Raw genomic sequence first — 71,940 nt, forward strand, 5'->3', positions numbered from 1 at the left:
GCAGCTCTAGCCCCCCTTTAGCGAGTCACGTCGCTGTAGTTGCTAATTCGTCTGTCCTTGTCCTTAGTCAGTTGTCCTGGTTGTGTGCTGGCCGGCTGCCATCGTGGCCTGGCTGCGGTCCTAACAGCAATGTTACCCCGATGTGTTATGTTTGCTATGAATGCTAAGACCGTTAATCTTTCCGTTCTCTCCTGGAATGTGCGTGGTCTGGGCGATGCTGACAAATGTAATGTTGTGCGCGACCTGATCCAGTCGCTTAAGCTCGATGTCGTCTGCCTTCAGGAGACCAAGCTCCGTGCTGTGGACGAACGCAAAGCTCGTGCGTTCCTCCCGCCAAACCTCTCGCTCTTTCACTGTGTTGATGCAATTGGTTCCCGTGGGGGATCCTCACTGCCTGGGACACTAGGGCGGTCACTATGCACTCCTTCATCACTCGGAAACAAACGCTCTCACTGACTTTCACCTCCACCACTTCTGCCGCCGTGTTCATCATCACCAATGTGTACGCCCCGGCTGATCACCGGGATTTGCTGGCCTTCCTACTGGATTTGGAGGAGGTTGCCAGCCAAATTTCCGGGAATTGGGTTCTCGCTGGGGATTTCAACCTAACCAGGGACGCGAATGACAACAGCAGGGGGGGCGTTGACACTCGGCTTGCAAATGCTTTCAACGACTCCATTCATAAACTGGGGCTTATTGACATCCCGTTGCTGGACAAGTTATTCACTTGGTCGAACCACCGTGACTGCCCCACTCTCGCACGGCTGGATCGCTTTTTCTTCAATAATGCGATGAGCACTGCCTTCCCTAACTCTTCGCTTGTTTCAGCCCCAAAACCCACCTCCGATCACACGCCCATCCTTCTCACCATCTCCACCTCCATACCGAAACCCAACCTTTTTCGCTTTGAGAACGCCTGGCTCCATCACCAGGACTTCCTCCCCTCTGTGCTCCCGGCCTGGCATGATTGCAACTCTGACGACACAGCGGGCGCGCTGGTTGGATCGCTGAAAGCGGTTCGGTGTGCGGCAAAGGTTTGGGCTAGGTGCATGCGCGCTCCTCCATCCCTCCACCAAAATTGCAAGTTTGTTATCTACATGCTTGACATCCTTGAGGAAGCACGCAACTTATCTGCAGGAGAACAGGTTCTGCGCCACGAATGCCGGGAGCGCCCGGCGCTCTCCGTTCGGGAACGGGCTGCGTACTGGAAGCAGCGCGGAAAATTCCGTGCGATCCGCGAAGGGGACGCCAACACTGCGTTCTTCCATGCACACGCCAGTGGGAGGTTGCATCGCAACCTGTTCCACGGTGTGGAGTTCGACGGGGTGGTGGTGACCGCCCACGACGCCAAGACGCGCGCCATGACGGCGCACCTGCAGAACCTCCTGGGCGTCGCCGAGAACACCACCTGGACGTTCGACCTGGACGGGCTCTACAACACTGCTGCCCGCCCGGATGCGGCAGCCATGACCGCCCCGTTCACCGAAGGCGAGGCGCACATGGCCGTGCACGCCATGAACCGCAACAGCTCCCCCGGCCCCGACGGCTTCGGCCCGGCTTTCTACACCGCTGCCTGGCAAATCGTCGCGCCCACGGTAATGGCTTTCGCTCATGCATTCCAGGCTGGAACGGCGGACCTGGAATATCTCAATCGTGTCTACATTGTCATGCTGCCCAAGCACCAAGTACCACTGAAGCCTGGGGACTACCGGCCTATCTGCATGCAAAATTGCTCCCTCAAGATTGTGTCCAAGATGCTGACCACGCGCCTGCAGATCGAGATCCCCAACCTCATTGATCCTGACCAAACGGCGGGCTTCATCAAGGGGTGCTCGATCTCGGAGAACTTCATCTACGCGTTGGAACTGATCCAATGCTGCCACCGCGGGAAGATCCCCACACTGGTGCTCAAGCTGGACTTCGCCAAGGCGTTCGACTCGGTGGATTGGGGGAGCTTGGACAAGGTGCTCGCTGTCAGAGGTCCCCCCCCCCCACCTGGCGCAACTGGATCAGCAACATCCTCGCGACCTCCAAGTCTGCAGTTCTGGTGAATGGAACGCCCGGCCCGTGGTTCGCCTGCAAGCGTGGGCTGTGGCAGGGTGACCCCTTGTCGCCCTACCTCTTCCTGTTGGTGGCGGACGTCCTGCAGCAGCTTATCAAGAAGTCTGGGGCGGTGCATCATCTTGGTGAACCCAGTCTCTCGTGGCCCGTTATACAGTATGCGGACGACACCCTTTTGTTGGTGCGCGCGCACACCGACGATGTTTCCAACCTGAAGCGCCTGCTGGACAGTTTTGCGGCTGCAACGGGGCTGAAGATCAACTACAACAAAAGCACCCTGGTCCCCATGCATATCTCGGCTGATCTGACGAAAGAACTAATCCAAATCCTCGGCTGTAAGCAAGGGGCTTTCCCCCAAACCTATCTGGGACTGCCGCTCTCCAACACGAAGCTGCGGCTCTCTGCCTTTGCCCCGCTGATCTCCAAAGCGGACAAGTATCTGAGTGGCTGGCAGGCGACGCTACTGAATGCGATGGGGAGAGCCGTCCTAGTGAACTCGGTCATGGATAGCCAGCTGGTACATGCTATGTCTGCTCTGCTTCTTCCCCAAGGCGTCCTTGACGCGCTGGATGCACGGCGGCGCGGTTTCCTTTGGGCCGGCGATGAGAAAGCTAGAGGGGCTCAGTGCCTTGTCGCCTGGGAGAAGGCTTGCCAGCAGAAAGAACAGGGCGGGCTTGGGATCAAGGACCTTGAAAGTGATTGGGTGCTCTAGCCTAAGAGGGGGAGGGGGTGAATTAGGCACTAATAAAAACTTAGACCTATGGCTCCAACTAGTTTGCACAAAGCTTAAACTAAAACAAGCTATCTAGATGTGCAACTAGGTTGTTCTAGTGTAAAACCCCTATCCCAAAAGAGTTTAGCAACCTATAGCCTTTCCTATCAAGAAACTATTCTATGAAAGTAAAGGCATACAAATTACTAGAATGAAATGCGGAAGCTTAAAGAGCGGGATAGGAGATAGCAAACTCTTGACGCGGGTGTTTATCCCATGGTTCGGTTAGCCACAAAGGCACACCTACATCCACGTTGTTGTAGCACTCACTAAGAGTATTGCTACTCGGCCACCAAGTCTCTTCCGTGAACACAATCACGGTCACCTTGGCCCCGGGTTCCACTAAGGAGCTTCTCCACAAAGGATGGGGGTCTCCACGTCCCCCGCACAAAGGTGTCGTCGCCGCTCCACACCAAGTCGGAGGGTCGATGACGTTGCCGGCGAGCTCCACGCTCCAAGGTGCCGGCGCACCAAGCTCTTGTTTTGGTTCACTAATGAACCACAGCACAAAGGCTCTAAGCCTTGCAAACTCACTCACTAAGAGCTAATCCTTTACACAACACTCTCAAAGTGTGCTAAGGGTTAAGGATATGATCTTGATGCTTTTGTATGGCTTGGAGATGTTCTTGGGTGTGTGTGGGATGTCCAGCAACTCCAGCAATCTTCAAATGGCCGGGGTGAGGCGTATATATAGGCCACCAAGTCTTGTAGCCGTTGCTCCAACGGTTAGCTGAAAATCTGCGTACCACCGGAAGAACCGATGCCTCTTGGCGGGGTAGCGTCGGTTCATCCGGTCACTCATAACACGAAGTAGCCGTTGGACTCCTGTCGGCTGACGCAGAGACCACCGGTTGAACCGATGCTTTGCACCGATGCCTCACCGGTTCAACCGGTGCTGAAGGAATCTTCTCCTGGACGCTGACGTCATTACACCGGTGGTATGCACCGATGCCCCGTCGGTTGAACCGGTGCTGAAGAAACTTCTCCTGGGCACTTGACATCGTCTCTGGTACAAAGAACGGCCAATGCACCGATGCCCTTTCTTGGACCGTCGGTTCAACCGGTGCCTGTAGGCTGACTTGGCTTCGATTTCCTCCTGCACCAAACATCGTAGCGTCGGTTCTTCCGACAAGCGTCGGATGCACCGGTGCCCCTGGCGTCGGTTCTTCCGGTGCTCCTAGCTTCGGGCCTTGCTACGCCTATTTTCTCTTTCTCTTTGTCATCACTTGAACCTAAAAGCCTGAGAATGATCATCTTAACAATCATATTAGTCCAAGTGTTGTGTTGTCATTCGATCACCAAAATCACTCGAAATGGCATAAATGGTGCCATGTTCGTTACAGACCTGGCTATGAAGAACAAATGCTTGCTGCTGAAACTCCTACACCGACTGCAGACTCCAGGCAACTCGGTATGGGGACAGTGGGTGCGTGCCAAGATCAACCTGGTCACGATGGACGGCGAGGTTGTGGGCGCTCACTGGCGCAACCTCGCCTCCCTGCTGCCCATGTACCGAGCGGTAACACCTTGCGAGGTGCGGAACGGACTCTCCACCGCGTTCTGGGAAGATCGCTGGCTGTCCCAAGGGAGTGTGGTGGACCTCTTCCCACTGCTATACACACACGCCACCGACAACAACATCTCGGTCGCCATGGCTGTGGGCGACGGGCTTGAACGCCACCTGACGCCGCGACTGATCCCCGAGGCGGCTGCAGAGCTGGAGCTGCTCCGCCCGCTCCTGGCTCGGGTACGGCTCCTCCCCGGCGAGGACCGTAGAAGTTCGTCGCTCTGCGATGCTGCGGGAGTTCTGCGCGCTGGGCCTGCCTACGCGCTCACCATGGCGGTGATGGGCGCACTGCCATGCGATTTCCATGCCTTTTGTCTGGGGCAACAGAGCCCCCCCCCCCAAGGTCCAGTTCTTTGCCTGGCTCCTCGTGCAAGAACGCATCCAGTGCCGAGCCAATCTCCTGAAGAAGAACGTGGTGCAAGATGCAACCTGCGAGGTTTGCCGGGGCGACGTGGAGGACTGCGACCACCTGATCTTCAAATGTCCCTTCGCGGCCAGTGTCTGGGCTTCACTTCACGTTGACACCACTGGCTGCAGCGTGCGGCAAACTATGGTGTGCCCCTCGTCCGGGTGCTGTGCCAGAGAAGCACTCCACCTGCTTCATCCTCCTCATATGCTGGCAGCTGTGGAAGCATCGCAATGGCGTGGTTTTCCAAAGCTTGGAACCCTCCCTCACGCGTTTCTGGACGAGCTGCAGAGAGGAAGCAACGCTTTGGCCAAGTAGATGGCCGCGCGCTGATCGCATTGTAGCTGAAGCCTGGTGCCAAACTCTGTCTCCCATGTAGTACAACCTATATGTAATTTTTCTTTTCAGACTTGCTCAAACCCTAATGTAAAAGCATTTGGCTTGCTCCAAGCCCAATCAGTATATCAGGTGGGGGACACTGCCCCCCCCCCCCCCCCCCGTTGACCCTCAAAAAAAAAGTGGAAATACAAAGAAAGAGTCTAGCCACTGAATAAATAAGAGTCTACGGTCTTCACGGAAACGTAAAATCTGAACTGAACTTTACTGAATTGCGCATTTTTCACAATTCCCAGGTTGCAATGATGAAAATTTCCATAAAAATGATCTGATGAAGTTGCAATCTCGAGGATTTGCCGGTTAGTCTTCGAAGATGCTCGTAGGGGTAAGGTTTGCGTACATGTGTTCATAGGGGTATGAGTGTGCGTGCATTGTGAGTGTCTAAATTGTACTATGTAATCTCAAAAAAAAACTACACTGCTAAATGATGCATCTCCTCTCAGGCCACACATTTCTGCACTGAAAAAACAACAGCAAACGAAAAGAATTATATCAAATCCTCCCGTTTGCAACTTCAGTATTCCTCCTTTCCTTTCATAGCTTATTTCGTAATGTCGAATCCACATGAACAACTTCATGTAACACCCTGATCTAAAATCTACTTACTCCACCACACATCACAACCACTACTATAAGATATTGGGCGAGCGTATTAAACTTCACCTTAACTATGGTAAATTTACATTTATATCAGATTAATATATTAGTTTAGGTGCACATTCTCACCGCGACATTCTATCGAACATTTGGGTGCTTTTCAGTTCAAACAAAAAAATTTGGGTACTTTTTCCACATAATATTCATATTTCATTGCTCAACTAATGGAACAATTTTACAGAAAATAAAGATTTTGTACAAGGAAGCTAATTAACAATTTTGGACAACAAGGAATTATTTTAAGGAGAACAAGCAATTATTTTGGAACAATTTCTTGCGAATGTAAGTCGGATCATTTACTGGTGGTTGCATTGGGGCGTGTGGATGAACAAGAGCGAGTAGTAGTAATACTTCTTTTTGGTAAGTTCTAATAACTGATAGTCTGAATGTCTGATACATATGGCACTGATCAAACAGTCAAACCATAACAGTAGACTAGAAAAAGTAGTACTAGTAGGATGTTTAGAGAATATGAAGAGCTCAGGGAGCAACGTTGGCGAGCAGCTCGTTGAGAAGAGACGGGCAACTGCTCGTCAGATGCTGAAACCCATCGCTACCCATGATCGTCTTCAGATTGCCCGGAGACCTGAGAAACCTGAAGCACGCTTTCTTGAGCCCTCTGCAGCCATGCTGCTCGGCGAGCGCCAGCGTGGTCGCCGCCGTGCCAGTGCTGATGTAGCCGCAGAGCTTGTCCTCGCAGATGAGCTTCAGCCTCTCCAGGCCGTACGCCCGTACCTGTCCGCCGCCACGAGCACATGCTGCGCCATGGCCGACGCATCGCCTTCGCCGCCCGTGTCCGCCTCCTCGGGCATCGAGTCGGTGTAGATGTAGTGGAGCATGGAGCTGAACACCCCTGGCTCCATGTCGTCGATCTGGATTGGGCGTCTCGTCGTGCGCTTCTCCCTTATCGGGCCGAAGAGCTGCGCCGTGAACACGGGGGACCGGGCCGCGAGCACGAGCCGGTGCGCGGCGAAGGTCTCCCCGCCGACCCGGAACTTAACGTCGGCTTCCTCTCCGGATGAGAGGAGACAGCCGAGGTGCTGGTGCAGGTCTGACGGTGGCACGGTGACGAACTTTGGGGTGTCCTCTGCTCGGAACTCCTTGGAGATGATCACATCGCACCTGATTGTAAAACAGTCATCTTTCAGATAGGTTGATTCCTCGAGAGCCTTCTTCTCGATGAATCTTTCATATCCCCACCCGCGTCCTGTGTTTTTGAACGTTCGTCTGACGCTCCAATTCCTGCTATACGACGGGACTGGTTCTCCCATCTCATCGAGCAGACTGAATTTGAATCTTGCCTTCAAGCTCGTACCATCTGAATGTTGGAGAACTAGATAGAACGATATCCAACAACCAGCGTTATCCGAGCCATCACCATCCGGATAGTATCTGATCAACCAGCGGTGGCCTCCCACAACAAATGTGGTGGAGCTGATGAACTCGCCATTGCCGAGTCCCTTGGTCAGGGAGTACCCATCGATCTTGAGCACGTGCGATCCGGTCACGGCCTTCGCCACAATGGCCGACGCACTCGTCGCCTCCGCCGCCGCCGGGCTTGACATGCTGTGGACGACGACGCAGCAAATTTAGACGGAACAAGATGGGAAGGGGAACGGAGGAGACTATTAATATGGATGCCAAATGGGCCCCGCCAACCTGACACAAAAAGCACAGCACAAGCCCAGCACGGCCCGATAGCTATGCGTACAGCGTGCACAGTTCTACGAATACAAAATGTATAGAAATTTACATGTCGACAGTAAAAGGGAAACAATGAGGGAATGCAACAAGTCAACATGCGAAAATAACAGTTCATGCAAAACTAGTCTAGTGATTACAAGATCCTCAGTAGCACCTGAGGTCCTGGGTTCAACTCCTCATGGAAGTAGAATATTTTGGGATTTAACGCCGTTGTGCATTCAATGGTAGGCGACATTCTCGTCGACAGCGAGGTGCCTATCACTACCGAAAACCCCTAAATTGTCGTGTGCCAAAATATTTGCCGTGTGCTGAAACTCGGACACCGTGTGGCAGCAGAAACAGCACACGGCAAAGGTTTGGCACACGACAATCTTTTTCTCTGCCGTGTGTCAGGCCAAAAAACACACAGCAAAGGTCCAACACACGGCAAAGAATCCTTGTTTGTTGTGTGCCTGCTATATTGCACACGGCAAAATAGTGGCACACGGCAAAATTGTGCAAAAAAAAGTTGACACACCACTCCCAATTTTTTCTACTATGCATATACAGTGTATTGTACTCCTTGTTATAATCTGATATATTTCTCATTATTTTGGCTATATTTAATCATTTAATTTTATTAATCGAATTTTTGGGGTTGAACTGGAAGTGTTTTGAATAGTAGAGTATAATGGATAGAAAAATGATCTTCATGTTATGGAGTTTAATTTGATGACCTAAGCATGAAACAAAAGTAGATTTCGAATATCTTGCTCGCCAACCATGCTCAGAACTGTCTGAACAAATTGTTTTAAAATTCCATTAACAGCAAACGAATTCAGAAAATCATGAAATTTGTCATGGAATCATGATTTCATGCATGGAGATGGTGGTAAAATTTTGGGAACATTTTGCAAAAGTTTTCATGTACGCATGTTACAAATCGAAACATGTCCAGAGAAGACCTGTAGAGTTGAGAAGGAATCGTTTACATTTGAACAGAACGTTACGAACGAATTAGCGGTTGACTTTAAAACTTTTTGTGTTTGCAAAAAACAACTTAGGTTCTTTAATGCCAAATTTTGGTTAATTTTCGGATAACTGGTATATTTATTAATTTTTTTAATCAAATATTTGTTTCAAACACATGAAATAATAACAATATCAAAATAAAACATGAATTGTTCAATTATTTTAGCAATATAATGAGAAAATGTGATAAAGTTTAAAACATAAAATAGAATACCAAAGCGCTTGAAAACAAAAATTGAAAAGAAAATGTTTCAAAAATTGAAAAAAAATTGAAATTGTTTGCCGTGTGCACAGGCCAAGGAAATAGAAAGAATAGCGTCTGTGTTGCTTTGTAAGTTGGAGAAGATATTTACACCCGGCTTCTTCAACCCGATGCAGCATATGGTTTTGCACCTACCGTACGAGGCACGAATGGGGTCCGGTGCAAGGTCGTTGGTGCTATTCAATTGAGAGATGTCAAAAAATCCTTCGAACTAAATGTAAAAATAAATGCAAAATTGAAGCTTCCATCGCAGAGGCATACATTTTAGAGGAGGTGTCAAACTTCACATCAAAATATTATACTGAGAATCTTCTTAGCGTGCATAATCCACCCTCGCGGTACAATGCTGGGGAAGTAGACTCGAACCTCAGCCTTTTCCAAGGGCAACTCGGAAGTGCAAGTGTTGCGACCATTAAGACCTTAAATTTTGAAGAGTGGCGTAGTATCATGCTATATGTGTTGACCAACCTATCCGAAGTACAACCGTACATACAGTAAGTTCTCTGCATTCATTTAGTTCTCGAGTATTCCCTTTTCGGCATCCAACCCATTCGTTTCTCTTTCGAACAGGGAATTTCATGTGCAATTCTGGCGTCGATCAAACACACCTATCCTCCAGGAAGCTGAGATCCTTCTTAGACAAGGTGCGGGGAATGGAAGGCTTGATTTTATTCCTTGGTTCAAACAAAAGGTAATGCCTATGTCGTGGCTCTTTTGTAGTACGAAATTACAAGTTGCTCGTACATGTAAATAATTTGGCCTGCTTGAACTTGCAGGCCCAAACTGATGCCTCAGTGAGTGTCGAGTTGCGTCAGGTTGCCAATGGTTGTGCCTATAGGGTCAAGTCATTTGGAGCTTATGACATGAATGGATATCGCTTTCACACAACAAGGCACGAGCAGAGTCGGCTGAACAAAAGGACCACAAATTCCGGAGTGTTTATGCTAGGAGACGATGGGCTCGAGTACTATGGAAGAATCGAAGAAATATACGAACTTACATTTCATGGGTCGAAACCTCTGATACCTGTCATATTCAAATGCCATTGGTTTGATCCTCATGCTGTGAGACGAACTCCGAATTTTCGGCTAGTTGAAGTTCAACAAGAGTCCGTGTACCAAGGAGACGATGTCTATATTGTGGCTCAATAAGCCACGCAAGTTTATATCTCTCATACCCATGCCAAACCGACAATCGTCTCAAGGGTTGGGATGTTGTGTACAAGGTATTGCCACATGGTATATTATCTGTCCCGAACAATGAAGATTACAACATAGACCCAAACACATATGCCGGTGAGTTCTTTCAAGAAGATGGGCTAGAAGGGACTTTTCAGATAGACTTAGCCGAAGCGATAGGAATGGAACTGGACAATGAAAGAATTGATAACGACGATGCAGGGGATGAGGTTCACAATATCAAGGACTTAGAATTACTAGAGCGATTACGCTTAGGCAATGACAGTGATGATGATAGCATTCCTCCTTTGGAGATCGATGGTGATTATATGGACACACGTGATAGCGATGATGAGACATATGATTTGGCTAATCCGGATTATGATGACTATTTCTAATACATGAAAGAACTGTACTAATTAATTTTTTGTACTATTTTTGTTCATTTTAGTTATTTTACTTACTTTATATACTAATTGTACTATTTTTTAATAACATCTACTGATTGATTTACTCATTTTAATTTCAGGAGATTGATCGAAGATGGCGGGGCGCGGCGGAGGTCTGATGAGGTCACTCGCAGACCTGATGGGCGGCAGATCTACCAGGACAGCTGAGTCCTCCTAGAGGACTCGACGGACAGGCAGAAGAAGTCGGAGGAGTGGAGCGGGTTCGTCGACACACGCCGCCGCTGAGGGCTCCGGCACGGCTGCAGGGAGGAGGGCTGGGAGGAGGAGCAGGAGAGGAGCTCCTCTTGAGGAGGAGGAGGAGCAGGAGGAGCAGGAGGAGGACGTGCGACCCGGTCACGGTGGAAGATAATATCAACAGCGATGATACCGATTCACAGGAGGTACTCTGCACTGATCTCTATTGCAAGTGCCCATATCACAAGAACAAGGGTCCTCCGACTCCTCCTCCTCCTCCCCCGCAGCCGCCGACAAGCATCGGAGGATACTATGGAGAAGGTTCAACTCAGTTTGCGCGGTGGGATCGCGGTGGGATCAGTACTAAGTCCATTGCCGCTTTCTGTAACATTAGATCGTTTGTCGTGATTTAAATTTCCTAAGGCATGTTAGATTTAGTTGTGGCACCTCTGCCATTACATGCCACTGTTTGAATTGTGTTGTTTCGATTCCCTAAGGCATGTTAGGTTTAGTTATGGCACCTGTGCTATTACATGCCACAGCAACAGTTCTGTAATTTAAATTTCCTAAGTCGCCATGCCTTCCATTCCATGTCACAATGGCTCGCTATGGTACCCTCCTCCCAAAGTTCACATCCATACATTTTTTTCACGGAATGAAAGGAGACCCTTTATTTGTTTGGCTAGTGAAAAAAATGAGAAAAGTAATACACCCTCGCAGTACCAGTTATCCTCCACTATAAACGCGGGTCAATCATTGTTAAATAAGACATTGTTGATAGTTCTTAATTGAGTAGAAAGGAAACGTGACTCACTAATGGAAGGATCCAAAAACATTGAAAGTTTAATTGAGATCACGAACAGATCCAAAAAGGTTCAAGGCATTACAATTGAAGTTTGCAAATGTTCAATGCTGGCATAAAACTCTTAGAAACACTCTTATTTCATGACAAATTCAAAATCTCCCCGAACACTTGCCGGTAGCAGGACCCTTGTTCATTCCTCGTTTCTTGACTAAAGCGACGGTCCGCTCCTACAGCTCGACGCTCTACTCGGAATTCCAGATGTAATGTAACACAATAGATCAACTGTCATAGGCACATAAAACAACATTGCAATCTTCAAATTTGGAAAAAAAAATAAAACTAAATTTCGTCCAATGAGTAGACGAAATCTCAAATTTCATCTACCCGTTAGACGAAATATAAATTTCGTCATGCAAAACTACATGAAAACAGTAATAAATTGTTTAATTCATGCATTTTCGTCTACCCACTGGACGAACTACGGACAGAAGAAATTTAAGAATTTCTACTAATGGAATGACGAAGTTACTGTATTTTGTCCACCCACTGGACAAAAACGATATTTCGTCCAACCAGAAGATGATTATAACCTAGTTTTGTAATTTGAGAATTTTGTAGTATTAATCTGTAATTTGAGTAAAAAAATATATTAAAAATAAAAAAATTCGATACTTTCTAGTATTACACTAGCTACTGGATGGAGGAATGTGGACGACGCTGCAACTGCAAACCAAGGGAAGGAGGATGATGTTTTATGGCACGGAAACGCTTTAGAGGAGAATCGAATGGTCGCAGCGCGCGCCGAGGAGACTCCGGCGGCCACTCATGCTCTAGTGGGCGGCGCCAGCGACCCAAGAGAGGGGGAGAGGGTGGTCGACAAGAGGTGGTTGGGCGAGTCCTCGGCGTCTAGGGTTTTCCTAGGCGACTCGGGGTGGATCTCGGCGACTAGGGTTTCCTTCGCGTTTCCTTGTCCTACGTCCTCCTGTTCCCGATCTGCTCCTTCACAAGATAAGATCATCGAGTCCACATCCCATCCCACATTTGTGTCCACGTTGAGATCTCCATCTGGAGCCTAGACCAAATCTGCTAGCCTCCCTGGTCGTTGATTGTCTTCATGTTTCTCATCATTGTGATCCGGCGGCGGCGGGATGGAGGAAGTGGAAGGGATGTTAGGTTGCATGAACTTGTCGGCGGCGGAAAGGAAAGGTATTCGCGTGGAGGTGGAGGCTGGAGGACAAAGCGGATCTACGGAACCGATGGCCGTCGGAAAGGTGCTCGCAGAGAAGCTGGTCCATGCAGATGGTTTGGCGAGTGCACTTGGAAGGATCTGGTGTCCAATCAAGGGAGTTGGGTGCAAGGATCTCGGTGAGAATCATTTTTTTTCACCTTTCATCAAGCATCAGGGAAGCAGCGTGCGCTAGAGGAAGGACCGTGGATGTTTGGGAGAGATCTGGTGGTGATGACTGATTATGATCCAAACAAAATGGTAGAGGAGTTGGAGTTTTTCTTCATTCCGATCTGGGTTCGTGTTCTAAAACTCCCTTTCGGAATGATGAAGAAGGCGACGGGGGAGGTAATTGGCAAGGAGATCGGGGTTCTGATGGAGGTGGAGGCGGATGATGATAGTTTGGCGGTGGGGCGTTTCCTGCGTATCAAGATCAGGCTAGATATTAGACAGCCACTCATGAGGGGAGTCACTGTTTTTGCTGGGGAAAATAAGAAACCATTGTGGTGTCCTTTGGAGTACGATTTTCTCCCGGATTTTTGTTACACTTGTGGGATCATTGGCCTTACTGATAAGCTTTGTGAAAAACAACTGACAAAGGGGGATGTGCGGCAATATAACAAGAGTTTGCGGTGTATCCCTGACAGGAGGAGTAGAAAGGATGGCTCTGGTGATAGGTACTTTGGTGGTCGTTCTGTTGGTCCTTGGAGGTCGGGTGGGAGTGGTAGTAGGGGAAGCTTTGGAGGGTCGAGTAACAGGAGTCACTCTGGTCGTGCTGGGAGTGATGGCCCAACTTGGAGGAAGGAAGTAGCGCTGGTGGGGGAGAAGAAGGAAGAGAAAAAGAAAAACTCTGAAAAGGAGGTGACGAGTCCCCTGAAGCAAACGGACACTGTTTCTGGTGCGAACCCCGGGCTAGGAGTGTCGCCCAGCAGGAGCCGGAAGGTGCTGAGTTTTGGAACTGATAATATCCAGCAATCGGATGAAAGAACTGAAGTAACAGACAACCAGATTACAGTGCCATTGGGTGATGCGAGGGAAGTGCCTGGGATGCATGACCAGCACGTGAACAGCGCATTACAGGCCATGCATGTGGATCCTAGTCAGGCCGTGGAGGGGGAAGGTGGCTTGGAGGCGACGGAGGATGCAGAGGGGGGGGGGGGGGAAGGCTCCCAAGCGGGGCCGATACAAAAAAAAATAGCTCGAAATACCAGCAGCACGGAGGTAGCAGCCAACTCTGCATTTGAGGGCAGAAAGCGCTCGCTGAGCAATGAGGAGGTTGGGAGTAAGAAGATGAGGATGTCGGTTGATGATAATGTGGCGGGGCTATCGGAACAGCCCTGCGAGAATCAATGAAGGTGATAGCTTGGAACTGCCGGGGGTTGGGGAACGGCCCGGCAGTTCGTGGCCTTTTGGATATCCAAAAGGTGGAAGACCCTGACATTTTGTTTCTCTCTGAAACAAAGATGGATCGGCGTAGGATTGAGGGCTTGCGGTGGAGCCTGGGTATGACGAATTTGGTGGTGAAAGATTGAGAGGGGAAGAGTGGTGGGCTCGCAATTTTTTGGAAAAAGGAGATTAATTTCTAACTTCGTGCAGTGTCTCGACTGTACTTGGATGGGGACGTGGTAGAAGAAGATGGTTTTGTTTGGTGGTTTACTAGGTTCTATGGAGAACCAAGAACGGAGAGAAAAGAAGTGTCATGGAGGGCGCTGCGGGCGCTGAATGCAGCAAGGAGACACCCGTGGTTGTGTATGGGTGATTTCAACGAGATTCTGGTAGGGCATGAGAAGGAAGGTGGTGTGGCGCGCCCACATATTTGCATGGACCACTTTAGGGAAGTTTTGGAGGAATGCTCTCTGGACGACTTGGGGTTTGCTGGTGATCCTTTCACCTGGCGAAATCACAGCCATACGGATGGTCATTATATCCGTGAGTGTCTTGATCGGGTTGTGGCTGATGCTGCTTGGCGAACACGCTTCCCAAATTTCTTGGTGAGAAATGGGGACCCTCGGCACTCTGATCACCATCCGGTGATTGTGACCATGGAGGAGGAAGTGGTGCTCAGTGGCAGGGGGAGTGGCCCAGTTTTTCGGTTCGAAGCTGGGTGGCTGCAGGAGGAGAACTGTGCAGCGATAGTCGAGAATGCTTGGAAACTCTCGATGAACACACGAACGGGTGTGGTGGCTGATGCAGTGAAAGATGTAGCGGGTGATTTATGGGATTGGAGCAGGAATATTCTAGGCGATCTGGAGAAAAGGATCAAGCATGTCAAGCGCCAGCTGGAGGTGTGTAGGTGTCATGTTATATTCTCAGAGATGATCGCGCGGGAGCAGATCCCGAAGTGCAAACTGGAGAAACTAGAGGAGCAACATGATATGTATTGGAGACAAAGAGCGAAAGTGCATTGGCTGCAGAATGGTGATCGCAACACCAATTTTTTCCACCGGCATGCTTCTGAAAGGCAGTGGCGGAGCCGAATAAATAAGTTGGTCAATGATGATGGTGATGTTGTGACGGATGTGGCAGGTATTCATGAATTGGTGACGAATTATTATAAGTCTTTGTTCACTTCCCATGCAGGGGATAGATATGATGAATTAATACAGCAGGTCCCAGCAAAAGTTACGAGAGAAATGAATAGCTCTCTGTTGGGGGAGTATTCTGATGAGGAAATCAAACATGCTCTGGATAGTATGGGGGATCTAAAAGCTCCTGGCACTGATGGTATGCCTACTTTGTTTTATAAGAAGTATTGGGAGACGGTGGGTGCCGATATCATCAGAGAAGTGAGGGCTTTTCTTTGGGGTGGAGAAATGCCGAGGGGTTGGAATGACACCGTTGTAGTCCTAATACCAAAGGTTCCTAACCCAGAACATTTGAAAGATCTACGACCAATAAGCTTGTGTAATGTGGTGTACAAGATTGCATCCAAAGTATTGGCAAATCGACTGAAGGTGATTCTTCCTGATATTATTTCTCTGAACCAGAGTGCTTTTGTCCCCGGCCGAATGATAACAGACAATGTTTTGCTTGCTTATGAGCTTACTCACCATTTGCAGAATAAGAAAAAGAGTGTACAAGGGCTTGCTGCTCTAAAACTGGATATGAGTAAGGCCTATGACCGTGTCGAGTGGGAGTTTTTGAGGAGAATGATGTGCAAATTGGGCTTCCATCAGCGGTGGGTGGATGTGGTGATGCAATGTGTGACAACTGTGACCTATCGGATCAAAGTGAACGGTGAGCATACGGAACAAATAGTACCTGAGAGAGGATTGCGGCAAGGCAACCCTCTTTCACCGTATCTCTTCTTAATCTGTGCTGAAGCTTTTTCATGTCTCCTGAACGCAGCTGAGGCAAGAGGTGAGTTGACTGGAATCAAAATATGTCGGGGTGCGCCGAGTATAAACCATCTATTGTTTGCAGATGATTCACTGTTACTCTTCCAAATTAATTATCAGAGTGCAGGACATTTGCAAAATGTGCTTTCACTGTATGAGAACTGCTCGGGGCAGTTGGTAAATAAGGAAAAGTCTTCAGTCATGTTCAGTAAAAACACTAGTGAGGAGATTAAATCTGCGTTCATGCTCTCGTTGGATCTTGCTGCTGAAACGCAGAATGAAAAGTACCTGGGTCTCTCGGTTTTCATTGGGAATTCCAAGGTTAAAACCTTCTCATATTTGAAGGATAGAGTGTGGAAGAGGATCCGGGGATAGAAGGAGAAACTGCTATCTAAAGCTGGGAAGGAGGTTCTTATAAAAGCAGTGGCTCAAGCAATACCATCATATGCCATGTCCTGTTTTGATATCACAAAGACTCTGTGTGATCAGATTGGGGCCATGACATGTCGCTGCTGGTGGTCAGTCCAGGATAAAGAGAACAAAATGCACTGGTTATCATGGGAGCAGCTGTGTAAGCGTAAGCAAAAGGGAGGGCTTGGATACAGAGATTTACACCTCTTCAATTTGGCTATGCTAGCTAGACTGGTGTGGCGTCTTATAATGGAGCCAAACTTGTTATGTGCACAGGTTTTGAGGGCTAAATATTTTCAGAATGGAGATCCGTTGACAGCTAGTGAGAAGCCTGGTATTTCCTATACATGGAGGAGTATTCTGCGCGGTCTGCAAGCGTTGAAAAAGGGGCTGATTTGGAGGGTCGGTGATGGCTCAAGCATCAACATTTGGAGTGATGCATGGATTCCGAATGGATTTTTACGACGACCAGTTACGCCTAGGGGAAGAATAGTTTACAATAAAGTGTCTGATCTCATTGATCCACACTCTGGAACCTGGGATGAGGAACTTATTAAGATCTTTTGGGAGGAGGACGTTAAACACATACTATCCATTCCCATCAAGCATGGAAGGGAAGACACTCTAGCTTGGCACTTTGACAACAAAGGTATTTTTTCTGTCAAGTCGGCCTATCACGTTCTGGAGGACGCCAAGGAAAGGGATCAAATAAGACAAACAGGTAGCTCAAGCTCTAGTGTTGAAAGGGAGCATGATGTTCGCTGGCATCAGTTGTGGAAGTTAGCCTGTCCACCGAAGGTGAAGCTTTTTCTGTGGAGATTGGGGCACAACAGCTTACCTTTGCGCATGAACATTTTGAGAAGAGGTATGGAGATAGATACCAGGTGCCCAGTGTGCTGGCGTTTAGATGAGGATGGCGGCCACTGTTTCTTGAAGTGTAAGATGGTCAAAAAGTTATGGAGGCATATGAATTTGGAGCATATATGTATCCAGCTATTGTCACTAAACTGTGTAGTGGAGGTTTTAATGTGCGTCCTTGCTCTAAACGATAGCCAGAAATTCCCTGTCATTGGTCTATTGTGGGCAAGGTGGAATGCCAGGAACAAATGCAATGTGGGAGAACAGATGAAAAATGTCGATTCAGTCAGCTTCAGTGCACATGAGATTATTGCTAGTTGTGGTAAAAAAACAAACTAGGTCAAGTCGAGAGGCTATACCTGGACGAAAGTGTTGGCAACCACTACCAGTTGACTTTCTAAAGGTGAACTTTGATGGCGCTTTCAGGGCAGTGGAAAAGTGTCATGGCCCACGGGCCGACTGAGCCGCGCGGGGTACTGTAGCGCACGGCTACTGTAGCGCGCGGCACAGCCTCCTTAGTCCCAAACTGGAAACGGTGAGGGAGCTGAACCAGCTTAAATAGCCGGTCCCTGGGAAGTTAGTAACTCCGGTTCGAACCTTTTGCACGAAGCGAGGACAAAAGCGCAAGAGAGTTATTTAGCAGGTGTGATTTACTCAATATGTAGAGTAGATCTTAGCCGTTATCTCGGGCCGGGTCGTTACAAAATGTATGGAGCATGGGGTTTCATTATTAGGGACAGTGATGGTCAGGCAATCGTGGCAGGATCAGGCCGGCTATCTGCAGTTCCTGATGCTATATCGGCAGAAGGGGAAGCATGTTTGGCAGCACTAGAGGCGGCCATGAACGGTGGAATATCTCGAGTGATTATTGAAACAGACTCGACGAATCTGGTTTCGGCTCTTCGCGGCAATGCTTATGATCAAGCACCTGGTGGAGTCATCTTTAGTGAAGCGCGGGGTGTTTTAGAGATGCATTTTGATCATGTTATTTTTTCTGCTATTCCTAGAACTTGTAATCAAGGGGCACATGAGCTCGCTCGTTTTGGTCTTAGTCGGGACCTGGACCTCCCAAGTGTGTGGGAGGATCCCCTCCCTGGTTTTGTGACAACTTTGGTGGATCGCGATCGCGATCGCGATCGCGCTGATCCTGGGTTTGCTTAATTAAAGAGCGAGTTGACTAAAAAAAAAGACTCCGGCGGCCAAGCGCGCGCTCATAAAGGAGGCGGCCACGGGGATCGATGAGGCGCCTGGGCGTGGAAGACGAGAAGTTCGGAGGAGACGATGGGAGTAGGGATGGCAACGGATTTTATCCGCACGGATACCTGTTTCATATACCCGTACCCGCGACCCAACATCCATGCCCGTATCCGCGCCCGCCACCCGCAACGGGCACAAAATCATGCCCGAACCCGCTATCAGTGGGTATCCCGTGCCCGCGGGCACACCCGTGTACCCGGCGCGAGCACGGTTCCTGGGAGAAGGAAGGGGGACGGCGGCGGCGTGCGGTCTGGAGGAGGGGATGGCGGCGTGCGCGCTTGGAGGCCGGAGGGGCTCCATCGCCGACAGGGAGGAAGGTGGCGGCGCCCGCATGGAGGAGAGGACTGGAGGAGGAGGCGGTGCCCGCATCCCACAGGGAGGAGGCGGCGGCGGCACCACCCATACCCCAGCAGGGAGGAGGGGGCTTGGCGGAGCGGCGGCCGGTGGGGGCCTGGCGGAGCAGCGGCCGGACCGGAAGCATCGGCCGGAGGGGCCCTGGCCGCTTGGGGAAGGGACGCCGAGCCGCCGATCGGAGGGGGAGCGCCTAGAAGGGGAGGCCGCCGAGACGCCGAGCTCGCCAGGGATAGCGGCAGCCGGAGGGGGAGCGCTTGGAGGGGGAGGCCGCCAGGGATTGCGACGGCCGGAGAGGGAGCCCGCCAGGGGAGCGGCGCCGGGGGTGCGATGCTTGGCAGGGAACGGCACGGGGTTGGGGCCGCTGGGTTTGGGGGTCGGGGTGGGAGTCTGGCGGTTGGGAGTTTGGGAGCTGGGATGGGAGTGGATGGAAACAAGAAACCCAGAAGCTCTTTTATATGGAGATGTAATTGGACCCACATGTCAGCGGATTTGCGGGTTTGCAGGTTCGGATATCAAATTTTGAAATCCGTTAGTAAATACCCGTTGGGTTTGAAGTTGTACCCGCGCCCGCGCCCGCGGGTACAAATCCAGACCCGAATCCGCGCCCAACGGGTTCGGTATCCGCGGATTTGCGGGTATTTTGTACCCGTTGCCATCTTGAGATGGGAGAATGAGCCGCCGTTTCTAAGGGCTTGTTTGGTTCCAAGATTTTTTTAGTCCCTGTCAAATCAAAAGAAATCTTACAATTTTAGAGTACCAAATAAATTTTGTTTATAAATTTTTTTTGACAGCTGAGTACTAATTCGCGAGACGAATGTAATGAGTATAATTAATCCATAATTTGGTACAGTGATGCTACAGTACCATCTGCTAATCATAGATTAATATACCTCATTATATTCGTCTCGCAGTTTAGCCATAGAGTTCTATATTTAGTTTTATAATTAATTTTTATTTAATATTTCTAAATACTAAGATTCTTTTTGATGTGACACGGACTAAAATTTAGCCCCTCAAATCAAACAACCCCTAAATTTCGTGGACCGAGGCGCCACCATAACTGTCCATGATTTGGCGGGCATCGATCAAGATGGGGACACGGCACTAATTGTCTCGTGTTGGCAAGATGGGGACACGGCACTAATTGTCTCGTGTTGGGTAGCCTCCAAAGACTGTTTGTGTAGCTCCAAAGACTGTTTATTGTACTTATACAGCAATATAATTGAGAAAATTCTCTATTCTGTCTCTGTCTCGCAAAGACTGTTTGTGTAGCCTCCAAATTTTATTCTATAAAAACTGTTTATTTAGATTTTAGTAAAGTTCATCTAACTAAAATAATATCAAATATCAAGATACAGTTACATAGGAAACAATACAGAGCCAATTAAATGCTTAATTAGATGTTGATTTTCTGGTTTAAATGCATTTGCATTTATTGAGGATTTAGGGAGCCAAATAAAAAGTGTGGTCTTTAATCACAAATACATCAATTAGGGGTAACATGCATGGCCATTTTGCACTGCTAGTAGCATGGTCATTATTGCTACTACCCAAGGTTTTAAATAACGGATTAATGGGTTTAGCGGCTAGACTCTGAAAACAACTAATAGCAGGCTAAATGAGGCTAGTGGATTATAGCGGCTAAATTACACATGAGTTTAAATAGCGGTGCCATACCTAAATAGGTATAGCGGTACAATAATGCTTGAAGACCTTTTGTGCTACTGTGATGGCAACATCTATCGGAACAAGAGGGATCTATATTAGTTCTTATTATGGTGTACAAACCCGAAATGTTAAGAGTTCTGTTTTAACTTGTGTTTGTATTTTTGGAACTTTATTTTATCACTACTTTACTATATATCTAATGATTGACCTCTGAGAAAGTGTACACTACTGGAAAACCCACGTATACCGAGTGCCAGGTTCTTTGCCGAGTGCAGAATCTCAAGCACTCGGCAAAGGCACTATTTGCCGAGTGCCCACCAAAAAGCACTCGGCGAACAACTGGCACTCGGCAGAATAACTCTTTGCCGAGAGCCGGCCAGTTGGCACTCGGCAAAGCCGCTCTTTGCCGAGTGCTGGCCTGCTGTCACTCGGCAAAGCCCATCTTTGCCGAATGTCTGAAAAAGACACTCGGCAAAGAGCGTCACGTGCACCACACACGCCCGCAGACGACCGTTACGGTGGGGTGGCCTTCACGGCCGTTTTTGTTTGCTGAGTGCCGACAAGGGGACACTCGGCAAACAGCTCTTTGCCGAGTGCCCCACAGTTGACACTTGGCAAACACTGTCACGTGCACCGCACACGCCAATAAATCATGTGCTATATCTGAAACAATATCTAGACCCACTTAGTGGTTGGTTGATTAATGACATATGCTTTAATAAGAATGATTAGAAGGTATCACAGCTGATATATAGATGAGCTAAGTCAAGGATATGAAAGTTGAAAAGCGGCAATTCATTTAATATTTTATCTTTTAAAATTGAGTTTATGAATGTCATACTATCAAGAGAGACATTAACTCTTACAATTTACTCAAGATGTAATTCTATGTCAATTTCTTTTTGCAGAACCAATTGGTTGGGGGGTCAAATGAGCCTCTGGACGAGCATTCACCGGCACCAGCGGCATCACAGTGGCCACCGAGCTGATTTAGAGTAGTTTATGGTATTTGTTCTACAGACTTGTGCTTGTTTAATTTGTTGGACTTGTGCTTGTTGAACGTTACACTTTGGCATCGATGTTGGACTTGTGCTATTTGTGATATTCGTGCTATGTACCGTGAGATATTTGTGCTATTATACGATATTTGTGATGGATGTGCCGTATATATGCTATATTAAATGTCTGAAATGTATATATACTTTATTTTTGATGAATATGGTTATTACATAATAAACAGAAAAAATAAAAAAATAGCAACCTTTGCCGAGTGTTATTACCCTGACACTCGGCAAAGCAACCATTTTTCTATTTTCTGGAAAAGAGATTTGCCGAGTGCAATTACCTTAACACTCGGCGAAGTCTGAAACTTTGCCGAGTGCCGGACGCGTGGCACTCGGCAAAGATCCAAACTTCGCCGAGTGCCGACCCAGCAGCACTCGGCGAAGAGTGGAACTTTGCCGAGTGCTGTCAGGTCGTCACTCGACGAAGTTTGAATCTTTGCATAGTGCCACCCGTCTGGCACTCAGCAAAGTCATCGTCCCCTGTCCCGTTCGCCTGTCCCGTTCGCCCATCCCGTTCGTGCCGTTTGCCCGTCCCGTTTCCACTTTTTTTTGCCCGAGAAAAGGCACTCGGCAAAGCTGGTTTCGCCGGGAGATGAAACGTCGTGTGTGCTTCGCCGAGTGCTACACTCGGCAAAGAAGTTGCCGAGTGTTTTCCGGCCTTTGCTGAGTGTTTGTGGCACTTGACAAAGTAGCCGAGTCCGGTAGTGGTACACTGTCATAACCATGGTGCAATAATGCAGATTTTATTAAAAAAAAACGTATGTACAGTAATACAAAATGGAAAAACAATTTGCAGCTGAGTAGTTATATTAAGTTCTAATGACTGATAGTCCGATATATATATATATATATATATATATATATATATATATATATATATATATATATATATATATATATATATATATTAGCTATCACTGATAAAAGTGACTTGAACCCAAACTGTCAAACAATGAAAGTAGAATAGAAATAATAGTAGTACTAGCAAGTAGCATAGAGAATAAGGATAGTCTACAAATAAATTCAGCTTGTTCGAAGTGTAGAGCTCAGGGAGCAACGTTGGCGAGCAGCTCGTTGAGAAGGGAGGGGCAACTGCTCGTCAGATGCTGAAACCCATCGCCACCCATGATCGTCTTCAGATTGCCCGGCGACCTGAGGAACCTGAAGCACGCCTCCTTGAGCCCTCTGCACCCATGCTGCTCCGCCAGCGCCAGCGTCGTCGCCGCCGTGCCGGCGCTGATGAAGCCGCAGAGCCTGTCCTCGCAGATAAGCTTCAGCGTCTCCAGGCCGTACCTGTCCGCCGCGACGAGCACGTGCTGCGCCATGACCGCCGCGTCGCCCTTGTCCATCTCCGGCAGCGAGTCGGTGTAGATGTAGTGGAGCATGGCGCCGAACACCCCGGGCTCCATGTCGTCGATCTGGATGGGGCGGCCCGTCGTGCGCTCCTCCCTCATCGGGCCGAAGAGCTCCGCCGTGAACACCGGGGACCGGGCGGCGAGCACGAGCCGGTGCGCGGCGATGGTCTCCCCGCCGACCCGGAACGTGACGTCGGCCTCCGCGCCGGACGAGAGGAGACGGCCGAGGTGCTGGTGCAGGTCCGACGGCGGCACGGTGACGAACCGCGCGGCGTCCTCTGCTCGGAACTCCTTGGAGACGATGACATCGCACCTGATTGCAAAACAGTCATTTTTCAGATAGGTTTATTCTTCGAGAGCCTCCTTGTCGATGAACCTTTCATATCCCCAACCCTCGCTGCCTGGGGTCTCGAACGTTTGTACGACGCAATCACTGCTACACGACGGGACTGTTTCTCCCATCTCGTCGACTAGACTGAATTTGAAGCTTGCCTTCACGCTTGTAGCAATATCTGAATGTTGGAGATTCAGAAAGAACGCTATCCAACCAGAGTTACTACCTGAGCCGTAACCATCCGGGTAGTATCTGATGAACCAGCGATATCCTCCCACAACAAATGTGCTGGATTTGATGAACTCGCCACTGCCGAGTACCTTGGTCCGGGAGTACCCCTCGATCTTGAGTACGTGCGACCCGGTCACGGCCTCCGCCACAATGGCCGACGCACTCTTCATCGCCTCGCCGCCGCCGGCCGCCGCCACCGCCGGGCTTGACAAGTTGTGGATGGAGAGTGGAGTATGTGGACGACACAGCAAACCAGGGGAAGGTGGAGGATTTTGTAGGCGAGATGGAACGCAAACGCTTGAGATCGAGGCGAACGGAACGGTCACAGCGCGCGCGCCGAGGAGACTGCGGCGGCGGCGGTCATCAAGGAGGAGGCCGCGGGGATCGATGAGGCGCCCGAGCGTGGAAGACAAGAAGTTCGGAGGAGACGATGGGAGAACGAGCCACCGTTTGCTGGGCCAGAGGCCGATACGCCAACGCCACCACGAGCATGGGTTGGTGGGGATCGATACACCTTTCCAATTCTCTCGTGATACTTCCTGTTACAAATAGGTAGTAAAGATTAAGAGTAGTTTAAATAGGTTTGGTTATTTGTATTTTTTTTACCATTAGTTTTACTCTCTGATCCAATCTAAGTAGGTATTGAAACATTTTACTATTTTTTATTCTTAATTTAGTTACCAACCAAACACACTCCAAAAGGGGTTCTGTATTTAAGGAAATTTCATAATATCATTGGAAATTAAATATTTTTTATTTTTTATTTTTTATTTTGCCTTGTATTTGACATGGACTCTTTGCTAATCTGTTTTTCTTCTAAATTCATAGAGAAATTATACGTTAATTTCGGTATTTTGAAAAGCAAAAATTATTTATATTTATTATGCATATTTGACATGCACTCTTCGATACATTCTACTACTTCGGTCGGTAGATAGGGCTGGCTCATAGGGGGACAGGCAGTGCGAGTGCGGCGACCGGGGACCCATGGAGCTGGGGTCCAAGACCATATAGGTAATTAATAAATATAATTTTTCTATTTGGCATAATAAATCTTTGAAAACCCATCACAATTTTTATTTTTGTTGGTTATATAATATTTTTACATATAAGCTTTTGAAAGCCCATCATCATAATAATCCTTGGAAAGCCCACCACATATAGGTAATGAGTATATATAATTTTTTATAAGGTACTAAAATATTATATTTTTATTTGAGGTAATCATAATGGTTATTGTTTTAGTTTTTTGTTACACTATTGTTACTCTCTCCATCCCAATTTAATTTCATCTTTGCAATTAAAAAAACCAAAATAAAGTGTCGAGCTGGCATCTAAAGCTTGTGCAGAGCTATGCTGGAACCATCGGTGGTGTCAATAAAGAAATGCAAAAAAGCTGACGGAGTGCTCTCATCCACACATTCCCAACGAGCGAGCCTCCCCCGTCGTCGTCCACGCCTGCATGGTTCCAGACTTCCAGGCTTCCAGCTCTGAGCGGAGGTAAAAAGAACACAAAAGACAATTACTGATGAGGAAACAAACCTTTTCATAGGGTTAGTATAGTAATTTTGCTGCTACATTGATCTGCGTGCCATCAACCCAAACGTGCAAATATTATGAGACGGAGGGATTATGTTTTACGAGCTATACATATATTGCAAAGTAATTACCATAATTTTGATAATAAAAATTAGTTCAGCATGCTTTTATCTTCTTACTTGGTCAAGGGCCCTTAAAATTATTGAGTCAACCTGAGAAGGGTGGCTTGTGGCACATCCATGGTGTTCTACTTGGTTTTCATGTTTAGAGAATTCTTGTTTAGAGAAGGATTTATATAAATTAAACTCTCATTGAACTCGCTTGCTTCCTTCTTAAATGCATCGGCAGTGCTCCTGCCATACTTTCAAAAAAAAAGTTATCGAGCCGGCTCTTTAGGTAAATCTGTGTAAAAATCCATTAACGTGGTTGTTTGCTAGACCCTCTCGACAAAGACAAACGCACACATGTGCTTTATTTCAACATTATTAGTAGATTATTATAATAATATATTTAACACCTTCTCAACAAATGTGATGGCTTCTTTTAACACAATTGTATTAAATATTATTATTATAGAATTAATTAGATATAGAAAGAAAAATATTCCAAAAAATCCAAAGGTATCTACGCTACGCCATATGCCCGGGGATTTGACCAGATCACAGATGTACTGTAGTCCCAAGTGTCCAATGCATCCACGGCGCATGCCAGTCAATCGATCTATAGCTGCCCTACGCACGATCGCCCGTGACACCCGGCCCCTCCGCATCGCTCCGGCCGCTGCCACGCCAACGCAACGGTCGGGCCCGTGATGCCGATCTCCGCCTCTTCTCCCACCACCGGCGGCGGCGGCGGCGGCGGCGGCGGCGGCAGCACGTCGACCATCGTCTCCGAGATCACTTCCGGGTGGCACGAGCTCCGGGTCCCGGGCTACGCCGCGACCAAGGGCGGCGTCGGCAAGTTCATCAACTCCGCCGCGTTCGTCGTCGGCGGGCACAGCTGGTACATCCGGTACTACCCCGACGGCAACAACGACAAGAGCGCCGGCTGGGTGTCCGTCTACCTCTACCTCGACCAGCCCGCCGCCGCCGCCGTCGACGGCGGCGACGTCAAGGCGCGGTACAAGCTCAGCCTGATCGCCGACGACGGCGAGGACCTCTCGTCTCGGACCAGCGGCTACTCCTTCTGGGGCCCCGGCAAGCCGCGCGGCTACTGCCAGTTCATCAAGGGGGCGGACATGGAGGCCTCCCTCAGAGGCCACGGCTTCCGGATCCGATGCGACGTCACCGTCGTGAAGGAGACCTGCGTGGACCCCACCGCCGCCGCCACCGCCGAGGCCCTCGCCGTGCCGCCGCCGGAGCTGGACCGGCACCTCGGCGCGCTCCTGGACGGCGAGGTGGGAGGGGACGTGGCGTTCGACGTCGGCGGCGAGCGGATCACGGCGCACAGGTGCGTGCTCGCCGCGCGGTCGCCGGTGCTCATGGCGGCGCTCTTCGGCCCGATGAGGGAGGACGCCGCCGCCACGGGCAGCATACGGGTCGGCGACGTGGAGCCGAGGGTGTTCAAGGCCATGCTCCGCTTCGTCTACACCGACGCGATCCCGGAGGTAGACGACGAGGAGGAGGACGAGGGCTACAGCAAGGTGGGGATGGCGCAGCACCTGCTGGTGGCGGCGGACAGGTACGGCTTGCCGAGGCTGAAGGCGATGTGCGAGGCCACGCTGCTCGAGCACATCGACACGAGCGCCGTGGCGACGACGTTGACGTTGGCCGAGCAGCATGGGTGCCATGGGCTCAAGGAAGGATGCTTCAGGTTCATGAGAGCTCCGGGCAACACGAAGGCGGTCATGGCGAGCGAGGGATTCCAACACCTGAGGACCAGTTGCCCCTTTCTTATTGAGGAGATGCTTGCTAAGCTTGCCCCATGACCTCTTCAAACAGTTGATCAACTTGTAAGAGGGTTGTCTGTGATTCTTGTTATATTCATGTAGTAACTGTGCTACATGAACTTAGATATTTAAAGTTTATAACTGGAAGTTTAATTTTCTTTTACTTTTGTGGTTTTTTGTTTTCAAACAGAAGTTGTTATATACTATGCCGTGCAAGTACTGGTCGAATATCAAAAAATTAAAATATTAAGGAACAAGTTCATTTTACCCTGAACTCTTGCCGAAGTTTGAATTCCCCCCTGAACTATGAAACCGGACATCCTACGCACCGAACTCTTGAAACCGTATGATTTACCTCCCCAGGACCAAACACTACTACAGAAACACTGATTTGTCCCGGTTGGGAAACCTCTATTGTCCCGGTTTCCCAACCGGGAACGACAGGCCGGGACAAAAGGGGGTGCACTTTTATCCCGGGTCTGGCAACCGGGACAAAAAGCACCCATTTTTTCTGTTCCTCTTTTCTCAATTGTTTTTCTATTTCGATTATACTTTTACATTTCAATTAAACTTATGTATTGGAATTCAGTGTGTAAGATCTCCACTAATATATTGTTATCGCCATAAATTAACAGATTAATTAATGGGCCGCGAGTGAGTTGGGCTTAATGAAGAAATTGAAGGAGGCTTACGAATCGGCTCCTGCGTGAGCATTTGGGCCATGTGGGCCATGTATCCTTAGATATACTCCCTCCTTCCCCGTTTATAAGGCATACACGTATATCAAGATTCAAACCTTCTCATCTTTGACCAATAATTTGACTATTAAATTTTTATTTTTATAATGCAAATTTCATATGATTGGATTCATAATCAAATATAGTTTACAATGATTATAAGTTTATAATCAAAAGTGATATAATATATGATAAATAAATGGTCAAAGTGTTGTTTAGAAGACCGTGTCATGTTCCACCATGCCTTATAAATGGGGAAGGAGGGAGTAGTTCAGATTGAGTTAGATATAGAGTCCGATATGGACACGTTAGTTTAGATTGTTTCCCAAGTCTCCGGATTATAAATATGTACCCTATGACATTTGTAAAAGAAGAACGTCATCACGTTTCGCAAACAACAACTCTCGGCGCACCGCCACCCCTAATCCTAGGGTTTCATCCAAGTAAGCGCCATGCTGCCCTGATCGCTTCTTGCGATCAGGGCAGTGTTGTTCTTGCTTTTACCTTGGTATTACTCGTACTGAAGCATTTTTGATGGCGAGTAGTACTAGTTATCCTGATTTTCATAGCATGAATTTAGTAGATTCATTGTGCTTTTGTTGCTTATCATCTACAAATATCATGTCATCTCTGCGCGATCATGCTTTAATTTTATACTAATTCCCGTTGCATGGAATTAGTCGCGTAGAGATGACACCCTGCTTCCTTTTCATCTAGTAGATCTAATCTGTTATGGTTTGTTCTTACACTTAAGAATTGGTGTAATATCTGCTAGGTTAGGCCTTGCAAACGGGTTGGATGATCCGGCGACGTATTAGATGCTTTGCTTTGATCTTAATAGGAATTGATCCGGGAATCGGCTTTCGCTTGTTCTTAGGCCTCTATTCTGGTTAAGGTTTAGTTATTTATTATGCTCATTAGGCCCAATTACGTGTAGGATGGACCGATCTAGCAGTGAAGCCTTTACCGTCGTGGATTAGATTAGCTATATTTAATTGAAGCAGCTTTACAGTCATTTGCTTTATCCACCACCATCTGGATATATACAGATCTGATCTGACACCGGGACTCGATCGGCTCTTTAAAGCCGATGCAAGAGTCGTCCCGGGGAACTGACCATGCCTCGGACTTATGTTTACACGTGTGTTGTGTATGCAGGCAAATCGTTGCAAGCACGTTCGCACCTTCCTGATCAAGTATAGGTCAGGTGGCACGCCCTGCGTCTTAGAAAGCCGCGGCATGTGCTAGAATTGCAGGCCGTTGATGAGGGAGCAGTGCCTGCCAGTGTCTCGGCGATCTCCCGGCTCTTCGTGTTGCCTGTCGCTACTCGCCGGTGGGTTTTGACCGACAACACATTCTGGCACGCCCGGTGGGACCTTCATCAGCACCAACGCCCGCCGCAGAGATGACAGGACATCAGGACAAGCACCGATTCCGCCGGTCACCAAACCTGTCACGTATGAAGAGCTGACTCCAGAACACAAGCAGAAATATGATGAGGTCAAAGCTCAATTCGAAGCCGATCTCATCGGCTCTTTCGAGAGGACCCGCAACCACGGCATCAGGTGGAAGGGGTTCTCACCCGAAGGCGCTCTCGACAACGTTGACCTGTCCGTACCATCAGAGGAGTGCACCAGAGCCCTGCGCCAGGAGATGAACTACATGGTGGATCACATGCTTCATCGGCACTCAGAAAGCCTGGTGAATGAGCTCGAGCGTGTGGCACATCGCATCGTCCAGGAGGTGATCAAGAACCAGTACATCCCATCAGGACCAATCCTGGGGAGTCACAGGGGAGAGGCCTCACTCCAGTCTAGGCCGCCATTGCCATACTCGCTCACAACTCCAGGGCCGCAGAGTTCGCCGATCTACGTCATCTACAAGATCGGCGGTGATCCCAGGGAGGGCCAGTTCCTTAGCGAGCCTCCTAAGGAGATCCCACACGGCTACACGTGCACGTACATACCTGATAACATCAACCCGACGCGCGCGGGACAGCTGGCGAACACGGGAGCTTCAGGGACAGATGTGGAGAAGCAGGCATGGCTAACGAAGTACGCTACCGGGCCGAGTGCTGAGCCCTCGGCCCCAGGAGTTCTGAGTGTGGAGCAGGTTAGTGCAATATTAAGGGACCAGTTCGGCATCCTGCCCAAGAGAAAGGCGATCGGCTATTCTAAGCCATATCCAAGTGATTACGACCTGATCCCGTTGCCACCCATGTATCGGCTCCCGGAGTTCACCAAGTTCAACGGGTCAGAAGGGGCCAGCTCTATCGAGCATGTGAGCCGATACCTAACGCAACTCGGGATGATCTCAGTGTCGGATCCTCTAAGGGTCCGTTTCTTCTCCCAGTCTCTCACGGGTTCAGCCTTTGGGTGGTATACGTCACTGCCCCCAGATTCGATCCGGACTTGGAGGCAGCTGGAAGATCAGTTCCACACCTAGTATCATTCAGAGGCTGCCGAAGCCGGGATTGCCGACCTCACCCAAGTCAAGCAGAAGCGGGGGGAAAGTGTGTCAGAGTACGTGCAGCGCTTCAGAGAAGTTAAGAATCGATGCTACTCATCGCGCATCACAGAGAAGGAGGCAGTCGATTTGGCAGTTTTGGGGCTCACTAAGCCGATCAAGGATCTGGCTTTTCAGTTGGAATTCACTTCTCTGGCGCATATGGTGCAGAAGCTCACAGCATATGAACACTATCACCCGGATTTATACCAGGAAAAATACAAGCGCCATGTAAACATGGCCCAAGCAGATGATTCCGATGATTCTGGCGGGGAACAAGAAGTGGCTGTGGCAGAATGGACCCGGGGGGCAAACCCCGTCCCGTGCAAGTGGGTCAAACAGAAGGGGCTTGTGAAGGGCTTTGACTTTGACGTGGCCAAGGCAGAGCAGATATTCGACTTACTGCTCAAGGAAAAGCAGTTGAAGGTCCCAGAGAATCACAAGCTGCCAACGACGCAAGAGCTGCAGGGGAGACTGTACTGCCAGTGGCACCACTCGTTCACCCATGCCACGAATGATTACAAGGAGCTGCGTCGGCAAATCCAATCGGCTATCGAGTAAGGCCGATTAATTCTGGCCCAACACACGATGAAGGTGGATAGTCAACCATTCCCACAAGCTAATGTGGTGGAGCTGTCGGATTTTGGACCTGAGGGCTAGAATTTCGCATTCCAGATTAACATGGTGGGACCCATGCGCCGCTGTGACGAGCAGAGGAAAGAGGCCGCTTCTAGCAAACGGCCCCAGGATGAAGACCAGCCAGAGCAGCAGCATGTTACTGAAGAATAAGTGCGTCACATCTGCAATCAACTCCCAGCTTCCAATCAGCTTTTGGAAAAGTACCAGTATCAGTACAAGTTGCGCCGCCGATATGAATCGGAAGAGGAGGAGTATGAGCACCGCACAGGGAGGACGTTGGGGAGGCACCAGGCTATACGCGACCACTGGCATTGCCCCTTCTTCTGGTATTGTTGGAATTATGGCATGAGCTGATTGCCTACTATCGATGATTGCTTGGAGTGCAGGCCTCGGGGACGCCGGCCAGCTGAGACGTCGGTGTTCCAGTGCTTGGGGCCCAAAGCACGTCACGAAGACCACATTGAGCGACCATCCAGGGATGATCTTGAGCTAGAAGGGGAAGATAAGTATCATCGTCCATGATGGTGTCCTGACGGGCTCAGCCACTCACAAAAGTGCAGAGTGCAGCGCCTACGCAATCTAGAAGAGGCAGAAGCAAGGTACCACGACGTGCTGAGGAAAGCATGTCCGGATCTCGCGGAACAAGTCAGGCGCCCGCGAAGAGTGGAAAGGCGCCCTCTAAGGAAGGAGTGGTGCCCCAAGCAGCCAAGAGCCGATGGAAAGCCATCGGCTAATGTGAATATGGTGTTCATGCTCCTGTCGGAGTTTCGGGCGCCTCAACCGGAGGAATTGGCCGTCGCGCAGCTGGATCTCGGCCCACAGCCGATCATCTTCGAGAAGCCCAAGGAGAAAAGCTACAAGCACCTGAAGGGATTATATCTCAAGGGCCTCATTGATGGCAAGCCTGTGAACAGGTTGTTGGTCGACACTGGCGCCGCAGTCAATCTAATGCCGTACTCAGTATTGCGCCGATTGGGTCGTTCTACTACTGATCTTTTCAAGACCAACGTGATGCTCAATGATTTCAATGGCCAGCCATCGGAGGCACAGGGCATCGTCAATGTGGAGTTGACAGTTGGCCGCAAGACCGTCCCAACCTCGTTCTTCATCGTCAACAGTAAGAGTACGTACATAGTACTGCTTGAGAGGGATTGGATTCACACCAATTGTTGTGTTCCTTCCACGATGCACCAGTGTTTGGTCCAATGGGATGGCGATGAAGTGGAGGTGGTCCGTGCAGATGACTCCAGCGAGATTTCGCTCGCAGACATGAACGCCTGGGACGCGGAAGGGCAAGAGCCGATCTCAGGGATCGCGCTGGAAGACTGTGATCGGATCGAAGCGACAAAAAATGGATTGAGGCTAGTCTTATCCACTGGCCTCACAGAATAAATACATCCTAGCACGCTACGGAGCCTAGCAGGTTTAGAGAGGCCGGTCCCGGCGACCGGCCCCAAAAAATTCACAATTCTTGTTCAGAGTCGAAACTGTTATATTGTGGACAGACTTTAGCCTGCTCTGGCAGTTGGTTGTTTAATGAGCATTCAGTTTCGAGGGGTAATATAGAAACGGCCGGCCCGTGCGATTGGCCGAAAATTTTCTTTTGTCATCTCCCCGTGTTTGTTGTTGACGTGGCAGATGATGACGAGTCGCCTGTGTCCATAGTCGATCTTACAGGCGACGGCAAGTTAGGGTACGGGTTTACATCAGTTAACGATTTGGAGGAAGTTGATATTGGTCCCGGGGATAAGCCGCGACCATAATTTATCAGCAAGAAGCTAGACCCGAGCCTGCGAGAGCCGATGATAGCACTGTTGAAGGAATACCGGGATTGTTTCGCGTGGGATTATACTGAAATGTCTGGTCTCGATAGAAGCATCGTCGAACATCGGCTCCCGCTTAAGAAAGGATTTCGACCGTTTCAATAACAAGCAAGGCAGATGAAGGCTGAAGTCCTGGAAGAGGTCAAGAAAGAGGTGCAAAAGATGTTGGACGCAGGGTTCATCAGGCCATGTAGGTATGCAGAATTGATATCCAGTGTGGTCCCTATACAGAAGAAGGATGGCCGATGGAGAGTCTGCGTGGATTTCAGAGACCTCAACAGAGCGACGCCAAAGGACGAATATCCGATGCCCGTGGCAGAAACATTGATCAACGCTCCTGCCGGTCACAAAATGCTGAGCTTCGTGGATGGTAACGCCGGCTACAACCAGATCTTCATGGCCCTAGAGGATATAGTCTAGACCGCGTTCAGAGTACCAGGCGCGGACGGCTTGTTCGAGTACTTGGTTATGACCTTTGGATTGAAAAATGCTGGTGCAACGTATCAACGCGCAATGAATGACATTTTTCATGATCTCATCGGCAAGTTGGTAGAAATCTACATTGATGATGTCGTAGTCAAGTCCACATCGGCTGGGGGGCAACTGGAAGATTTGCGTAAGGTTTTGGAGCGGACTCGGAAGTTTGGGCTCAAAATGAATCCGAAGAAATGTTCCTTTGGCATATCGACCGGTCAGTTCTTAAGATTCCTGGTACATGAGCGAGGAATCGAGATCGGCTTGAAGAGTCAAGAAGCAGTAAAAACAATGAAGCCGCCTACTACGAAGAAGGAGTTACAAAAACTCATCGGCAAAATTAACTTTGTCAGACGATTTATTTCCAATCTGTCTGGGCGTATCGAGCCGTTCGTGGGTCTGGTGAAGATCAAGTCCGAGGATGAGTTTCACTGGGGGGCAGAACAGCAGCGGGCTTTTGATGAAATCAAAGAATATTTGTCGAAGCCTCCAGTATTGGTTCCGCCTCGACAGGACAGGCCTTTCTACGTGTACTTGTCTGTGGGTGACACTTCCCTCGCATCGGTTCTGATTCAGAAACATGATGACCAGGAGAGGGTTGTCTTCTAACTCAGCAGGCGCATGTTGGACGCCGAGACCAGGTATCCTGAGATCGAAAAGCTTTGCCTTTGTTTATTCTTTACATGTACAAAGCTTCGACATATTTTGCTCTCGGCAGAAACGATCGTCGTATGTAAATCGGATGTCATCAAGCATATGCTGTCGGCTCCTATTCTGAAAGGCCGGCTAGGAAAATGGATGTTTGCATTATCAGAATTCGATATCCGATATCAACCTGCAAAGGCAATCAAGGGGCAGGCACTGGCGGATCTCATTGCAGACAGGGTCAACACTGACGTGTCTGCACTTTTTGTACGTGCCTGGGCCTTGTTTTTCGATGGATCGGCTTGTGATGATGGGTGCGGTGTAGGAATTCTTTTGGTATCGCCTCGTGGGGCGACATATTCTTTTTCTATCAGGATGGCTACTCCATGCACTAATAATTTAGTAGAGTATGAGGCCGTTCGCAAGGGAATGGAATTACTCCTGGAAGCTAGTGCAGAAGCAGTGGATATATTTGGGGATTCAAAACTGGTGATTTCTCAGCTCACGGAATAATATAAATGTGAGAGCGAGGCTCTTTTTCCGATATGGATGCAGTGCCGTGAGTTGATGTCACAATTCAGGTACATTAATTTCCATTGGATACGAAGGACTTTGAATAGTGAAGCCAATGACTTGTCACAGATGGCTTCCGGATACAAGGAAACAGCCGATGGAATCGATGCAGAGGTTCAGTTTCTAGAACCTGGAGACTGGAGAGCTGATATCTTCAATTATTTGAAGGATTTGGCTTGGGGGGCACCCAGAAGGATAAGACTCAAAGCTATGAAGTATGTTCTAATAGGGGACGACATGTTCTACAGGACTCTGGAAGGACTGCTACTTAAATGTTTGGGGCCTTCAGAGTCGAATCGGCTCTTGCATGAGGTTCATGAAGGAGCCTGCGGTACTCATCAATCGGCTCATAAGATGAAAAGGTTGATTAGACGATCGGGATATTACTGGCCTACCATGCTTGAGGATTGCTTTAAATATTACAAGGGATGTCAGGCATGTCAGAGATTCGGCAAGATTCAGATGGTGTCGACATCAGTGATGAATCCTATTATTAAGCCATGGCTGTTCAGGGGTTGGGCCATGGATATGATTGGCCACCATCTAGCAAAGGTCACCAATGGGTGTTAGCTGTCACGGATTATTTCACAAAATGGGTGGAGGCGGTACCCATGAGGTCGGTGGCATCGAAAGATGTGATCAGTTTCGTTAAAGAGCACATCATTCATAGGTTTGGGATTCATCAGACCATTACGACCGATGGACGATCGGTCTTTATATCAGAGGAATTTAGAAAGTTTGCCGATGACACGGGGTTCAAGCTGATCAGATCATCCCCATATTATGCCCAGGCTAATGGACAGGCTGAAGCATCCAACTAGAGCCTTATCAAGTTGATCAAAAGGAAGATTGATGAATATCCTAGGCGCTGGCATGAGGTGTTGTCAGAGGCTTTGTGGGCATATCGTATTTCGTGTCACGGATCCATCAAGACGTCACCATAGCATCTAGTCTACGGTCAAGACATTGTGTTGCCATGGGAGATCACGACCGGATCAAGGCATGTTGAGTTCCAGAATGATCTATCGGCTGAAGAGTATGTAGCCTTCATGAGCGATAATGTGGAGGATCTTACAGAGCTAAGACTTTGGTCACTTGAGAAGATCAAGGAAAATAAGGCTAAAGTTGCTCGTGCATACAACAAAAAGGTCAAGCTGAAAGAATTCCAGGTTGGAGACCTAGTTTGGGAGGCAGTGCTACCATTGGGAACTAAAAACAGGAAGTATGGTAAGTGGTCTCCTACTTGGCATGGACCGTACAAGGTTGACCAGGTCCTGGAAATGCGTACATGCTTGAAGAATTAGATGGTGTCAAGTTTCCTGTAGCCCTCAATGGCCAACACGTCAAGAAGTATTTTCCGAGCATGTGGGAAGGCGACTAACAAGAGTCGATGAGATCCATCTGGCTGCATTATAATAGGCCAACACGTTGAGTTGGCCAGTAAAAAAATGAAATGAGATAGGCCAACACGTTGAGTTGGCCAGTAAAAAAAATGAGAAAGGCCAACACGTTGAGTTGGCCAGTAAAAAAAACGAGGCAAAAGAGAGAGAGAGAGAGAGAGAGAGAGAGAGAGGCCAACACGTTGAGTTGGCCAGCAAGTAAAATTATATGAGAAGCGAGGCAGCCGATGTGTAACCATCGACTTAAGATGTTTTTAATACATACGAGTTTCGGTTTAACAGGCAATATTAAAGGTTTTTTGAATTATTCTACTAGTTCAGGAATCCTTCTATGGCATGGATGGCTTCTGTGCGTATGGCGTCGGCTCTTGCTATGACTGCTTCGTCGTCTTTGTCATCACCTATTACTATCTGCTGACTCAAGGTGTTGATTTCTGCAAACTCTGCCCGTATTTGCTCGATTATTTCTTGGGCTTCTTGCTTGGAGTTTGCAATCGAGGCTTTCTCCTCTTGGATCAGTCTCTGTGTAGTGCGTACTTTTTCTTCGAGTTCTGCCAGTTCTTTCTCCAGGAGGTTGAGTCGCCTTGTACTCGCTGAGGTATCGGTTTTGGCATCCAGAGTTGCCTTCTTCTGGTTTAGCACCTTGCACCTTTCAGCGATGTCGGCTTTCAGAGGAATTTGAGAATGCCTTAGTTATATCCTCTGTTGCGCTGCTTTCACCTCTGCCCGAAAGAAGGGAAGATGGACGGCTGGCCAGAGCTTGATCCGAAGTGATTCAGGGAGTTGGGATTCTATCTGCTTGAGGACTTTCTATACTTCACTGGAGTCATCGACCAGGGTACCGATTGGAGCAGATAGCAGATTTTTGATGTGTTGAAGCTGATCTGCGAGGTCAATCGGCTGCTGTGGTGGTGGTACCTTCGCTTCAGGGGCAATCAGACCCATTGATGCCGGGTCAAAGGAGAGCAAATCTGAAATATTGAAGTCATGTGGAGGTATCAGAGTTAGTTTTGGGAGCAAGGTATATCAGCAGAGTTGTTGGCTGGTTTAGAATCGGCTCATGCGGTGTTATCTATTGTGAGGAAGAAGCAATGATCGGTTCGAGTGTGATCGGCTCAGTTGGGGCGGTGATAGTAGCATCGGCTATGATAGTTTGTTCGTCACGCGTCTCTATCGGAGCATCGGGAGTTCCGGGTTGGGCTTCCATCGTCACATCATCTGTTGCAGTTTCTTCGCTGCGAATTTCTGCTTGGACGATGGTTGGTTCTTGCTGTTCAGGGATTTCAGTTGCTCCAGTATTGACTTCATGAACGGCGGATCTCTGTTGTGATGGGCTTCCAGTGTTAAGGATGTCTTCAGCTGCGTCCTGGAAAAAGGATTACAATCAACCGGAGTACTTGTGCATAAGAGAGGAATTTTTCAGAAAAGTTTCGGAGAGATGATTACTTGGTTGGTGTTGGAGTCTAATGGACTTGGGGAAGGTTGTGCTGTCTTCTTAATGACCCGTCTTGTGAAGATCTTCCTTTTCTTAGTTGGGACTCAGGGGGGGGGCAGCACGTTCAGAGATTTGTCTCCGCTTAGAGGTCGACTGGGGTGAGTCTGGCTGAATAGTCATTATCACTTTCTTCATTGAAGGTGATCCCTTGCAAAAGAGAACATTAGGGGCGGATGGAAGAAAGTGGAATGACTCCCCGTTATTTGTCATGGGTTCTGGACCATCTTGTTGCTGCAAGCAAGGTGAACGAGGTTAGCCAAGAGAAATGGAAGAGGGCTTAGAAAGAATAAGAGCACGGGTTCAGTACCTCTTCTTCGGGGATTGCATATTCAGGATCAATTTGCTGCAGTAGAGGGCCTAAAGCTCTTTTGAATACATGAGTTTTCCACATTTCCCACCAAGTGTTAAAGCCGATTGACGAAGGAGTAAAGGATAGATCGGCTGGTATTGGAATGTGGAGATTGTCAAACATGCTATAGCATCTTGAACTGGTAAGACCGTCGGGTAGATCGGCTCTACTCTCCACCAAGTGGTGAATATGGAAGTGTGGAGGGACTTGTCCTAGGCCAAATTGCCGAGCTGCAATGACTGGTTGATACGTTTCATAACCTGGTTTGATGATTCTATTCGAAGTGCTTATGCCGACAGGAAGGAAGCCAGGTCGGATCATTAGAGAATATAGATGCCGAGTGCTGTTGTCATCGGCAAAGCTATCCAGCCTGAAGATAGATGGATTTTCAAAGGCTTCAGATTCTGTGAATGGAAAGAAGAGGGGATTCTCTAGGCCTTTGTAGAAAACTCTAAACCATTTTGCTGCATCTGTTGAGTTCAGTTTACTACCAGGGAGGCCGAATAGGGCTTGGCCATAGCTGGTGCATCTAATTGGTTTGCCATTCTCATCAGGGAAGGAATTCTTGGCTAAGCTTTGAAAGTTTAGGATCTGGTGCTGGAAATAGAGTTGTGCCCATAACTGAATGAACCACCAAGGGCCTCCAGTTCTGAGTTTCCTTTGGCTGAGCAAGCTAGTTGTCATTAAGTGGAGACATCTGTATGTTTCTCCGAGGAAAAGCTTGCCTAAGCTGGTGCGGTTGCCATGGGCTAGATGGTAAGCCAAAGGAAGATAATTCTTGGTTGGGGCTAAGGAAGGACGACAGAAGATGAAATGTTCTAACGAAAGATTTAAAAAGGCTGTGTGTTCCTTTTTACTCACTGGACCTTTCGTTTTCATGTGCTGGTTCATGTAAGTGCTCCAGTTTGTGCAGTCTGTTTTAGATGAAAGTTTGAAAGGGACTTCTACCATTCTGTGAGCTGCAGGATCAGGGGATCCAATGTCAAGGCCAGTGATCATGGTAACATCCAGCAGAGTGGGGGTCATTTATCCATGACCAAAGAGGAAACAGTTCAGAGCATCGGACCAGAAATAGCTGATGGTCTTTAGAAGATTTTCATCTTTATCCAGGGGAGATAATGATAGACTGAGTGCATCAGCTATGTTCAGTTCTTGCCACAAGGGCATATAGGTTTTTGCTACTCTGCTATACCATTTAATCCAGCTTTCAGGTGGATTAGGCCAGGCTCTTAAGCAGTCGGCCCAGGTATTTAAATTGATGTTTTGACTCACGAAAGGGATTCTATTCGCTTCACAGGAAATTAAATCTGTGGGATTTTCATAAGTTCGAGGGCCAAGACAAAAGGATTTGGGATTGGAAGGATGCGGCAGAAGGATGTCTGACACCTAGAGTTCAGAAATTTACATATGGTGTTATATTTCATAGTTTAATTTGTGGGAGGCTTAATGAGCTGAAGAAAGTTAAAAGGACAGGCTGAATATTACCTTTAGGCCACAGATTGCCGCATCATCAATTGAAGAATTCGTTGTTTGAGCTGCAGAGTCTGCCATGGTTCAGATCTGCTGACTTAGGGTTTGGTTGCTTTGCGGGCTCTGGTTCGAATTCTGGATGCTTTGCTAGTCTTTCCTCGAATTTATGGAGCGGGATTCTCGAATTACGCTCTGATTTGGAGTGTCTATTTTGAGTAGGATTCAGAGTGGAAGCGGTGTTCTGTTCTTATGCGGGTTGCTTCCAATTTTGAATTTCGTCGGCTCTTGGGTATTAGTAAAGCATGGTGCGATGCTATCGGCTTTTTTGGCAGGAATTCGAGCAAATGAGTTGAAAAATAAAGGACTTCATTTAAAACTTGGGTTTTTACAAGCAAAGAGCTGATTTGACAAAGGATAAATCCTTCGGCTTTACAATGCTATTCCTACAGTACTACCTACATCTACCGCTCGTAGGTACCTAGTACCTACGGCGCTTGGGGCTTCGCGCCGGTGCGTCTCCGCCATCTCCGGCGTCGCTGTCGTCGTCGTCGGGGGCAATATGCATGAGCTAAAGCTCGGTGATATATACACAAACGAATTCCGAAGTGATCAACTGAAATCATGTATCTCATCTTTTCTTTAAAGAGTTTATATTATTCGTGTTCTATAGCAGCAACAAAAATATTTAGATCGATTCCTACTATCCATTGGACCAATGAGACCATAGCCTTTTGGTAAATTGGATTACTTATGGTCCTTTTTTTTGAGAACATTCATATTACGTGTTTCATTAAGAAGAAGTTAGAAGGTTTACACGCCGAACATCACAACACGGCGAGGTGCCATGAGCGATGGGGTTGAACACTAACACAAGGCACCGCTAGGCGGTGGAACATACGCTGTTGTAACAAAGAGAGTAAATGTGCGACCGAAGAGCTTGCGGCGTTGAGCGAACACGTGCTCAAGGGGCCTGCGCCGACGCCGGCCTCCTACGAGCATCAGCGATGGGGAAGCGCTCCTGCATTACCGCGCGCTTGGACGACGACAATGGCTCTTGGAACGGGAAGAGCTCCCGCATTACTTATGGTCCTTAAAATTGGTCTTCAGGCCATGGGACCGGGTCCAAGACCTAAGTTCGAGTCCCAGTCAGGGTACCTTACCTCTCTTAGCACCCGCAATGGTATAAACTAGTTACTACGTCTAACCCAACTTCTTCAATACTGCTAACTTTTAGCATGTAACTTATAACATGGATAGCCTCATATGACACTTCCACATATTTTTAGAATGTATGTATAGGTCTAGCTCTTAGCTAGCTTTTCTCTCACTTTTATTAAAATATATAAAAAATACTTAGAGCTAGCTTAGCTTATGAGTGAGGCACGTGCCCTCGCAGCATCACCGCGAAAACAGCAGCAGCAGCAACAGCTACTTTAGCTGAAGCGAATGCGCCAACTGAAAGCCTGTCGGCCATTAGAGCAGAGAATATAGGATGGAATTCCCGTCGGGCCACTCGAAAGAAACTTTAGGAGAATAGGAATTTCGCATCTTTCTCACTCATTTGGGTCTTCTTTTATCGCTTGTTACTATATTGTTTGGGAACTTTATTCGCTTGGTACTGTTGTTTAGGAACTACTTTTATTAGCATCTATTCTCCTAGTCCAAGAAGCGAAAATAAGTGGCGTCAAGAACTCACAATACACCGGAGAAGTCTCTGAAGAAACGCAACTTGTTTGGCGGAGGCGCGGAGCAGAGGAGGGCGCGGAATATCACGTATTCAAGTACACCTTAAGGTAATTAACTCCCTTAATTACTTAATTCTATCAATATCACTACCAGTACGGCAGTACATAGAATTCAGAAGAAACTGATGGGTGCTTAGCAATCAGTCAGGCACGCCTTGTGTAAGGTGCGCCTTCTATAATTACTTAGTTCTCTTTCTCTTTGAAGCTGCTAGTCGCATGTCTGGAGCTATGGCTCTATAAAGTTGAGAAAAATAAAGAAGCACGAAAGGCGATTAGGCGACCAAGGGCCAGTAAGCTGTGTGCTTGCTTCCTTGGTCTTAACAATAGAATTTGAACAGAACATGCAAACGCTGTTAGTTCCCGCTGGGAATTGGAATTTGAACATTAAGATTGCCGGGTGTTCTTGAGGTAAGAAAGCATCTCAATCCCAGAGTCAGCTTTTCTCATACAGGAATGCTAAACATCACTCAGGTTGTTTTAGTCGCCCTCAACACATGATTTTTAGAGTGTCCGATTCGCGCGGGGACGGCGGTGGAGGCCGTCCGATTCGCGCCCAATGCTACCTTCTTCTTCCTCGCCCGCGCCCACCGTCGGCTTCCCCAGCTCCAGCGCGACGGCTAGGGTTCTAGCGAGCCTCTCCCCCCCCCCCTTTTCTTCTCCAACTCCGAAGGCTATAGAAGGGGCTAGCCGGGGGGAGGCAGGCGGGCCAGGCGGTGGGGATGGTGGCCGGATGGTTTTAGGGGCCCTGGCGGTGGTAGCAGCGGTCGGCCAAGTTGGGGCGGGGAGTCTCACAGGAGTTGGAGAAGATAGCAGTCGAGCTCACCGAAGCTGGGGAAGAAAGCGGCGGCGAGAAGAGGGTAGGGGGAAGGGAAGAGGGTGGCACCACGGGTGCGGTAGAGTCTGACCGGAGCTCTGCCGAGACCCTACCGTGCCCGCGGTGGGCGGCGGAGCGGTGGAAGGAGCAATGAGGAAGAAAATCGAGTGGTCCCCCCCCAAGAAACACACGATTATAATATAGACAAACTCTTTCTCATATCATATTAAAATATTAGGGCGCGTTTGGTTCCTTTGTTGCCGCATGCCTGCCTAGCTCGCGTTTTTTTTTTGCAGGATGTCCCAATGATTATAATTAGACAGACTCTTTCCAATATAATATTAGGATATCCCAACAAATTTTATAGTTACTAGCAGGCATCCATGAGCCGCCACCGCTAGCTGGATCTGTGCCATCACCGTCCGGTCGCATCCGCCCTTGATTCGCCGCCGGGGAGCGCGCCCACATTGGATCTGCACAGTCGTTTGGGGGCGGCGCGGGGGGGGGGGGGGGGGGTGGGCTCCCCGTGCCTGCGGCCGCTGGTGTGGGATACCCCGCGCACCACCGCTGTTAGTGTGGGTGTCGATGTCTAATGACCGGCAACTCGTCACGAGGTTACCCGGGACAATGTTCGATGGCCATTGGCATCTGCAGAACTCGATGGTGAATGCAGAGACAACAATATATACTAGTTCAGCCTGCCAAAATAGAATCCTACGTCCAGTTGGGGTGAATAGTACATTGCGCCCTGCGCTTGGGGTTCTGTTCTTCTCGTTGGTTGAGGTGCCGATCTAGAGAGCCCTGCCCTCCTTTATATAGTCCAGGAGGTAAGAGTCCTTGTCGGTCTACAATGCAGAAGTCCCTGTAGGATTATATGATAGCAATGTTACTAGAATTACATGTGGGGAATTCTAGTCAGACTAGATCTTCTTCCTTCCATGTAGGGAACCCCTGGTGTCCTGCACCAACAGTGGGCCACCCCGCGCGCCGCCGAGAGAGGGAGAGAGAGAGAGAGAGAGAGAGAGAGAGAGAGAGAGGTGGGCGTCGGAGGGAGAGAGAGGAGGGCGACTGAGGGAGAGAGAGGGGGGCGTTGGGTGAGAGTGTGCCGTCAGATTACAAAGAGAGAGAGATTGGATAAGTGAGAATGAAACCATAAGTTATATATATATATACACACACACACAGAATGATATATATGCCTGGGCTTGGCCGCATCAACAGAGGCGGTCCTCTTTGAAAATGGCCTCCATTTTCGAAGGTGGACCTCTTAAAATGCCTACCTTTGTAAATCGATCTTAGGAAGCGGTTATTTTGCGACCGCCTCAGTAAATCGATTTTACGAGACGGGTAGTCATGACCGCCTCTGTAAATAACTGTTGGCCTTCGCAGATGCATTTTGTGATACTATCAAATGTGACCGCCTCCATAAATGAAAACATCTGCCTCCGAAAATCCTCAGGCATTTTATGAGGCGGCTGGATTCTGTGACCGTCTTGATTAATGTTTGGGCAGTGTCTCATAAAATTATTTTTGTAGGAGTGGATTTCACGATCGAGGAAGTTGTGCCAAAAGTAGCTATTAGATTATTTTGCCTAGTATCACAGAGTTTCATAAGTACTATTTCTTTCTTTAATTGCTTATATATTTATACTGTTGCAGAATTGAATAATATGCATCAGGCGATGAACATGAGTAGAAATCGTAATTGTACTATCCTGTGGGACAACTTAAAAAAGGTAGAGGGTATATCTCATGGCATGGGAACGAAAACGCTCCGAGTGAGCGTGCTCATGTTGTTGGACGCCATCTTGATGGGCGTGGTGGTGGTTATAGGCGCCTACGCGCCGCGGTATCGCCGACATCCAGTGATCGGTGCAGTCTTTATGGGAGCCATCACTTTGTTCCTCCCCATCGTTTCCATCATCGTCACCAACATCGATAGCGTTCATGACCTCATCCAATCTTTACTCAGAGATGTTCGATGCAATGATAAGTCGCACCTCAACCTGGTCTTTGCATGGACAGGAGTTGTGGTAGCCATTGGTGTCAGCGCAAGTGCAGTAGTTGCTGGGGATGCAAGAGAAGGTAGAAACATCGCCCCACCTACAATACTGTTGGTTAAAGCAAGCTGGAGTGCATACCTCACATTCTCAACCCTGTACTACCCGAGGATTAGTCTTATTCAACTATTTGTTGTTATGTTTGCTAAACTGCTTTTGAAGTACGCCGCGTTTTACATGGCGCAGCGATCTTTTGCACTCGGACGCAGTCCTCGTCTGATTGCCGGCTACATGGCTCAGCTTACAGACACAGCACCACCTGCCCCGGCTCTTATATTTATGGGAGAGGATAAAGTGCAGGTGGAGGAGCAACCGCATGGTTACAACTTTAAACAGATGCCCGACGACAACCTGGTGACATTAGACCGAGTTTGGGGGTTAGATGACAGGGACAAAGATCTGTGCTATGCATTCGCATTGTTCAAGCTGCTACGATGTCGGTTCGCAAAGTACACAGTTTCTGAGGCCGGCTTCATCAAGACCAGTGAGTTTTTCAGGAACACATTACTTCAGGATGATGGTCATTATGGGAGAGTGTTTCGGATAATTACAGATGAGCTTTCATTCATCAATGATTATTATTATTCATCCCTGCCAATCTACTATTCCCATCCTCTGCTTCCTGCCTTTGGCGTCACGCTGTCATTGTGGAGCATCGGTTCCTGTTTATGGCTAATTGTGGACATGATGACACAAGGTTTATTCATTTATGGAGACAGTGGCCAGATAAACTGTTGGGTGAACTTATTGAACACGCAAGATTGTGGATATAACACAACTGTTTTTGGACCTTATGGAGTGCTGCTTAGAGTCGGGAGTTTGTACTACGACATAGTACCTTTATATCTAGCCATCGCAGTGCTTGTGTTTGCAGAGGCGAGAGAGATCGTTTCCTACGTCTGTTCCAACTGGTCTAAAGTAGCCCTCATTTGCCACCATGTCAATCAAGCTTGTTGGCAGCGATCCCGTGTTGTGCAGAAATGCATTTGCTCCCTGTTGAAGTATCACAAATGCGATAAGCTGGTGAACAATTGGGAGGACAAGATGAAACAGTGTTCAATTCTTGTGCTCCGCCCAAGGAAAACCCCTCTTCTTCTACACCGGCTCCTACGTTCAGTAGGCAGAGGGAAAAAGGTTGAGGTACAAAGTACTGTGAAGGACGCCATCTTCAAAGCACTTAAAAACCATGGAGCTGTCTCGGTATGTACGATAATCTTATTATATATTTGCTTTGCTGATTTTATTTCATGTCATATATTCCCTCCCTTCCAATTTATAAGTCGTTTTGACTTTTTTAATATATATCCACATTGCTACGTGTCTAGCTAGATATAACAATATATGTCTATATACGTAGTCGATGTACGTAGCAAAAAAAGTCAAAGTGACTTATAGTTAGGAATGTAGGTGTATTCTTTTTTGCCTTCCAAATTAAATGCATGAAATACAACTGTTTGCACTGTTTTATATATATTTGCAGTGCATTGGACCACCGCCATCTCCGGTTCCTCTCTCACAAGATGTTTGCAGTGGCAGACAACCAGGTTACACCATACTGGTCTGGCACATCGCCACAAGTGTGTTTGAGGTGTTCTATCAAAACAAAACAAGTGTGCTTGAGGTGATGAGCCAGCTCCCACAGCCGTCCGAGTCCGACCACAAGACTGTCGCCACTCACCTGTCGCGCTATTGTACCTACTTGGTGACCAGTCGCCCTGAGCTGCTCCCTGACGATGCTGAATGGTGCCGCAAGCTGTATGATCAGGTGAAGAAAGATGCCGACCGCCGTGTCCTAGCCAAGGTGCAGGGAGTAGACCTGTATGATGTGCTGCGTGCACACGACAACCATGAGGTCCTGAGGGATGGCGCGAGGCTCGGGAAGAAACTGGTGGACGACTCGTCGACCAAGGGAAAGGGATGGGAGAAGCTGGCCTGCTTCTGGGTGGAGATGATCCTGTACGTCGCCCCATCGGAGAACTTGGAAGCGCATGCGGAGGCCATTTCGCATGGCGGCGAGCTGATCACCCTCCTCTGGGCAATGCTCGCACACGCCGGGATCACCGGTAGGCTAGACGATGCTGGTGCCGCAGCAGCTGCTGAAGAAGAGGGGCTTGCTGAGTGAACATGTGCTATTTCTATCTGCTGAATAATTGTTGGGTGTGGTGACACCTAACGTACTAAATTTGGTTTTCTTCCCACACATATCTACCGCCATTGTAATAAGTGTGCCTGCTTCCCGCCACACCAAATTCCGGGGCTAGTTTCCTTTTGTTGTCCACATATACTGATGTATGTATATGTATGTACGTAGTACATGTGATACCCAGACTTCTAGTTATTTTGATATGGTTGTCTCTATGCCTGCCTGGTTATCTCTATATCTAGTATATTATTATATATTATCTTATAAAAGCAAATCTCGTAGCTATCACATCACACATCAGTGCCCACTGTATACGAGGATGGCGTGTTAGGGATGGGAACGGGTCGGGTCGACCCACCGGTTTGATCCGATGCATAACACTATTATTGAATTGGACATCACTGTCGGCCTTATCACTGCCGGATTTTAAGAAACCGATGGTGATAACTGTCAGTTTTTGGCTAAAACCAAAAGTAATAGGACCAACCGACACTACTATTCTGGGGTTCACTATCGGCTCATATCACTGTCGGCTTTAGCCAAGAACCTTCAGTGATATTGGGCCATCACTGCCGGTTTTAGCAAAGAACCGATACTGATACTATCACCGTCAGTGATATTCCTGGTGCTGCTCTGCCTCGCGCATGCGTGCGCGTGCTTGGCCGAGTGGCGAGCGGCGCCTAGCCCCACGGGAAGCCGCGTCGAGTGGATAGAGACGGGAGTGTGTTGCTGCTGCTCCACTCGACCAAGCCGCTGCTCTCTGGTGCTTCTTCCTGGCTTGCCGACCGTTGGAGTGCTGGCTGAAAGCCATCGCGTGCTCTAACCTAAGAGGGATGGGTAAATTAGTCACTATTAAAAAACCTTAACTTATGGCTCCAACTAGTTTGCACAAAACTTAAATTAAAACAAGCTATCTAAATGTGCAACTACGGTTCACCTTAGTGTGAAACCCTCATCCCAAAAGAGTTTTGCAACTTATAGCCAATCCTAATAAGATACAACACTAAGAAAGTAAAGGCACACAAGTTGCAATATGAAATGCTGAAGCTAAAGGAGAGGGATGAGAGAAAGCGAACTCTCGACACGAGGATATATCCCATGGTTCAGTTTGCCAAAAAGGCGCCCCTACGTCCACGTTGTTGAAGCACTCACGAAGAGTATCGCTTCCCGGCAATCAAGTCTCTTCTGTGAATACAATCACGGTCACCTTGATCCCGATCTTCACTAAGGGAGATTGCCCATGAAGAAGGGGTCTCCGTCCCCCGCACAATGTCGTCGACGCCGCTCCACACCAAATCGGAGGGTCGTTCACTAAGGGATGACTTGGAGGTGTTCTTGGGTGTGTGTGTGATGTCTTGGGACTCCAGCAAACTTCAAACAGCTGGGGGAGCTCATATATATAGGCCACCAAGTCTTGTAGCCGATGCTCCAACGGTCAGCAGAAATCAGCATACCATCGGATGAACCGATGCCTCTGTATGGGGCAGCGTCGGTTCATCCGGTCACTCTCAGACCTGAAGTAGTCATTGAGCTTCTGACGCACTGTCTGTAGCACAATCGGTTTAACCGATGACTAGGTGTCGGTTAAACCGGTCACTCACAGCACTCAACTAGCCGTTGGACCTCTTTCTCTCCTGCTGACGTCATTACACCGGTGCTATGCTCCGATGCACCGCCGGTTCAACCGGTGCTGAAGGAGTGGTGCCTGTGCGTTTGACATCGTCTCTGGAACATAGTACATTGAATGTACCGATGCCTCTCTTGACACCGTCGGTTCATCCGGTGCTTCACTTCTTTCTTTACTTGATCTCCAGAGGCGCACAGACTTGTGCCAAAGCCAAGGCGTCGGATCTTCCGACAACCATCGGATGCACTGATGCTATAGGCATCGGTTCTTCCGGTGCTACTGATTTCAGTAGAACTCGTCCAATTCAGCGTTTCTTTGAGTTTTTTCTTCGTGTTTTGCTTTGTATGGCCTTTTTACTTCATCCTGAGATCTAGAAATGTTCACTTAACAAAACCATTAGTCCCATTGATTGCGTTATCATACGATCACCAAAATCACTCGAAATGGCATAAATGGTGCCATGTTCGTTACAATCTCCCCCTTTTTGGTGATTGATGACAACACAATTAAAGCAAGCATAAAATTTGCAAGAATTGACAAATTCAACCACTTACACTTGCTTGGATGCTTACCGTCATCCAATGATGGTTTGGCCTCCCCCTAAAACCATGATCCCCCTTTGTTCCTCCCCCTATTTGCTACTCTTCTCTCATATGTTGACTTGATCCAGTCGGCATTTTCCCCGTTTAGAATATATTTTTCCTTCTTGGGAACATCTCTCCCTCTTTGTTGGGAACATGCCTTGCTTTGATCCACATTTCTCTCCCTTTGGAATCAAATCACCTAAAAGGTCTTGCAAAACAATATAGCTCAAGAGAAGATTAGTAGCCTAGGGAGTTAGTTTCATGACTTATGATCCTATTGTATGATATCAATGAAGATACCAATTGAAAATTTACTATGGTGGATCACAAAATCACGAAACTAGCATGACATGAGCTAAACTTTCCACAAGTGTGTAGACAACATGATAATGTGAAAATCAAGTGTACAACTAAAAGATTCAACAAGAAAGCTTAGATAATATCATGCTCGGAGGTAGCTCTAAAAAAAGATAAGAAATTGACAATTTTACCAATTGAATGAGTTTAGAATCTTGCATACCTCCGGGGGTTTCTTTGTTTACCTTGCATGTACCAATTGAAAGTGACATGCAATCAATTGAAAGTCTTTAAAGGAAGAGCACTTGGTACACCAAGGTTAAGCAATTATATGAGCACATAGCCTATGAGCTTAGATATGACCATTTAAGTTCAATAGAGTATGGCTCAATATGCATGAAAGCACAATTTATCTAATCACTCTTATAGAGTTGTTTGTTCACTTTGAGCGTTAATAACATTCTCTTAGAGTGTTAACTCCATCGTGAGACTACAAAAGATAAACTTTCAAATATGTTAGTTTCAAAATCACAACCTATAGGATGAACTCCCCCTAAATGTGTGCATTTAGTGTTTGAATCACCAAGCAAATATAGGTTGTGTTCATTGTGAGACTACATTGATTTTGACACAATTGGAAAGTTTATCCTATAGCTTGTGTTCATGGTACACATATGAAATACATACCTCATAAGGTCCATGTACCATGAAGGGTAAACTTGTGTAACTTTCTACACACTTATCAAACCATGTAGGTTGCTCATGTGTTAGAATCATGACACAAGCAACCCACCATATATAACACTAGGGGATGCAATACATACAAACAACTTAGCAAAAGCAATGGAGTTACATGATGCTTGAATTGAATTCTAGCTACCATTACCTTGTGGGGGACTTGGGCAATAAAAGTCCAAGTTGTGAGCTTAACTTGTTTGGCTTGAACCTTCACTTCCACTTGTAAGCTAAGACTCCAAATCCCCCGAAGCCGTCCTTGACTTTAAGTCTCCTTTGGAACCCACACCATTTGAGGCCTCTTCATATTGGTGATGATGTCCTTGGGCATCCAAATGGAGTGGTTCCAACTCCTTTCCTTCTTCCCAACCTTGTGAGCAACCACTTTGACATTGGTCTTTTTTTTATCACATAGGAGGTGCTATTGCTTTTGTTCCTCCTGTTGGGCTTGGTGTAGATGAGAGAACTCTTGTTTGTGAGCTTCTTCTTGTTCTTCTCATTCGGAAACTTCTTCCTTGGTTGAGGACACTTGTTGGACTTGTGGCCTTCTTTGTGGCACTTTGAGCAAGTCACGGTGGACCCCTTCTCAAGCTTCTTCACCATATCTTCACGATTATCTTGAGAAGGTTGGACATTGCTCTCTATGCATTTGCCCTTCAATCTATACAAGTCATTCATGAGCCTTTCCACTTCTTGCTTGAGCTCATCATTTTTCTTGGCAATGAGATCATCACATGATTCTACGACAACATTCTCATAGTATTTCTCATTGCAAGGGTTAGAGCAAGAATCATCAATTAAATGAATGCAAGAAGTTGAAGCATCTACCCTAGATATAGAAATTGCACAAGGGATAGTTTGCTTCATTTCCAAAGAGTCATTAGTATCATTAATGCTCTCAAATTTTAATTTGAGCTCTTCATGCTCCTTGCTAAGCAATTTGAATTTGCACATCAAATCTTCAAAATTTGTAGCAAGAGAAGCATTTAGATCATTGAGAGCATTAAGGTTTTTATTTTCTTTTGATTGCTTCTTAATAACTTTTTGGTGCTCATGAACAAGTTCAAGAAGTTCATCAATTGAAGGAGAGTCGGAGTCATCATCACTTACATCGCTATCCATACATTTGGCCATAAAGCAAGTGTTGGATGATGATCCCATGCGGGTGGTGAATTTCTTGTTTGATATATCACTTGAACTTGCACTTTATTCTTCACCACCGCTAACCCATTCACCAAATATGGCAAATGATTCATGCTTGGGCTTCTTCTCCTTCTTTTGCTTGTTCTTCTTGAACTTCTTCTCAACCTTCATAAGTTGATGGTGAGGCCCATCTTTGAGGAAGACCATATACCCCATTGAGTTGATTTCCTTCAAGCATTTGTTCATCTTCTTTACTTGCTTGTAGAGGTTGGGGTTCATTGGCTCTTTTTCATCAATTGAGGAGCTTCTTGCATCCTCTTCTTCCTCATCACTTGAGCTATCTTTGATGGCCATCTTCTTCAACTTCTTGAGTTGTTTGCATGCAAGTGCGTTATGCGTTGGTGAAGAGGATGACGCCTTTGCTTTGATGTCATTGTGTAGCTCATGGGCGATCACCTTGTTAAGGACTTGATTTAGTGTCATTGTGTCGAGCTTTTTCTCATATAGAATTGTGGTTACCAAATCATAGTCCGGCCTTCGGAGTGAGTGAAGGATCTTGCGAATGAGTTCCAAATCTTCAATTTGCTTCACACCTAAGGAATTGATCTCATTCACAAGAGTGTTCAAACGTGAGTACATAGATTCGGCATTCTCATCATCAAGTTGTTTAAAGCTATTAAGCTTATCAATGAGAATATGATATCTTTCATTGGCAACATCCTTCGTGCCCTCATAGTTCTCCTTGATAGTCTTCCATAGCTCTTTAGCATTTTCACAAGAATAAACACGATTGAACACATTATCACTAAGAGAAGATAAGATTATGCATTTAGCGGTGACATCACATTGCTTCTCTTGAAGACCATTATTTTTTACCTCTTAACTCACAACTCTCCAAATGTTTAGCCCCGTTGCTTGGAGATGGACTTGCATTAAAATCTTCCATCGTTGGAAGCCCGTGCCATCGAGCCGTGGAGTGGGTCTAAAAGGATCCATCCTTTCCCCCTAAGAGCTAACTCACTAGGCGGTGAAGCCTACCGATCTAATGAGCCGGTAGACACAAATTTGCCAATGGAATTGGCTTTCTTTGTGAGAGAAGTGAGTCCCGGCTCTGATACCAATTGAAAGCGATCGAGTGCTCTAGCCTAAGAGGGGGAGGGGGTGAATTAGGCACTATTAAAAAATCTTAACTTATGGCTCCAACTAGTTTGCACAAAACTTAAACTAAAACAAGCTATCAAGATGTGCAACTACGGTTCACCTTAGTGTGAAACCCTCATCCCAAAAAAGTTTTGCAACCTATAGCTAATCCTAGCAAGATACTACACTAAGAAAGTAAAGACACACAAGTTGCTATATGAAATGCGGAAGCTAAAGGAGAGGGATGAGAGAAAGCGAACTCTCGACACGAGGATATATCCCGTGGTTCGGTTTGCCACAAAGGCGCCCCTATGTCCACGTTGTTGAAGCACTCACAAAGAGTATCGCTCCCCGCCAATCAAGTCTCTTCCGTGAACACAATCACGGTCACCTTGATCCCGATCTTCACTAAGGGAGATTGCCCACGAAGGAGGGGTCTCTGTCCCCCGCACAATGTCGTAGACACCGCTCCACACCAAACCGGAGGGTCGTTGACTTGCCGGCGAGCCACCAAAGTTCCAAGGAGGGCGGCACACCGTGATACAACTTTGGTTCACTTTAGAACCACAGCACAAGGATCTAAACCTTGCTTGATCACTCACTCAAGAGCTAACTTAGCACTAACACTCACAAAGCTTGTGCTAAGGACTAAGGATTTGAACTCTATGCTCTTGGATGGCTTCGAGGTGTTCTTGGTTGTGTGTGTCTGATGTCTTGGGACTCCAGCAAACTTCAAATGGCCGGGGGAGCTCATATATATAGGCCACCAAGTCTTGTAGCCGTTGCTCCAACGGTCAGCAGAAATCAGCATACCTTCGGATGAACCGATGCCTTTGCATGGGGTGGCGTCGGTTCATCCGGTCACTCTTAGACCTGAAGTAGCCATTGATCTTCTGACGCACTGTCTGCAGCACCATCGGTTTAACCGATGACTGGGTGTCGGTTAAACCAGTCACTCACAGCACTCAACTAGCCGTTGGACCTCTTTCTCTCATACTGACGTCATTACACCGGTGCTATGCTCCGATGCACCACCGGTTCAACCGGTGCTGAAGGCGTGGCGCCTGTGCGCTTGACATCGTCTCTGGAACATAGTACATTGAATGTACCGATGCCTCTCTTGACACTGTCGGTTCATCCAGTGCTTCACTTCTTTCTTTACTTGATCTCCAGAGGCGCACAGACTTGTGCCAAAGCCAGGGCGTCGGATCTTCCGACAACCATCGGATGCACCGATGCTATAGGCATCGGTTCTTTCGGTGCTACTAATTTCAGTAGAACTCATCCAATTCAGTGTTTCTTTGAGTTCTTTCTTCGTGTTTTGCTTTATATGGCCTTTTTACTTCATCCTGGGATCTAGAAATGTTCACTTAACAAAACCATTAGTCCCATTGATTGCGTTGTGTAAGGATCACCGGGGTGTCCGACCCTAGAGGGGGAGGGGGTGAATAGGGTCGCTAATTCGCTTTCTAACCTAGGGCTCAAACTATTTGCATAAGATAAACCTAACACGTCCTACACATGCTAGTTATTACCAAGGTTTATCTATGCTACTCTCTACTTACCCCAAAAGACTTGCAACCTATAGCCAATCCTAATCAAACTAACTAGGAAAGTAAAGGCACGCAAGATAGAGTAAATGCGGAAACGTAATACGGTAAGTAAAGTGGTAAGGGCAAGAGTGATGCAAACTCCCGAGTAGACACGATCATGTAACGTGGTTCGGCTCAAACGCCTACGTCCACGGGACACCGAGGCTCTTCCGATCACCGTCTTGCACTAGGCCACCAAGGCGCACCGGCAAGCAAAGGCAAGTGCCCACAAGACAACGAGTCTCATGCACCGCCACCGTCTCTCTCGGTCACCTGGCCGAAAGCCACTACGGAGCTTCGACACCAAGGAGGGGGTCTCCTCTTCCCCCGTACAAAGTGTCGGAACCGCTCCACACCAAGTCGGAGGGTCGTCGACGGTAATGCTTTGCTTGCCTCGGCAAGACTTCTCTTAAGCTAGCTCTCTTAAGAACTAAGCCTATACAAGTGCACAAAGCACTCTCTCAAAGCTTCTCACAAGCTAGATATAGCACTAAGCACTTATAGGATGGTTGGTGATGGATCTTTGCTTGGGCAGCACTTTCTTCAGCTCTTGAGGCTTCCAACCATATGTGACAACTAGCCATGGGGGTATATATAGGCAGCACAAGCAAATATAGCCGTTGGAGAAAAGCTACCTGAAAAGCACCTAACGCCGGTTAATCCGACGCTCCCCTAATAGCCATCGTCGGTTCAACCGGTGAATGTAATCTGCCCGACTGAAATACTAGCCGTTACTTGTACGGGCAATTAACCGATGTAGCGTCGGTTCAACCGGTGAACATAGTTGTCCTCTGATCAACTGAAAAACCAATTCTCTGGACAACTACACCGACGTAATTGACCAGTGCATCATCGGTTCAACCGATGTATGCATTTTCCTTGGTATTCTTCTGCCATTGCACCAACGTATTCAATATTTTTCATCGTCAGTTCATCCGGTGCACTCTGCTAACTGAGTCTTCTCTGAGCCCATTGCACCGGTGAGTGTAATTTGCCTCACGCCGGTTTAACCGGTGAGTGCAAATTACCCCTGTCTTGGTCCTTTCGACCTGATTTCTTCGGGGTTTTGTATCTTTTCATCCCTTGGACCTATAAGCCTGATAATGACCTATATATTAGTCCAAGTGTTGTGTGTGTCATCAATCTCCAAAACATTATATTGAAATATGGCATGAGAGGCCATTTTCGCTACACGTTGTCATACGTTCACCAAAATCACTCGAAATGGCATAAATGGTGCCATGTTCGTTACACCGGCTGCCCCTTCCCACCTGCCATTGGGGGCTCTGCTGCGAGCTGGTATATGTAGCGCCTCCTTCCTTCCCTATCCCCTCCCTTGGCTTATTCCACATCTGAGATCAATTTCCAAGAACAGAGAAGAACAGCTCTCTTGCTCCTCCCTCACTCCCTGTGATTTGTGCTCCAATCAAGTGAGGGATTGAACTCCAGTGAATCTTGAGAGCTCTGAGAGCTTCTCCTCCCTCTCCTCTCCATCTCAGAGCCTAGGACTATTTCATGAGAGGATTGAGGGAAACCCTAGTGTGTGTATTTGAGGTTGCATATTTGGTGGCACTAGGTTTCTACTGTGATTGTGGATTTCCTATTACTCTTGGTGACTGCCATCACCTATACGATTGGTGATTGATTGATTGGTGAGGGGATTTGGTGATTGTGCCCACCCCCAATCAAGGATATATTTGTGAGGGGTTCTTGCACCTTCCCCGTGGAGATTACAAAAGGCAACTCTAGTGGATTGCTCGTAGCTTGTGGATCCCCATCTTGTGTTGGTTGTGTGGCACCCGGTTGCAGGTTAGGTGTGTGATGCCTATTAGTGCGTGAACCACCAAGTGGGTGTATCGCTACAACGAGGAGTAGGTTGCTGGCAAGCAACGCGAACCTCGGTAAAAAATATTGTGTCATCTTGTCTCCGAGGATTTCATTGTTATTCATATATTGTGATATATTGTGATTGCTCTCTTATATTGATTGATTCATCTTCTCTACATCAGCGGTATAAAATACACTCTCTACCTTGTATTCACTTTCTATATATTCTTGTAAAGTAGAGTAATTTGCTCTCTAGTATTTTGTGTAGCTAGGTTGTTTAGCTAGTTGTAATTAGTTGTATCTAGCTTTCTTGCCCTCTAGTGTAAAGTAGTGACTTAGCCTTTGCTTGTGCCATAGAGATCATAATTTTCTAGAATTGCAAATAGGAGGCTTGCCTAACAAGTAGAGCTAGAGCAAACCGCATTTAAGCCATTTGTTATTCTAACTGGTTGCTTCTAGTGCTGTTGTAGAATTTTTATTTAGGCTATTCACCCGCCTCTAGCCATTTAGGACCTTTCATACGGGCCCAGGACATCGACGCCTGCGTAGTCGACGTCGGCATTGCCCGGAGGCCACTACTACAAAAAAAAACATTAACCGCGACTTTTAAAAATAGCCTCGGAGGCGGGCACAACTTTTAACTGCCTCGGTTAATGCCCGGCATCAACCGAGGCGGTTATTTCTTAATAACTGAGGCGGTTAAAAAAATCGCCTCGCAAAATAGATTAACCGAGGTGGTTTTCTTATTTACCGAGGCAGTTTTCTACAACCGTCTCGGTTAATCATTTACGGAGGCAGACATGTATAAAGCGTCCGCCTCCAAAAATTAGGCCCAGCTCACAGCCCACTCAGCCCATTTGAATCTCTCTGCGTATATATAGGGGCCTCTTTTGGGTTTCACTCTCCGCCCTCTCAATCTCTCTCCCTCTCTCTCTCCCAAGCACTCTGCCCACGTCCGCCTCATCTCTGCCTCGCCCTCTCGCCCACCTCCATGGCGCCGCCGCCCTCCCTCCTCCCTTCTTGCCTCGGTCTCGGGCCGGCGGCGGGCGGCTCCCCTCCCCTCCCCGGCGGCGGCTCCGCAGGCGCCGGATCCGGCGAGGACGCAGCGAGGATGCGGCGGGGACGCGGCGAGGACACGGTGGGCGCGGCGGGGACGCGGTGAGGACACGGTGGGCGCGGCGGCGGCTCCGGCGAGGATGCGGCGGGACGCGGCGAGGATGCGGCAAGCGCGGTGGCTGCGCGCGGTGGCGGATCCGCCGCTCAGCGGACGGCAGCGTGGGGCCTCCACGGCGGCGGGGCTCCATGGCAGCCGGCGGCGGGTGGTGCGGCGGCAATGGCTTGGCGGGCCCTAAATGGGCTCTGCGGGCTTTCTCTTTTTATAATTTTTTATTTAATTTACCGAGGCGGCATCCAACAGCCTCGAAAAATGCCACATTTACCATGGTGTTGGCTCCGAGGCGGTTGGCCTAACCGCCTTGGTAAATTCATTTTGCCTGACTTGGTAAAATTTTGTGTAGTAGTGGGCAAACTCCAACTCCACCGACTCCTTCAGTGTCGCTGCAGCCGACCGTGGCAAGCCGGCCACCGGGACGTGCCTTCTTGAGGTGGACCCGTTGACGCTGGCCATGTGGCCTCGCTCACAACTTCCTCCTAGGTCGCGACACCACGAATGACCCGATGTTGGAGGAGTTTGCAGCTTCTTTCGCCGCCGGTCGGATTGCCACACGCCGTCCACCCGAGCACTTTGCTTCGACTCCGGCGGACACCCTACTAGAGCAGGCAGATCTCGGCCAGGCCATGTCAGAGGTAGCCCAGGCGGTGGACTGTGCCTCTCAGGCCCAGTCGAGTACTGCTCGGGTCAACCCTGATTCACTCCTGGAACCGGAGCAGGCTGGGGGACCCCTACCCGCTGGCTAGGCCGCCTTCTCCGGCGACCAGCAGGATGCAGACGGAGGCGGCTCAGCCACGCCGATGGTTGGGTTAACCATTTCGTTTTCCGGTCAAATCCCGGTGTTTAGCGGAAACGGAATTCCGTTCCGAAATTTCGGTAAATTTCGGCGAATTTCGTTGAATTTCGGTCGAAATTTGTTGAATTTTGAATTTGAAAACGAAATATACCGAAAAATACCGAAATTTCGGATCCCGGTAACTAGCGGAAACGAAAAATTTTCCGAAATTTCGGCGAAATTTCGCCGAAATTGTTAACCCTGATGGTTCATGGCGGAGCGCCTGACATGATGACCACAACGTCGATCGGGTATTTCGTCGCTGCTTTCAAGAAGCCGCTCACGATGCCTGTCTTGTTGTCGCCTCCACGGCCGTGGCAAACCCGGATGGCCAGAGCGCGGGCGGGGGAGCTGGACGACTCCGAGCTCGTCCCCAAGAGGAGCGCGAGGCTTGCCGCCAAGAGCAGGCACAGGGAACAGAAGCCAGAGACTCAGGCGCGGAAGGTGATGATGAAATGTCTGGGACTCGAGGTGGAGACTGAGCTACTTGACGAGGCCTCCTTTGAGGAATTCCAGGCCGCCTTCACCCCACCCTGTCGACGTCGACGCGGGAAGCCATGCAGGTCCTCCTCCGCCTTCACTCGGGCAGGAAGAAGCAGGCCTAGACGCTCGCCTTTTGTCCTGCCGATTTGGTAGCAAAACACCATTCCTATGTAATTTTCTAAGTGGATCCAGTAGCTAGGTAGTAAGGTGTGCGTTGTGTCATGAAGGCTCCTCGCCTGCGTGATCGCGACGGGTGTATGGAGAACTTTCTTTTAATCTAAATGAAAAACGGGTGAATGGCTCGAACGCGAAAAAAGGCAATAGTGGATCCCGATAGACATGTAGGTGAGATGAAGTAGAAAACAGAACGAAAACATGTAATAATAAAAAATATTTGAAGATAAATAGAAGACTAACTATATTGTATAGCTTAGTTCTTATAACTTGGCTTATAGACCGAGCCCGGGTCCCAAACAAGGCCACCGCGAAAATAGCAGCAGCAGCTGAAGCGAATGTGCCGACTGAAAACCTGTCGGCCATTAGAGGAGAGAATATAATCAGGTCCGTCACCCACTCGAAAGAAACTTTAGGAGAATAGGAATTTCGCATCTTTCTCACTCATTGGGACTTCTTTTCTTTTATCGCTTGCTACTATTGTTTGGGAACTTTATTCGTTTGGTACTACTATTGTTTGGGAACTTCTTTTATATATTTGCCCGTATTCTCCTAGCTAGTCCAAGAAGCGAAAATAAGTGGCGTCAAGAACTCCCAATACAACGGGCAAGTCTTTGAAGAAGCGCTACTTTGTTCGGCGGAGGCGACTGCTGAGGAGGGCGCGGAATATCACGTATTCAAGTACACCTTTAGGCAATTAAATCTGTTGATTACTTAATTCTATCAATATATCTCATTACCCGTACCGCGCGCAGTACGTAGAATTCAGAGGCAACTGATGGGTGCTTCGCAATCAGTCAGGCACGCCTTCTATAATATTACTCAATTCTCTCTCTCTCCGATCTATGTGAAAGTGATCGGATGCTCTAGTCTAAGAAAGAGAGAGGAGGTGAATTAGACAATCTAAAAATCTTAATCTAAGACTCCAACTAATTTGTACAAAAACTTAATCTAAAACATACTATCTAGATGTGCAAACTCTTGATATGAGAATTTATGCCGTGGTTCGGTTAGCCACAAAGCCACACCTATATCCACGTTGTTGAAGCACTCACAAAGAGTATTGCTTTTCGGTAATCAAGTCTCTTCCGTGGATACAACCACGGTCACCTTGATCCCGTTTTCCACTAAGGAGCTTGCCCACGAAGGATGGGGGTCTGCACGTCCCCCGCACAAAGTTGTCGACGCCGCTCCACACCAAGCCGGATGGTCGTTGACTTGCCGACGAGCCACCAAGACTCCAAGGATGGCCGGCACACCAAGATACAATGTTGGTTCACTCTAGAACCATTCACAAGGCAGCAGCACCTTACTCTCTCACTCATTTAAGAGTTAACCTAGCACTAACACTCTCAAAGGTGTGCTAAGAACTAAGGATATGATTACTAAGCTCTTGGATGGCTTGGAGGTATTCTTGGGTGTGGGTATGACTTCTAGCAACTCCAGCAAACTTCAAATGGCCAGGGTGAGGCTTATATATAGCCCTCCAACTCAAAGGAGCCATTACTAGCCGTTAAAAGCTTTTCTGCGTAGGTATCGGTTAAACCAGTGCATAGACTGTCGGTTCAACCGGTCTTTCTCAGCTCTGAAGTAGCCGTTGAGCTTCTGACACTTCTGTAGCTGGGTTTTGCAACCATCGGTTAAAACGATGCTTGGGTATCAGTTAAACCGGTGGTGCTGGACCTGTCACATAGCCATTGCTCTTCACTCCTCTTGTTGACATCATTGCTCCGATGCTTGCTCCGATGGGGCATCGGTTAAACCGGTGCTAAAGGTTTTTGTTCCTGCGCACTTGACATCGTCTTTGAGTAATGGTATGGTGCATGCACCGATGCCTATCTTTGAGCCGTCGGTTAAACCGGTACCTAAGGACTGTCTTGACTTGATTCCATTTGGCACAAAAAATTGCACCGAAGCTTAAGCGTCGGTATATCCGTCACCCATCGGATGATCCGATGGCATTGCGTTGGTTAAACCGGTGAAGTTGATTTCTGCAGAACTCGTCCAATTCAGCATTTCATTGAGTTCTTTCTTCATGTTTCGCTTTGCTAGGGCTTTTTACTCCATTCTTGGGACCTAGATAGATTCACTTGACAAACTCATTAGTCTCATTGATTGTGTTGTCAATCGATCACCAAGATCACAGGCCATGTTCCTTACAATCTCTCCCTTTCTGATGATTGATGACAACACAATCAAAGCAAGCATAAAATTTTACGAATTTATCAATTTAACGACTTACACTTGCTTGGATGCTTACCACCTTCCAATGTCAGCTTGGCCTTCCCCTAAATCCATGATTCTCCCTTTGTTTCTCCCCTTATTTGCTACTCCCCCTTTGGAAGATACTTGCTTTTGATCCACATTTACCTTGCTTTGATCCAAACTTCTCTCCTTTTGGAATCAAATCACATAAAAAGGCCTTGCAAAATAATATAGCTCAAAGAGAAGATTAGTAGCCTAGGGAGTTAATTCCATGAATCATGATCCAATTGTATGATATCAATGAAGATACCAATTGAAAAATTTATTAGGGTGGATCACAAAATCACGAAACTAGCTTTACATAAGCTAAGCTTTCCACAAAGTGTGTGCAAAAAATAATAATGTAAAAATCAAGTGCACGACTGGGTGTTTGAACAAGAAAGCTTAGGCCATATCATGTACGGAGGTAGCTCTTAAATAACAAATAATTGACAATGATACCAATTTGAAAGTTAGAACCTTGCATACCTCCGGGGGATGTTTTGTTACCTTGCATGCACCAATTGAAAGTGACTAGAGTCAATTGAAACCAATTGAGTCTTTAAGTGATGAGCACTTGGTACACCAAGGTGGGCAAATGTATGAGCACATAACCTACGAACTTAGATATGAGCATTTAAATTCAATAGAGCATGGCTCAATATGCATAAAAGCATACTTCTTTATCTAATCACTCTTATAGAGTTGTTAAATCACATTGAAAGTGAATAACATTCTCTTAGAGTGTTAACTCCGGTGAGAGACTACAAAAGATAAACTTGCAAACATGTTAGTTCAAAATCACAAACCATAAGATGAACTCCCCCTAAATATGTGCATTTAGTGTTTGAATCACCAATCAAATGTATGCACACTATTTTTTTACAATAATGGGAAGTTTACCCTATAGCTTGTGTTCATAGTACACAAATGAAATGCATACCTCATGAAATCCAAGTACCATGCAGGGTAACCTTGTGTAGCTTTCTACATATTTATCAAACAATGTAGATTGCTCATGGGTTAGATCATGACATAAGCAACCCACTATATATAACACTAGGGAATGCAATGTATGCGAACATCCTAGCAAAAGCAATGAAGCTATATAATGCTTGAATTGAAATCTAGCTACCATTACCTTATGGGGGACTTGGGCAACAAATGTCTAAGTTGTGAGCTTAGCTTATTTTGGCTTGAATCTTCACTTTATTTTGTAAGCTAAGCCTCCAAATCATCTGAAGCCGATCTTGGGCTTCAAGTCTCCTTTGAAACCCACACCATTTGAGGCCTCTTCATATTGGTGATGATTTCCTTAGGCACCCAAATAGAGTGGTTCCAACTCCTTTCCTTCTTCCCAATCTTTTGAGCAACCACCTTGCCATTGCTCTTTTTTTTATCACATATATAGGTGGTGCTTTTGCTTTTGTTCTTCTGGTTGGACTTGGTGTAGATGAGAGAACTCTTGATTGTGACTTTCTTTTTGTTCTTCTCATCTGGAAGCTTCTTCCTTGGTTGAGGGCACTTGTTGGACTTGTGGCCTTCTTAATGGCACTTGAAGTATGTCATGGTGGACGCCTTCTCAGACTTCTTCACCATGTCTTCACGGTTATCTTGAGAAGGTTGGTGTGGCGGAACCACCCAAAACTACTGGGCTCGGGTGCACTGATCTTTGTTGCTAAGCAACTCTGACCCAATTTGGCACTCACCGGTAGTTCCTCGAGTGAAGCCTCGATAAAAGCCACGCTATTCCAGGATCAGCAGACAACACTCACACGAAGGTGAGCCCAGAGATTACAACACAAACCATTTCATACATCTCAGAGTGATTGCAGCGGAAAGAAAATTTATTACAAACCAAGTTCAGAGTAGCAAAGTACCACGGAGTTCCAACTACTCAATTATTTAAGTCTCATGTTCAGCGGAAGCAGCAAAGATAACTAGCGAGATAACGTGACGCATCGATAAAGCCCGTATGGATGCGTCACTCAGCGGGAGGGTTGTCAGCACCAGCTGAAGGGCCATCCCACTCAACAGACCAACCCGGAGGCAGAGTACAAGGCCAAGTAAGACTCGCAAACAGATCTTCAAAGTTAGTACCTGAAAAACAGTGCCACAAGCAAGGCTGAGTATACTAATACTCAGCAAGACTGACCCGTCTCCGGATATAACATAGTCCGATAACTAGACATGCAAGGCTTTTTGGTTGGTAGGGTTTGTTTGCCAAAAATGCCGCTAAGTGTTGATCCTTACTTTCAAGTTTTACTTAGCCAGATTCTAGTGGGATTAACCATTCTAAATTTGCAACTAACTCTACTCAAACATGGTAGAGCAATCATTTAATCAACCAGCAGTATTATCATCATCATGTTCCACTTGTTACTCTATGTGACCGAAATCTTTAAGCAATCTCATGCCGTGAGAGGCGGACGATTCCGAATCGAATTTCAACCTGGCCAGGGGAACCTAGACCACACGCATGGGGATCGACTTCGCTCCCGCCCACGCTACTTTTCCCCTTTCTTTCCAGTCCGTGGATCCGGCACAACCTCCCCGACTACAGAGTCCGACCACTCTGTACCCGTACGTCGCGACATAAAAATAAACCCTACTTCTACCAGGAGGGTGCGAGATCGTTCCACTCGCCGGTCCAATCAGGTACTTCAGCTTACCGATTACCATATTTCTCGGTATGTGGCTAGTACTTTCAAACACTTAACGAAATGAGCCACACACCGCGACCTTAACCATTTTTGACTACACCAGCGGGGTATCACAACTACACAACCCCGCCCGTTGTCCTTACATTTCAACAGGAATTAAAGTCAGTACAATTCCTATTTGCTCGCGAGAGGCAGGAAACCCCTCGACTTCTACCGTACCTATTTAGCATGGCAACTAGTCGATAAAAAGATCCGGTATCAAACATAGGTTCCTATGGATCATGCATCTAGGGTTTTCAATCAACGCCTAGAAAACTTAAATACAGAAAACCAACTATTACCATACATAAATAAATAGATAGCAGAATGATAATTCGGAAAAATAGTGGGATTATGCTCCGGGGCTTGCCTTCTTGGGCACTGCCAGGCAGAAAAGCCTATGGGGCTTGGCCCAGGTCTTGAGACAAGTTAGTACAGTTCAAGTTAACCTCCTGCTCCGCATGAGAGTCCGCGGGCACCAGTTCGTAGTCTCCGTCCGCGAGGTTAACCGTTTCTATATGCAATGCAAGATTATGAGTTATTCATGGATACAATTTCTTTCCTTCACGATAAAGTTGTAGTCCAACGAAAGTTAATTTAGTGACGATTTCACATTTCATTGCATGGGCAATCGTTTATAGAGTAGTAAACATAACTACGTTTATTCATGAATGAGTGGGGGTTTTAGTTTTTATTTTTCAATTTCAACACATAGCATGCTTCCCTTATTTCTTATCAACACAACTACTAAAGAGCTAGTGATGAAACACTAAGGTAACTCAGATCCAAACTTGAACATTCATGGTATAAAATTCAGCATCTATTATGGAGCAAAAACTATAACTATTCATGCAAATGGATTACTCTAGTTACTTCATCTTTTTGCATAGAATGTTCGACATGGGTTCTGGTGCTACAAATTTTATGGGAGTAACCTCAAAGCATATAATCAGCACTGAAATTTTTCCAGATTTTATTCACTTATATAGCTGAGGTGACAAAAAGAACAAAAACAGCAAGTTTTTAACTAAGATTAATTCTACAGAGAGTTTTACTAGGGTTATGGCTCTCAAATTTTTACCAGAGTCTATTAATGAGTTAAACATACTCCAGAAAATTTTTCAAGATTTAAAACAATATGACAAATTAGTTATGCAGTTAACTTAGCATGAGTTTGCATAAATTTCTCAAGGTGCATTTGATTAGAAATGCATATGAACTTTTTATCACAGATAGAACATACTCTAAACAGGATCATGCCCAAAAATCATGATCAGAAACATTGTGGATTACTCAGAACAAAAATAGAAAATCTAGCCCTAAGATGCTAATCATGATTATTCACCAAGGCAAAACTCAGTAAATGCAACTCAAAATTTTTAGACAGGAACACAGAGCTAAAAAGGGACTCCAGAAATAAATATAGATTTTTCTGAGCATAAGAACTATATATGAGGAATTAAGTTGATTAAACAAGCATAAATCATGGTATATAGCAAATGAACTCTAATAAATCTGAAATTTGTGGATTTGCATGTATTCAGTAGCACATGCATGCAGTAAAAATTTCAGAGCAAGTTAATGTGCATAATTTCCAGAATTAAATCGAGAAAGCTAACAATAGATTAGAGAATCTTGATTGTTCCAATATGATACTGCTTTGGTTGGGTTCCATCTTTTTACTGTGACCTTAAAATTCCCTTAGTGATAACATATCCAAAAATCAAGGTCATTTGATGAGCAGAACTTCATGAACATGTATAAGGTGGTTTTCTTATTCTTTTCCCTAGATTAAATTCGGTTGAGTTTCTGCAAATGTGAATGTTACAAAATTTGTAGATCTTGTTACAAGGAATCCAGATCAGATGAGTTTGCATTTTTCCGATTTTTCTGTGATTTGTTTCGCATTTTAGGAGTTCACTGGTATACACTGAAAAACTTGCAGAAACACCCTTAAACGAAAAAAAGAAATTACAACCGGGTCCTTCGCCGGCCTTCTCCGCCGTGGCATCTTGCCGGTGGTGTTCTGCGGTACAGGGCTTACCGGGGCTGCCACGGGGAGGCGCGTGGGAGAGAAAGGATCGAGGAACACCTACCCTGGTCGACGTTCGAGCGTTTGGTGCACGGTTTCGAGCTCGTCGGCGTTGATGGCGGGTCGGTTGTTCGGTTCGCCGGCGCTGAGGTGAAGGAGGGCTCGGGGTAGGGGAACAAGACGCGCACGAGCACCGCGTGAGCTCGTGGATGCTTCTGGGGTAGCTGTCGGGCTCGGTCTCCTTCGGAGCTGGCCGGTCCGCGGTGAGCCCGAGCTCGCCGGCGGCGGCGCAAGAGGGTAACGGCGTCGGGAGGGGGTTTGGGTTCGATTCCGCGCGCGTGGAGCGTAACTAGGAGGTGGAGAAGCTTCTGCGGTGGTCGGAGGGGGCAATGTGGGGCTGGGCTAGCCGGTCCGCGAGAGCTGGATCTCGGCAGCCATGGCGGAGCGGCGGGAGGAAGAAGAAGGAGGAGAAGGGGCGCGACTGTGGAGTTCTGGGGGTTTTTATAGGCCAAAGAGCTCCTGTGTGAGGAATGTAGTGACTGGGGGCGGTTGATTTGGTCCTGGGCGGCTCGACGGTGAGCGGGCGAAGGAGGCAGCGGCGCTGCGCCGGCCGGGGTGTCGTGGCGGCTCGGGAGCGGCCTAGAACGCGTGTGCGCGCGAGGAGGTACCAAGGGGCGGGCCAGGTGGCGCGGAGAGGTTTCCCCGGGTCCATTTGGCCGCGGGCGCGCGGTGGACGAAGTCCACCGGCGGCGTACGGCGGGCGGCGCGAACAGAGCAGGCCGGGGGAGAGAGAGATGGAGATAAGGGCATAATTGCGATTTCTAAAAATCCAGGGACCCCTCTATAAACTGAAATTATCTCCAATTTGGAGGGCTCAAATGGAAAAGTGTTGAATACTATTTTTGCATAACTTTTCAAGATCTACAACTTTTGTGTTATGCAAATTTTCATTTGAAACTCACATTTTGAACTATTGGTACCTTTGCATTTTTGCACAAAAGGGCTTTAGTTTTATTCAGTTTTTGACTTGATTTTGGCTGAAGTTCAATTGAGCACATGTCAATTGAAACACCTCCCATGAGCCAACTAAAATTTTGTGCATATTTTTGAATTAACTTTTGAGTAGCTTTTCACCCTTTTTCTTTCTCCTTTCATTTCTTATGCAATAGTTGGTCTTTTATTTGAACCCTTCTCTTGAATTATTTTCCCAAATTTTTCTTTTAACTTTAACTAAGGTGTATTGATTGGATTTAAAAGTATTGACACCTGAGGTGTCACAGTTGGACAATGCTCTTGCCCTTCAATTTTGCCAAGTTCTTCCTGAGCCTTTCCATTTCTTGCTTGAGCTCATCATTTTTCTTGGCAATGAGATTATCACAAGATTCTACAACAACATACTCATAGCATTTCTCATTGCAAGAGTTACAGCAAGATTCATCAATTAAATCAATGCAAGAAGTTGAAGCATCTACCTTATAGATAGGGATTGCACAAGGATAGATTGCTTCATTTCCAAAAAGTCATTAGTTTCATTCTCAATGCTCTCAAATTTTGATTTGAGCTCCACATGCTCCTTATTAAGCAATTTGAATTTGCATAACAAATCTTCATAATTTGTAGTAAGAGAAGCATTAAGATAATTGAGAGTATTAAGTTGTTTGATTTCTTTAGCTTGTTTTTTCATGACTCTTTATTGCTCATGGATTAAGTTAAAAAGAATCTCAAATGAAGGAGAATCGGAGTCATCATCACTTACATTGTTATACATACCTTTGTGGCACGTTTTGGATGATGATGAAGCTCCCTCGTTGGTGCGGGTGGTGGTGCTTTTGATAGAATCATCACTTGAGCTTGTGCTTGGCTCGTCATCATCACTCACCCATTCTCCAAGAAAAACATGAGGTTCATCCTTGGGCTTTTTCTCCTTCTTTTCCTTCTTCTTCTTGTGCTTTCTCTCAACCTTTTGGGGAAAATTAGATGGCAAAATACTCAGCCCTTCCCTGTTGAACTGTGAAGCCATTTCTAAGGGATTCAACCCTTCTCCAATGAGCTAACTCACTGGCGGTGAAGCCTGTTGGTGCCTACCAACGCCACCACCGGGAAAGCAGCGATGACGCCAGTCGGGTACCATAATCATGGGGCACACTAAACCAGGGATTAAAACCCCATCAAACGCGTAAAGCAAAATTATGTATCTGGGACGTATCCTCCCCTGGAGTAGTGCCGACGTCCAAACTTGGATGCCCGAAGCCTCTTCAGGTACGGGAAGCCCAAGTCACGCTCAACCCACGGCCCAGCACCACGATACGGCCCCTCCGAGGCCTCACTAGCCGAGGAGCCATCTCCACCTCATTCGAGGGTTCCCAGCCGAGACCCCTTCGGCCGAGCCCCCCGGGGGACCTTGGCGTGGGGGCAAACTCTGCCTCGCTCGAGGCCACCCTCAGTAGACTAGGGCGGCGGCCCAACCACCCAACGGGACGGGGCGCATTAACTCGCCAAGCACTCCACAGCATGGGGCGGGAGTCATAAGGTGTCAGGCGGCGTCAGCTGGCGTCGGCCACCATGCCACATAGCGGACATGACCTACGTCTCCTCAACCTGCGCCCGACACTGTGCCGCTATTCCCGGTGCGGTGCAGGTCTGCGACGCCATGTGCAGACTCGCCTGACACACCCTCACCACTGTGTGGCCCACCCTTGTACTTTTCTCCCTTGCAGGACCCTCGGCAGGCATGGGCGACGACCCTCAGACTAGGTACGGCACTTGACCGGGGCAAGACCAAAGTCTTCCGCACCCTCGACACCCTACCTCATTCGACGCAAGACTCTGCGCACTCCGCAGTCACCGCCATGCCGTCGACTGGCACCACAGGACGCTGACACGCCCTCGGAACAGTCAAACGACTCGCGAGGACGACGACCACGCCCGACGTCATGCTCCGTAGCACTCGGCGACAGGAATGACCACTGTTCTCCCCCGGATCGGGAGGGAGAAGGGTGGCCCCGAAGATATCTTACACGTGTAACTCTCCCCTCCTTGGTCTATAAAAGGAGGAGGCAGACCCCCTAGGACGGGGGGACGGACGGACACAGGAACACCTGCATACGCACTCACCACTCTTGATATTGGCACTTGCCTCAATCTAACCCTAGCACATCCAGGGACTTGGGAGCTTCTCTCCCTCTCCTACACAAGCTTGTTCCTCCTACTACGAGCACCCCGGTGCATGTAACACAGTACATCCTCCTCTTCTGGACGTACGGCCCCCTCGGCCGGAACCAGGATAAACCCGGTGTCATTGTGTTCCTCTTGCATCAACCATCTAAAGGCAGGGACACACAGCACATTTACTAGTTGGTACTGGACGGCGAGGTCCGGACACCGATAGTTGGCGTGCTAGGTAGGGGAGCTGCGTGACAATCACTCTCAACTCCTATTCGATCTCCAGATGGCAGACATGTCAAGATGGTTCCCAATGGGCATATCAGATCCGTTCCCAGCGGGTACTATGATCTGGTTCGGGAATCTTGAGTTCAGGGCAACCGGCAATGGTTACCTCATGGAACACCTCCCGCCCAAAAGCAACCCCGACGTCCCAGTGTCGCAGCCACAGCGCCGGAGGCACTCGAGCCAGCGCGCGCGGCGAGCGCACATGGAACGGCGCAGAGTGGCGCGCCCTAGCCTCCCCGCAAGGGTCGAAGCTAGCGCGCCACAAACAGACGCCACGATGGGGAGCGCCACCACCTCATCACCAAACCCAACTGCAATGCTAACAGGGGAAGGAGCGTCTAGGCCACCGCTCTACCCTCATGGGATGCGGTCCTCTACCATGGCGCACGCGTCATCTGTCTGCACCAACATGAGCGCGTACGAGGATTTGCCCGGGCATCACTTGCTCTCGATCCGTAACCTCATAGCGTCAACACCTGACAGTTCATATTTTGACTCCGCTGACGAAGGGTCTATCCCCGCGCAAGATCGCATGAACCCGGAGTGGGACTACTCTGGGATCCGTGACCTCGAAGTGTTCTTGTCGTTTCAGGCCGCAGCAGACTACTGTCTCACTTGTTCCGACGACTCCAGCGAGGGGGATTATGACACGACTCGGGAATGCTTTGTCGCCATGCTGGGAGAGCACAACAGCGACATCGACGATAACGCCGTGGCAGGTGCAGCTCAAGCCGCGACAGCCATGGTAGGGGCGACTACAGCGGCTGGACCATCCGTACCGGCGAACGCGGCAGAACAGCAGGCACAGCTGGCGCAACTCTGGGAGCTTGAGGCCAAGCTCGACGAGGAGCGTCGGCAAACACAGAAGCCGCGCCTCGCGCTCGAGCAGGGATGTACTGGCCACGGTACCAGAGCTCGAGAGGATGCGTGGCCCGGGAACGGATCCTGGCAGAAGGACGCGAAGGAAGCCCCCTGGAATTACCCAGGGCCAGCCAGAAGATCACCGCTGCAGCACTCCTGATCCACGCAATGCCTGAGCCATCCACACCCGAGGGCCGCAACTTGCGCAAAGAGGCACAGGCACTCCTCGAGGATGCTGCAGTGCAGCAGGCCGAGAGTTCTGCATCTTGAATGCGCTCAGTGGCCTCGGCGAGAGCTGATGGGACAGCACAGCAAGACCGTGAGGCAAACAGGGCGAAGGCACCCTCGGTTCACGATCATGTCAAGCAGACTCCTGTGAAGGATCCACTTCGGGACACATGCGGCAACGCCCATGATGGCGACGATCGCAACGTCCTGGACTAGAAGAAGGAAGATGGTGCCGCTCACGGCTACCACCCTCGACATGGTGGACGCTACGATCGCAAGGAGGATATGAGTCCATCACCAGAGCCTCCAGGCACCCGTGTGTTCAGCCGGGAAATACGCGCTGCTCCATTCCCCCCACGCTTTCGGCAGCCCACCACACTCACCAAGTACTCGGGAGAAATGGATCCCGGGCTTTGGCTCAACAACTACCACCTAGCGTGCCAGCTGGGCGGCGTGACTGATGACGCCGTCATCATCCGCAACCTTCCTCTGCACCTTGCGGATTCCGCACATACCTGGCTTGAGCATCTTTCTGCCAACCAGATCCAATACTGGTCTGACCTTCTCAAGACCTTCATGGGAAACTTCCAGGGCACGTACGTGCGTCCCAAGAACTCTTGGGACCTCCGAGGGTGTCGACAGCAACCCAACGAGCCTTTGCGGGACTACATCCTGTGTTTCTCCAAGTAGTGCACCGAGCTCCCTAGCGTCAAGGACTCCGAAGTCATTAGTGCCTTCCATTTGGGCACCACGTGCAGGGATCTCATGCGCGAGCTGGGACGGAATCCTCCTTCCAGCGCAACCGAGCTGTTCGACATAGCGACTAACTTCGCGTTTGGCAAAGAGGCAGTTGGTGCTATTTTCGACAGTGAAAAGGGCAAACGCAAGGTGGACGCGCCCGCAGAGGGCAGCAAAGCCAAGGACAACTCGAAGAAGCCCAAACGAGGCAAGAGAGGCAAGAAGAAGGGCCCACCGAACCAGCGTGGTCAGGGGCAGGAGGAGGACTCTGACGAGGCTTACGCCATCACCCCCGACAACAAAGGTCCTCGAGGCCCCCTCGAGGTGGCGGCCTGTTCGACGACATGCTCAAGAAGCCATGCCCTTATCATAAGGGGAAAGTCAATCACACCCTCGAGGAGTGCGACATGCTCCGCAAGTACTTCAACCGTCTCGGCCGCAAGGACAAGGCCAATAAGGAAAAGGTCGAGGACGACAAGGGAGGTGACGGCTACCCCTCGGTGGAGAACGTGTTCTTCATCTTCGGCGGGCCTAGGGCGAACATGACCACTTGGTAGCGCAAGCGGGAGTGCCGAGAGGTTTTCTCTGTCACCAAGGCTACGCCATCCTACCTCGACTGGTCGGAGGATACCATCTCCTTCAGCCGTGACGACCACCCCGATTACATCCCGAATCCGGGACTGTACCCGCTCGTCATGGATTCCATCATCGGCAATACCCGATTCTCCAAGGTGCTCATGGACGAGGGCAGCAGCCTCAATATCTTGTACACGCACTCCCTCGAGCTCATGGGGATCGGCTTGGACAAGCTGCGCCCCAGTGTGTCGCCGTTCCACGGCGTCGTGCCGGGGAAGCGAGTCCAACCCCTCGGGCAGATCGACTTACCCGTTTGCTTCGGCGTGCCGGCTAACTTCCGCAAGGAGGTACTCACCTTTGAGGTAGTAGGTTTTCGTGGAGCATACCACGCCATACTAGGGCGGCCGTACTATGCTAAGTTCATGGTGGTCCCAAACTACACCTACCTCAAGATGAAGATGCTAGGCCCAAAGGGCGTCATCACTGTCGGCCCGTCGTTTGAGCACACCTACGAGTGCGACGTCGAGTGCGTCGAGCGTGCCGAGGCCCAAGTGGAGGACGAGGCCCTCGTAGCCACCCTTGACAAGATGGCGGGCGAAGCTTTGGACTCCATGCACTGACATGCAGGCAGTTTCGAGCCTGCCAAGGGTGTCAAGACAGTGCCCCTCGAGCCGAGCCATCCCGATGGCAAGGAGTTGAGGATCAGCGCCACCCTCGACAGCAAATAGGAAGTGGTGCTTGTCAACTTTCTCCGTGCCAACGTAGACATCTTCGCGTGGAGCTCCTTGGACTTGCCTGGCAAACCAAGGGAAGTCGCTGAGCACTCCCTTGACATCCGACCCAACTCCAAGCCGGTGAAGCAGCGCCTGCGACGCTTTGACGACCGGCGAGGAGCTGCAGAAACTTCTGGCGGCCGGATTCATCAAGGAGGTATTTCATCCCGAATGGCTAGCTAATCCTGTATTAGTTAAGAAAAAGAATGGAAGTTGGAGGATGTGCATAGACTACACTAGTTTAAATAAAGCATGTCCGAAAGTTCCCTTTACGTTGCCACGTATTGATCAAATCGTTGATTCAACTGCGGGATGTGAACTTTTATCCTTTTGATGCTTATTCTGGTTACCATCAAATAAAGATGAGAGAGTCCGACCAGCTCGTGACTTCTCACTGTTGGAGAACGGCACATTAGTGCCGGTCACAGGACGGCTTAGTGCCGGTCCCTGTGGCCGGCACTAAATGGCCGGCACTAACGTGACAGACGTTAGTGCCGGCTACTCTGACCGGCACTAACGTGCGTATGTTAGTGCCGGTCCGTAATACCAGCCGGCACTAACGTGCCCGCCCCCGCCCGAGTCCTGACAGCAAGGTTAGTGCCGGCTGATATAACTAGCCGGCACTAAATGTTTTTTCTTCTTTATGTTTCTTTTCTTTTCATTTTTATACGTATGGCTATGCGTATTTCTAGCGTATGTGACTACATAGTCGTACTCTTTGCATTGCACAGTATTATTAGAACAGCATATTACACTAATATTATATATATATATCATGTATGGAACACTTAGGAGTTCCACAGTACATGAGATGTTACAAATTATTGCGCACATCAACTATAATAACGTATCAGCTTCCTCGTCGTCGGAT

General features: G+C 48.1%; 3 protein-coding genes and 2 pseudogenes across 3 annotated transcripts; 3 read left to right on the plus strand and 2 right to left on the minus strand.

Annotated features, from left to right (window-relative positions):
* Positions 1 to 6,284: 6,284 nt before the first annotated feature.
* LOC120645861 lies at positions 6,285 to 7,424 on the minus strand (annotated as a pseudogene).
* An 11,228-nt stretch (positions 7,425 to 18,652) lies between these two features.
* Positions 18,653 to 19,429, plus strand: LOC120645863 (circumsporozoite protein-like). The gene has a single exon (XM_039922586.1). It carries the CDS (start codon positions 18,653 to 18,655, stop codon positions 19,427 to 19,429), a length of 777 nt encoding a protein of 258 aa, XP_039778520.1.
* Positions 19,430 to 22,682: 3,253 nt separating this feature from the next.
* On the minus strand, positions 22,683 to 23,767 carry LOC120646379 (annotated as a pseudogene).
* A 2,045-nt stretch (positions 23,768 to 25,812) lies between these two features.
* On the plus strand, positions 25,813 to 27,058 carry LOC120646380 (BTB/POZ and MATH domain-containing protein 2-like). Its single transcript, XM_039922966.1, has one exon. It carries the CDS (start codon positions 25,909 to 25,911, stop codon positions 27,022 to 27,024), a length of 1,116 nt encoding a protein of 371 aa, XP_039778900.1. The 5' UTR covers positions 25,813 to 25,908; the 3' UTR covers positions 27,025 to 27,058.
* A 13,689-nt stretch (positions 27,059 to 40,747) lies between these two features.
* LOC120644975 lies at positions 40,748 to 46,070 on the plus strand. The gene is made up of 4 exons (XM_039921713.1): positions 40,748 to 40,888; positions 43,191 to 43,225; positions 43,314 to 44,914; positions 45,195 to 46,070. Exons 3-4 carry the CDS (start codon positions 43,325 to 43,327, stop codon positions 45,834 to 45,836), a joined length of 2,232 nt encoding a protein of 743 aa, XP_039777647.1. The 5' UTR covers positions 40,748 to 40,888; positions 43,191 to 43,225; positions 43,314 to 43,324; the 3' UTR covers positions 45,837 to 46,070.
* The last annotated feature ends 25,870 nt before the right edge of the window (positions 46,071 to 71,940 follow it).

The sequence above is a fragment of the Panicum virgatum genome, chromosome 8K (assembly GCF_016808335.1).
Source record: "Panicum virgatum strain AP13 chromosome 8K, P.virgatum_v5, whole genome shotgun sequence".
NCBI lineage: Eukaryota > Viridiplantae > Streptophyta > Magnoliopsida > Poales > Poaceae > Panicum > Panicum virgatum.

What these genes read in the sequence shown, in the direction of transcription:
- LOC120645863 (XM_039922586.1), top strand. Translation starts at nt 18,653, where the DNA reads ATGCCCGTATCCGCGCCCGCCACCCGCAACGGGCACAAAATCATGCCC.
- LOC120646380 (XM_039922966.1), top strand. Translation starts at nt 25,909, where the DNA reads ATGCCGATCTCCGCCTCTTCTCCCACCACCGGCGGCGGCGGCGGCGGC.
- LOC120644975 (XM_039921713.1), top strand. Translation starts at nt 43,325, where the DNA reads ATGCATCAGGCGATGAACATGAGTAGAAATCGTAATTGTACTATCCTG. An exon ending in AAAACCATGGAGCTGTCTCG is followed by an intron (nt 44,915 to 45,194) that starts GTATGTACGATA and finishes ATATATTTGCAG; the next exon opens with TGCATTGGACCACCGCCATC.